General features: G+C 47.1%; 9 protein-coding genes; 3 read left to right on the top strand and 6 right to left on the bottom strand.

Moving 5' to 3' along the window:
- The window catches only part of GSTUM_00003670001 (uncharacterized protein), a 5,306-nt gene extending 2,672 nt beyond the window's left edge, over window positions 1–2,634 (bottom strand). Inside the window, exons 1-4 of the mRNA XM_002837320.2 lie at window positions 2,505–2,634; window positions 1,511–2,389; window positions 980–1,161; window positions 1–876 (exon numbers count right to left, since the gene is read on the bottom strand). The exon at window positions 1–876 is cut by the window's left edge and continues 1,141 nt beyond it. Of these exons, the coding sequence (XP_002837366.1) occupies window positions 1–876; window positions 980–1,161; window positions 1,511–1,558 (1,106 nt within the window). The 5' untranslated portion in view covers window positions 1,559–2,389; window positions 2,505–2,634.
- Window positions 2,635–4,063: 1,429 nt separating this feature from the next.
- Window positions 4,064–4,546, top strand: GSTUM_00003669001 (uncharacterized protein; the record flags this gene model as incomplete). XM_002837319.2 has 1 exon in its annotated part: window positions 4,064–4,546. One exon carries the CDS (start codon window positions 4,064–4,066, stop codon window positions 4,232–4,234), a length of 171 nt encoding a protein of 56 aa, XP_002837365.1. The 3' UTR covers window positions 4,235–4,546.
- Window positions 4,547–32,036: 27,490 nt separating this feature from the next.
- GSTUM_00003668001 (uncharacterized protein) lies at window positions 32,037–33,617 on the top strand (the record flags this gene model as incomplete). Its single annotated transcript, XM_002837318.1, has 5 exons — window positions 32,037–32,352; window positions 32,410–32,733; window positions 32,792–32,925; window positions 32,991–33,224; window positions 33,294–33,617. The coding sequence occupies 5 exons, from the start codon at window positions 32,037–32,039 to the stop codon at window positions 33,615–33,617; spliced, it is 1,332 nt and encodes a 443-aa protein (XP_002837364.1).
- A 213-nt stretch (window positions 33,618–33,830) lies between these two features.
- Window positions 33,831–35,247, bottom strand: GSTUM_00003667001 (uncharacterized protein; the record flags this gene model as incomplete). XM_002837317.2 has 2 exons in its annotated part: window positions 35,158–35,247; window positions 33,831–35,084 (listed from the first exon to the last, which is right to left on the bottom strand). Exon 2 carries the CDS (start codon window positions 34,737–34,739, stop codon window positions 33,831–33,833), a length of 909 nt encoding a protein of 302 aa, XP_002837363.1. The 5' UTR covers window positions 34,740–35,084; window positions 35,158–35,247.
- A 4,017-nt stretch (window positions 35,248–39,264) lies between these two features.
- Window positions 39,265–41,436, bottom strand: GSTUM_00003666001 (uncharacterized protein; the record flags this gene model as incomplete). XM_002837316.2 has 1 exon in its annotated part: window positions 39,265–41,436. The coding sequence occupies one exon, from the start codon at window positions 41,434–41,436 to the stop codon at window positions 39,742–39,744; it is 1,695 nt and encodes a 564-aa protein (XP_002837362.1). The 3' UTR covers window positions 39,265–39,741.
- A 1,207-nt stretch (window positions 41,437–42,643) lies between these two features.
- Window positions 42,644–47,315, bottom strand: GSTUM_00003665001 (uncharacterized protein; the record flags this gene model as incomplete). XM_002837315.2 has 9 exons in its annotated part: window positions 42,644–43,235; window positions 43,338–43,891; window positions 43,974–44,257; window positions 44,324–44,644; window positions 44,704–45,255; window positions 45,355–45,473; window positions 45,572–46,463; window positions 46,569–47,051; window positions 47,147–47,315. The coding sequence occupies 3 exons, from the start codon at window positions 47,313–47,315 to the stop codon at window positions 45,577–45,579; spliced, it is 1,539 nt and encodes a 512-aa protein (XP_002837361.1). The 3' UTR covers window positions 42,644–43,235; window positions 43,338–43,891; window positions 43,974–44,257; window positions 44,324–44,644; window positions 44,704–45,255; window positions 45,355–45,473; window positions 45,572–45,576.
- Window positions 47,316–48,797: 1,482 nt separating this feature from the next.
- Window positions 48,798–58,982, top strand: GSTUM_00003664001 (uncharacterized protein; the record flags this gene model as incomplete). XM_002837314.2 has 14 exons in its annotated part: window positions 48,798–49,206; window positions 49,321–49,578; window positions 49,639–50,060; window positions 50,147–50,736; window positions 50,830–51,236; window positions 51,293–51,540; window positions 51,605–52,370; window positions 56,819–56,843; window positions 56,909–57,106; window positions 57,174–57,199; window positions 57,256–57,541; window positions 57,609–58,418; window positions 58,477–58,567; window positions 58,621–58,982. The coding sequence occupies 14 exons, from the start codon at window positions 48,798–48,800 to the stop codon at window positions 58,864–58,866; spliced, it is 4,782 nt and encodes a 1,593-aa protein (XP_002837360.1). The 3' UTR covers window positions 58,867–58,982.
- Window positions 58,983–59,925: 943 nt separating this feature from the next.
- Window positions 59,926–61,939, bottom strand: GSTUM_00003663001 (uncharacterized protein; the record flags this gene model as incomplete). XM_002837313.2 has 4 exons in its annotated part: window positions 59,926–60,559; window positions 60,621–60,763; window positions 60,815–61,750; window positions 61,808–61,939. The coding sequence occupies 4 exons, from the start codon at window positions 61,937–61,939 to the stop codon at window positions 59,995–59,997; spliced, it is 1,776 nt and encodes a 591-aa protein (XP_002837359.1). The 3' UTR covers window positions 59,926–59,994.
- Window positions 61,940–64,513: 2,574 nt separating this feature from the next.
- On the bottom strand, window positions 64,514–70,283 carry GSTUM_00003661001 (uncharacterized protein; the record flags this gene model as incomplete). XM_002837312.2 has 6 exons in its annotated part: window positions 64,514–64,864; window positions 64,921–64,989; window positions 65,046–65,869; window positions 66,656–68,017; window positions 68,076–68,741; window positions 68,925–70,283. 6 exons carry the CDS (start codon window positions 70,281–70,283, stop codon window positions 64,858–64,860), a joined length of 4,287 nt encoding a protein of 1,428 aa, XP_002837358.1. The 3' UTR covers window positions 64,514–64,857.
- Window positions 70,284–70,611: the final 328 nt, after the last annotated feature.

The following is a 70,611-nucleotide window of genomic DNA, read 5'->3' as shown; positions in this document are numbered from 1 at the left end:
TCGTGCTGGCCCCCATCTTCCCCATCTTGCTCTTCCTCCTCTAAATCCTCGTCATCCTCCTCGTCGTCCTCGTCCTCGTCCTCATTCTCAGACTCATCAGACGATACATAATTGAACCGACGACTACGAACACGAGCACGACAGCTGGTATCCTCATCGTCCGACTCGTCCATGTCCGAATTCTCAATTTCATCGTTCTGAGCATGCTCCCGCGTTCTAGAGGTGTGATGGTAACGCTTGAAGGCTTCTTCCGGGATAATTTCGAGATCACTTTCCTCGTCATCGATCACAAGACATTCAGGCATATTCGAACCCCCCGATTCGTTCGTAACGTCCTTACTCTTATCATTCCGAGAGACGGAGGATTCCTGAGCCTGGTTCATCAAGCTTCCGATGGTGACCCCGGGCCGAGCAGGCACATCGCAGATCTCGATATCTACCAGTTCGGCATTGACCTCAACCACATCTCTCTCTCCCGAGCCGGTCATCTCATCAATTTTTCTCTTCAGTTGCAGCACACGGTCCTTCGATTGGGTCAATGATTCGACCGACATATCCTTCGTGCTGCGTTCATGACTAATGGGGAGCTCATCATCGGGTATCATATATGACGTCGATGCCCCAACAAAGGTAGTTTGTCCTGGCCCAGGAGCAGCAGAGTTAGTGCCAGGAGTAGAAGAAACCCCGGATCCCGAAGTTTTCTCTTCTTCCAAGCGATGAAACTTCGGGTCTAATTCGTCATCCCCCTCCTCTTCCTCTCCCTCTTCTTCAGAAACTTCGTAGTCTGATATCAAAAGATCCTCGCATATGCCGTAACCGCCCCGACTCTTGGGCGTTTCGGCTGCCGGTTCGGGTTCGGCCACAGGTTTCGGGAGGCTATAAAAAAAAACACGCAATGTTAGTAAATCCGAGCGTAGAAACAACAGTAAAAGAGCCCAGGGAGGAAAAATATTAAGGAAAAGAGAAGAAAAAAACTCACGGTATTTCTTCCCACTCAACCCCGCACCGGAATGTTTTCGGAGGGAAAATTTCGTCACCTCTGGTGACCTCTGAGCCAAACGTAACCTCTGTCCCATCCGTCAACTCTGCAGTTTCATCTCCGGCAAGCTGAAGGCCATTAACGTAGGTGCCGTGCATCGATTTCATGTCCTTAATAACTATCTGCACAGGTTGTAAAATAGTTGTTAGCATGGAGGAAAAAGTGGGACGAGGAAAGAATTTAAAAGCGTGGAAACTAGTGGTGGTAATTAAAACGCAATGGACAACGGAATGACAAAACGGGAGGAGCTAATAAAGAGGTGTTCAGAAGTGGGGGGATAATATGAGCAAAAAGAACCGAAAGCGTACAAATATGTACGTAAGCTCAAGGGCAAGAAAGGGAAAACCAAGAAAGCTCCACCATCTGGGATGGGATACGATACACATAAAAGTTCGGATCCTCTAAAATAACCATACAGAACATTCGCGGAAGAAAGAGTAAGAATAAAGTAACTCAGTAATCGCGGCTCACCTTTCGGGACGGCACGAGCAGCCGAACCTCCGCATGCGAACGACTCATAACGGCTGACTCGAAAAAACCATTATTCCTAGCGGCAAACAATCCCTTGGATTTATTTCTGCTACTCCTACCGATCGGTTGGGTTGGCTCCTCGGGTGTGAGGCTGATTGTACGGGAAGCTCCATCAGTGCTGCTGGTAGAGACGGTGTGCAAAACAGGATATGAGCATGGTAGAGACGTGGGTGATTTGTTTTGAGAGTTTGGGGGGGGGTGAGGGTGAAGGTGGAGCCTGGCTGCTATTCCGGTCAGCATTACAATGATCGGGAATGCGAAGTCACTTTGTAAATAATTCAAAGGAAGTATCGCTTGGGTAGTGGTGGAACTTTCAAATGGGAGGGAGATCTCGGCAGGGGAAGGAGGGGGAAGGGAGGGGAAGGTAAGAGAGAAGAAGAGGAGAAATGTGGGAAGGTAGTGGAGCAAGGCTGCTATAGCTATTATAAAGCGGGGTGATATTTGAAGGGGGGGTTCACGTTGATGGGAGGGGTAAAAATGGCACATACCTCTCAGCATTGTTATGATGTTCTATCGTAGAATCCCTCCACGGCTATCTTGAAGAAGGGGGGGATTCCTTGTCGGGAGCTGGTAGGTTCGTACAGCCTGTCGATTTTCTTGGATTCGATCGTAGTGGGATGAAGGTACGGGTGTGGGTTGAGGTGAGAAAGAGGAGAAAGGTCTGCTGTATGGGTTGAAGTCGCGGTGGTGACGCACGCCTTGCTCGGACTGTTGGTGGTTGAATAATATTAGGAGCGAACGAGGAGCAGCCAAAATCTAGAAGACCCACACGCCGACAACTGGCAATGAATAATACTGTGTGTTTCAGGAGATTTTGGGCTGGTTAAAGGTAAGTTACTGCTCTGATTCTATTATATTGTATGCTACGCAACTGAGTTTGCCGCTAAAGCTCTTGGGGGAGGGGGGGGATTTAGGAAGGAAAGGGCAAGCGTACAAGTTGCGGTTCGAAACACAAGGGTCAGCAGGCGGCGACAACGAGCGGCTCAGTTCGGCCAAATTTGATATCCCCTATCTCTTTCCGTTTCGTTTATTGTGAGTCCACAGGGCACGAAAACAGGCCGCGGTGGAGGTCTTGTGTGCAGGCGAGGCAGAAGAAACGGAGGGGTGAAAGTTTGGTGGTTGTGGTGGGGAGAGAAGTGAGCGGAATGAGTAAAAGGGAGCCGTGACTGGTATCGAGTGACACGGGGAGAGGGGGGAGTCAAGGCGGGGCGCAGAGTTATTACACCTACGGTACCGGTATTAGAGACAATTACCGATACAGTTAAAGATGAGTTGCCCTACTCAAGTACCGTGCTATACAAATGCCAGAAAAAAGGATATAATACGGGTATTTGTGTGGTATGATGGGGTATCATAACTCGAGTTCTCCTGCCGGTATGATACAACCCAACATAACTACGGTCTCTGGGCGTATGATATTCATGCGAGAGCCCCCGCCAATATGCCCCTCCATACACCCCTTTCGATTTGTACTCCTACTTTACTCGTACTAGGTACCGTGTTCACACCCCCGATTGCTTTTCAATGCCTATTCCATAATATTACCATGCTCGATCAAAAGCCTCCCCCCCACCTTAACCCCGTCCCAAGCCAGAGCTAAGATATCATACCCATACCTTCATAAGTTACACCTAAAAGTAGCTTAGTGAGGGCAACCCCGCCCAATCACTGAGCCCTACGCCCGCCACGAATGGTAGGATTAGCGTCAATTTTGAGGCTCCAAGACTCACTCTGATTCCAAAAACTCACTGGGATTTCCCCTTTCAGTCAATAGTTGCTACTTGTACAATTCCTCCATCAAGCTGAAGCTAGCTCTGGAACAAACCACCAAGGCGAGAAGGGAATTCCCCTCGGTAGCAACCCGCCCAGGCAAAGTCACCGCGATTTTTTAGCCCTGGGGAAAAAATAAAGAAAGGGTGAGATTCGGACATGAACTGGAAGATGGCGAGCGGGAGCGAACAGGTTCAGAGGAGACCCACAACACTGTGGTAAAATGAGAGAGTAATGGTGGGAGGATCATGGTCAAGCAGGGAGGCAAAGCAAGCCTCGCTAGTCCCATGTGCCTTTTGTGCTCATTTTCGTGTGCGCACCTGACTGACCGAAGGTATAACCTACCTTACACTATCCTTGTTGTTTCAACGAGACAAAGACCGTTCGTACAGCCCATACAAGAGGTGGGGTTATCACATCGTACCCTACCGGTATCTGTACTAATCCAAGGAGCGCTGTACTGATGTCTGTGGATTACACAGTGAGAGGGAAAGCACCGCCCTCTCCAGCTGTGTCCTCCATTTTTTTTTCCTTTCATCCTTCCTTCCCTCTTCGGCTCTCGCGTTCTCTCGACGGAATACCACGAGTTATTCGAGGTAATTAACCCGTGAGTGTCAGGAACGCCGATAATAACCCGGAACCGGCGAGGGATAGCGAGGTAAGAGGGGTCCTGACCCCACTGCGCATTTTCTGCAGAATAGCTATTAAAGCAAGCATGCCCCCATGGCCTATGGCCCATCCAACGAGACCAAAAAACAATATCTGTCTCTGAACCTGCATTTTCCACAGCCAATTCTTCCCTCCCAAGCCCCCGACAGCTCATTCCCCCCCTTCCCTTCATGCCCTCCAGTACATTTCAGGAATGGCGCATTCCCCGCTGTATCACTGCAATGAAGTTCCCGGGCCCACGGAGTTGAATCAAACATCCGGCATGCCGGTAATGATTATTTCCCCTATTCCCCCCACTGTGTGCTTAAGTCACGGAAGCTACAACCGCTCAACCATGAAGAAGGGAGGAGAGAAATAACAAATCATGTATCTTCCCGTACAACTACAGTCCTGTAGCCTAGTGTACGAGTAGAACCCCCCCCCTTCAACATTAACCCGTATGCCTGAGGCTTTTCTCGGAATAAAATCGAACCAGGCTGCGAATGGCGTGTTTAGCTATCATAGCACAAACCCACCATCCCACTCCTCGGCTGCCCGTTTCCGGTAACCCCAGCGTGATTTACAAATGACAGAGGCCTGATCAGATCGCAACGACCCCCGAAGGGTAGGTAAGTAAATAAGGGTAAGGGTAAGGAGTGGAAGTGAACGGAAGAAAAGAAGAAAAAAACCAGAGTTTAACATCTATTTTTTCGGAGGGAAATCATTCGCGTCTAGGTTTGGTTTACATGCAGGTTTTTTGCGCTTCTATACTGTAGTGTACACCTGTGGGGTTGGTTGGCTAGGATTTTGCTTATGGTGCCTTATGACCACTTGGATATTATTGCCAACATAAGATATTCTCTTTGCCTCTCTTCCCCTGGCTTGACATAAGACCACCACTACGGCCTGCACTCTAACATGTCCGACCCGGAAAATATTCACAGGGGATCATTACCACGAAGCAATTCTCATGTTTTGTTTGTGCATGGAGAAGGGAGAGAGAATTGCCCTTCCCCCGGGCGCGAATATTTTGTGTTCGGGATCTTCCAAACAAACAGTTTGTTTTGGCTTGTGTTTTGCGATTATTTATGGTCCTTGCGGTGCATGCATTGAACATGGCCAATAATGAACTCCTGTGAGGGAAATTCCGCATAGCTTCCGACACGTCTACTAATCATACCGTTCCGTGCGGTATTCCTCGAGTCCTGGAGGTGCTGGAATTTTGAAGTGTATCATAATTAATTGAACAACTCGACGTCTGCTATCGGTATGATATTGTAACTCAACTTTGCTCTCTTAACTACCGTCCGATATCGCATTGTTATGTAAGTTCCGGACTGGATTCACGTCCCGGTTTCGTGGAGTCGTGGGAGAGCAGAGCTATATTGTGATGCTAATGACATCAATATCGCGTTGAAGTTTCGTCTGCTCTTGGTATCATAATTGGAGACTTAACTTTTGCCTTGTGTCGGCGGTTTCAGCTGCTAGTCTAGCTACTGACGACAAAGTAACCGAAGCGGTCTAAGTTAGGTTTTCTCCTTCATCCTCACGTCCGCCAAGAGTTGGGCTTTTTTGAAGCCTTGGGGTTGTGGATTCGTTCCGGCGGATGCCGCTGTAATTGACTGTGGGCCTCATATCGGTGGGGTGCAGTACTGGCGATGTATGGTTTCTGGTACATACCGGTATTCTTGTTGAACCGCTCTGTATGATCGACCCCACCGGTCCTGCCATCACAATCGGTTTCCACGAGAAAACGTTTTGAATACCTATCCCAGGAACGATATGCTGGATAGCAGAGGGGCACACTGTATGCTGTACTAGTACCGGGGCTCAAATACTCACGGATCCTTTTACCACACAAGTATATTTCTTTGGTCCCTGATTCCGAGCGCTTGTTGAGGACAAATACCATCAATTGTCGGGGTAAAACCGCCAACTCCAACTGCCGCAGCATACCACAGCCTAGCACAATCAGCAAACTACGATCCCTCTCTCCCCCACCGCCATACTCGAGCAGCGACTTCATTTATTTAACCCTCCTGGAAGAGGAAACCATTACTCGTAGAATGCCACCGGCGACAGGGATCAACTGGCGGAATACCGGCTCCTGCCATCGATACAAACTTTGACCCCACACACACCAAGACACATTCTCTGTTGAAGGCACTTTCTTGAAGTTTCTTCTACCCATGGCCACCTTGCTCTGGTAAATAGTTATGAAATGGTGAAAAAAGTAATGGAAAACCTTGAGCAGGGCATTTTTTTGCATTCACAAATATTACTTTTCAGCAGTCTTTTCTGACCAAAAAAGCGTGACTACCGCTCTATTTTAATTGCTATTCATAGATTTTTTTTGTGTCCAGTGCCAAGAGCAAAAAAAAAAAACTGATAGAAACTAGTGACTTTAGGGATATCACCATTCCTAATCGGGAACCACATCAAAAATAACCCACCTCCAAAGATCATCATACCATCAGCCTCAATAATTGGAGCTGAAAACAAGAAGGAAAAAAAAAAATAAGGAGAAGGCTTGACATTATTTATTGCACCATACTTTTATATATATTTTCTCCGGCTGTTTTCCGTGGTATCATATCATTCGCTTGTTTTTTTTGCCATTGTGAAGACGATGTCTTGGTGTGGGCAGGGTCCAAGTATACCAGTATATCGATGGCGATGGGTATCCTGCCAGCTGACCCCGTCCCTCCATCGATGGCGTTTTATCATAATGGTTTTTCCTCCTCCTGGAAATATTTGTAAAAAATAAAAATAAAAATACTAAAAATGGATCTGGGCTGGTTTAATTTCTTGTGTTTTTAATTTCCTACCATCGCACTGGTTAATTTTGGTGCATTGATATTTTCCCCGCTTAACCTACAGGTACCCGTACAGTACAGTACAGTTATGGCTTTGGTAAAGTGAAGTAAAAATGGGGCCGTGAAAATGCCAAGGGTCGAAGCCCTTGGCCGATGAGACATGCAAAACTTGCCAAAGTTAACATGAACGATGTTTTGACCTCAAACATTAACAGCGCCTGCCCTAATAATTGAGTTAGAGGTGTGAGAAATGATCAAGAATACTGTAATAGATGTTCTTGGTTGAATATTCTGCTTTGAATTCTTTCTTTATTTGTTTTTTTCATGATTTTTATTGCCCACCTATGCTTATTTAAGTGTTATTAAGCAAATGTCTTGGTATGGTAGAGAGGTTTGTGGTGCTGAACTGTGAACCGCAGTGTATTGGCAGCAGACAGAACCAACCCTTGCAATCGATGGTATCTCGAACGTTTGCTGCCAAAGCACTTGTGTGCATACTACTGGTATGATATCATAATAATTCTGCTTAGAAGAGAGCTTATTACACCTGGAGTTGGGGTGGTAGCTTCCCGCAACTCTGGGGGTGATAAGGCTTACCGTAAAAACTCAAATAATCGAGTCGTGTGCTATGATATGAGGTTGATTTAGGGTGAGTCAGTGAATATGGCACGGAAAGATGTCTGAGATGTAAATTTAGCAATTTCAAATTAAGCAATATTGGTTGACTCAAAGGCAAACTGAACTGTAAGCTGTAAAGTAAACAAATGAAGAATGACTGTTTGTAGGTTTGTAGTCACACTCCATGTGAATGAGAAGCTTTTAAAGTCTTTATCATGTACCTACTATACACAATTTCTATGAACATTTACTTAAACTCTATTTGACTACTTTATCCTATTCATTACTACTGAAACGAGAACTATTTCCAATTGAGATAGTAACAAATGCCTTTGAAACAAAATAAAAAGATATGTAGATGAATAAAGGTACAGTTAATACTTCTACAGCTTCCAACAGATAGATTTTATGCTAGGGTAAAGAAGAAGAGAGAACTAAAGTGAAAACCCCTTACCAAGATACTGCAAAAAGGTGCTAACTTAAAGGGTTTTTTGACTACACATTGATCTTATACCATTAGCAATAAGCTTTATGTATTATCTTGGTAGTATAGAATACAAATACCTTGTGGCCCAAGTAGAACCTGTGAGCCAATACAGAATGAAGTAGCATACCACTTCAAAATACTGGTTGGCAATCTCTCTTGTTGGAGAAAGGATGAGAAGGAAAGATAGTATGCAGATGTGTTAGGCGGAGACAACCCGATAGACTTCAGAGTTGTCTAGGCCGATCGAAATTCGTTTTTATAGACAGAGATTGTCTAGGAAGGCTCAGACTTCACTCGTTTCGTTTATGACTACTAAGAGCGAAGTAAAGTAAAGTAAAGTAAAGTAAAATCGTAAGAACAATATTATATTGTTAAGGTCTCTTCTCCGTTGCTTGATGATGTCTAAAGCTTGGGAGGCACTTCGATATTTATATTCCGCGTCTGAGTGTTTGTGGACTACATCTAACTAACATACAATCATGTACCTTTTTCCAATATAACTTGCAACGTCGGGTTTTCTTCCAAGGTGCGAACACCTGGAGACCCTGAAAATCATCACACCCTCTTTGATAATTATAATATGACTATTTGGAAGTCATGCTGTTTCCAATAGTAATTATCCGATGGTGAGAGTCTTTTTAGACAAATGGCCTAATTCTCAAGTCGAACTGTGTTGGCTCCAATCGTCTCCCTTGTCGATGAAATGATCAGTTTCGTCTGCAGGTTGCATCTGCGAAGATAGTTGTTATTACTGACTTTCTAGGTCATCTAACTTCAACTCTTCATAACTCCATACCCAACCGATAGATCTTTTCCGGAGGACTTCCTACTTACCTGCAGAAAGCCTTTCCATAGGGTTGGTAGATAATCCCTCGGTCGGTAATCCTTGGTTGCCATGGGTAACAGGATTCTGTTTACTGTCACCAGTTTGGGAGTTACCCCCTCGGTTGTAGTATGTACCGGAACCTGGTTGTAACACTCCTCGAACTCCATTGGGTTCGATGGTAGTATTCTCAGGAGTTCCAGACTCTTCTGGTTATCGTAGGGTGGATGTGAATGTATTGGTCTTTCATTAAGATCCTTTACTATTCATCATCATCTCTTTGCGCGAAAAGGTCCCGTTACTTGTGGCCTATGCCAAAGATATCTCGTTCTTGAAGCCTAGTAACTTTCTGGGTAGTTGACGGATTCACTCTGTTATACTTCTCAGACCTAGCCGAAGGTCCCCTCTTATATATCCTGCGAACAGGATCCGGTCGGACTGACGGCGGCGACATATACGGTGTTATTTTAACACCTTCGATTCTGTGGTATAATACTTACAGGATGCAACTTAGATCGATATGTATGATGACACGCGGGCCCCGTGAGGGGGCCGGAGGGGGGTGTTGGAGACCTGAGATTTCGATTTCAGGAGAGGTTACCCTACCTAGGGTGGTTCCTAGGTATCGGATCTCGGTATTCCTAACAAGATGTGAGGAGAGAGGAGTGACAAATACTGGAGTGGGTACTCTATGAAGAATTTCGTCAGTAGAGAGTAATTGGAAGGCCAGTAGAATGAGGATAGTTTCAGTATATCAGTAAAGAATTATTTCAAAAATCCTATCAGGTGGGTGGGGCAGAAGCAAACCTTTTCAAATTTTCAAATAGCTGGTTCCGGAGTTTTCTGCATACACATCTGATTAGTTTTTGTCTTGTAACTAATAAGCCAAGCAAGTTAGCTACTGATTTTGCTGATGCAATTCTAGCATGTATGAGGTTTAATAGAAGAAACATAGCGATCAGAAGAGATAATGACCTGGGCTTAGGAGACTTACCTGTTGAGGTGAGATAGTATCTACTGCGGAATATCTGCAATATGGATCAAACCCCATTGCCCTTCAAGTACCTCAAAGAGCAAATCTATAATTATAACTGGTATGAGTTCTTGATTAAGTATTTTGATTTATGTTTTGTTCTAAGTATTACTTTGATACTTGGTTTGTTTTAAGTATTATTTGATACTTAGTTTTGTTTTATGTTTTGGTTTTAGTATTGTTTTGATACTTACTAGTAAGTGGTTGTACTAAAGTGTATCGCTTGATATCTTTGACTAGTTTTGTTCATGCTAGACATGAACAAATTTGTATATTTAAAGACTGTCTGTGTAATGTGTTCACAAGGTACTAATCATATTTTGGGATAAGGTATGATAGCTGACAGGTTGTCTGCTCTTCCATAGAGGAGACAAGATTTGAGAACTAAAGGAGTCTTTGAAGGTATACTGGAAATGTAACCGGTATGGGTACTCATTATTGGTTTTGTTTTATGTTTCGTTTTAAGTATCGCTTTGATACTTGGTTTGTTTTAAAGTATCATTTGATACTTGGTTTTGTTTTATGTTTTGTTTTAAGTATCGCTTTGATACTTGGTTTATTTTAAAGTATCAATTGATACTTGGTTTTGTTTTATGTTTTGTTTTAAGTATCGCTTTGATACTTAAGGAGTTTTACCAAAGTGTATCGATTGATACCTTTGATTAGTTTCGTTCATGCCAGATATGAACAGATTTGTGTATTTAAAGACCGCCTGTTTCTACGATAGAAAAGGCAGACTTCGACAGATAGTATTTTAATATACTTAGTTGAACGGTTACTTCTTTGTTCCTCAGTACACCCTCGAAGTCTCCTTTAGTTCTCAGCTCTTGCCTCCTCTCTGGAAGAGCAGGCCATTTGCCAACTATTGTATCTATTACCGATAACGTGATTAGCACCTTGCGAATACGTTATAGGAAAATCAAAGAAAGTAACTGTTCAACCAAGTATATTGAAATACTGTTTGTTGAAGTCTGCCTTTTCCATTGTGGAATTAGGCAGTTTTTAAGTACACAAATCTGTTCATATCTAGCATGAACGAAACTAATCAAAGGTATCAAGTGATACACTTTGGTAAAACTACTTAAGTATCAAAGCAATACTTAAAACAATACATAAAACAAAACCAAGTATCAAACGATACTTAAAACAAACCAAGCATCAAAGCGATACTTAAAACAAAATATAAAACAAAACCAAGTATCAAACGATACTTAAAACAAACCAAGTATCAAAGCGATACTTAAAACAAAACATAAAACAAAACCAAGTATCAAACGATACTTAAAACAAACCAAGTATCAAAGCAATACTTAAAACAAAACATAAAACAAAACCAATAACCTGGTATCTGTACTGGTTATAGCCTGATTTCACAATAGAAAAGGTAGACTTCGACGAGACAGTATTTGTAACGATCCCTATTTTGATAGTTAGTGCTTGGCGACAGGGAACGATACTTCTCTTCCTGTCCTTCTTCTTCTCCTTGTCTTACGATAGCTCTAGGCCTCTGCCTATGTTACCGATAGTACAAGACCCTTGTCTTCTACCGGGAACGCCTATCGTAAGCTTTCTCTAACTCTTCTTCGTAAAGCTCTTTCCTTGGCATAACGATATCGTTGCAATAAAGGTAAAGATCGTAAGAGTGTTTTATATTCGTTAAAGTAATATGTAGGAAAAGTACTTAGAACAAAGCGTGAAGAACCTATCTTCCTCGGCCGCATCGGCCTCCTTATATAGTGTTCTTCCCACCTTTAATCATGTGACCATGTGCAAAACTAAATCATAACAAACTAATCATATGACCAAAGTGATCACATGCTCAAAACCCATGACCTCATAGTGAGGTCATGTGCGAAACTCATAAATCAATCATAACGCAATAAACAAGTCATATGACTCGACTGAGTCATATGCACGAAACCCATGACATCATAATGAGGTCATGTGCGAAACATAAATCATATGCACAAGGCTTGCCCGTAAGGCACACTCGTAAGGCATACTTGTCAGGCGCATGTCCCATGACTCATACTTGAGCCATGTGCGAAAGCATCACAAATCCCACACATAACTAATCATATAACCCGAATAGGTCATATGTGTGAAACAATAACATACCTGTGACTCATAACCATGTGTCACGTGAAAAACCCTTTCCTCGCTAAGCCACGTTCGTGACAGTATTTCAATATACTTAATTGAATGGTTACTCTTTAGTTTTTCCAGTATACCTTTGAAGCCTTTTTTAGTTCTCAGCTCTCGCCTTCTCTCTGGTAGAGCAGGCCATCTGTCAACTATTATACCTTATCCTGAAATGTGATTAGTACCTTGCAAACACATTACAATAATCCTATCAGAGAGAAACCTATCTGAATTCAGTCAAGTAGTACATCGAGGTGGAATAAATGACAGGGGAGCATTCAACTTACAATATTCACAGATGGAGTTCCTAGAGTTCAACTATTAGTATTCTTTCGCAGGAAAGGAGTGGGTCCAATAATTGTGGAGGAGAAATAAAAGTACAATGCCCGAGTAGTAGTTAAATTTAATCCAACTGCTTATACCAATTCAGCCAATATGATTGAGTAGCCCAATAACCAGGTTGTGCCTATTCTTGAAAGTCAGCCTACATTGCTTGCAATAGACCTCTTTGAAGTCCATAAAACTGAAGAAGATCTGGACACACTACGGGCCTATGATATTACAGTTAGTGTGATACTAGAAGGTTGTACCGAATAGGTACAACCTCTTGATGTATCTATTAATTGTCTATTTAAGGACATCCTGAAGGTAGTAGAGGAGAGGTGATATCAACCTACCTACAAGTGTGGCCTATAGATATATTTGTCATATGGGTTTGATAAAAAAGCTTTCGATGAGAAATTGTCACCTCTCCCTCCTATCAGACTGAGATGATAAATATATCTATTGGTCATACTTGTAGTATCATTTCAAAAGAAAGTTCTAACACTAATTTAGGAAGAGTTATAGGCCAGACTAGATTGTATTGATAAAGAAATAGAGAAAATCTTCTTGGATAGGGAGAAACTTACTGGAAGTATGGTTGGACGTCGATGTATTGCCACAACTTAGGCTATTGGTGAGGCATGGACATGATTCTCACAGGAGAAGCAGGATGTCATTTGCCACTCCTTTTGTGCCATCAGATTAGTACTTCTAATCGATGGAAGTGCTGATGCGGAGATCTCTAGTATCACTGGGATAGAGACTGATTTCCTAGTGCAAGGGTTAGCAAATTGTCACTAAGAGGAGGGGAGTACCTTAGTAGATGGTGATGAGTCGTTCGACGTAGTTGGTGAAATTATAGAAGATCTAGCTGTAGATAGTGATGAAGAAGTGGATGACTTGGAAGTGGAGGACGATGCTTGTATTTTTTTTGATTAGTGCCAAGAAAATGAAAATGATATTGCGTGATAGGTGGATCATCCTCTTGATGTGACTCACCTTAATTTAACCTCTTAGCGCACCTTTTGTTTATTTGAGTTTTTACGGTACTGTACTATGCCTTCACATCATATTGCTTGCTATCATATCATAGCTTGGGTCGATGATCGGACCGCGAAATCTGATACAAGGAGTATTAATAGGCTGAGGGCACATTGAGAATTAAAACCCCATACTATCATTATACGTCGATCTCGTTCCACTGTATGATACCAGTACTTCCGCGATTAGAATATTTGTGCCTTACCTGCCAGACCTGCACTAGCACGGAGGATCACACAACCGGTAGATCTGGAATCTCTACGCTACCAAAGCTGAGGGGATGCTCTGTATCATGAGCCCGACTGGTCTTGGAATTTGCCTTTCTACGTTTTCTAGAGAATGAGTTCATCTTAAACCTCTGTTATCGAGCTACTCCAGAGTAGCAGAACACACTGCCACCTCTGCGCGACTACATTAGTGTGGTGTGAGGGTAAATTAAGCGGTTGTTCGCTCATTTTGTACTGTGCTCGTGCTTGGTACTGAGATGGCGCTGCAAGTCTGATTTTCGGCCGCATAGTTTCCCATATCTAACGAGGTCGCAATAGATGGGAGATCTTGACCTCTTCGAACGGGGCCCTTGGGAGCTGTCAATTTTGCTTAATGAGATATCATACTGTTAATTCTAGGGTATAGTATGTGAGCTAAGGGGGTGGAGTATGATAGAATGGAAGTCATTATCCCTACATTTTCTCAACGGACAACATTTTCTCCGGAGGATAGGGTGTAGATAGGGTTTGGAATCAAGTATATTTAATCTGGAGATAAGCTATATAAACCAGGGTGGCTTGGGGTGGTGGTTGGCGGTCTCTCCTTTTGAGGGGCTCAGCGGCGGCAGGGGGAAAGGCAATTTTAGGGGCAATTTTGGCACCGGCGCGAGTGTATTACTTGTGCTTTTCTACCTAAAATACGGGAGAGCATGTTAGCTATAAGGCACTGGTGCGTACTGGGGAAACACGGTAATATTTTGACAAGTAGAGAACGAGAGATGAGAGGGGGAGGAAAGTAGGATTGTAAGAATCAATGCAAACAAACTCAATATTATAAGGGCGGTTTTATAGAGTGTACGCAATACAAGCAGCCGATAGTACTGTAGCACCCATACCATTTGGGACTGTCAGCTGTCAGTATTCTTTGTTCCATTCCTAAAAATGAGTGTTTTTGTCAGTGTCATTAGGCTCTGTCCCAACTTTTGAGACCTGTCAGCTAATCAAGATTATGTAATCAGAATTGTATTATACCAGTATTATACTGTATACAGAATCTCGTTCCCAGTTCTCATCTATTCACTAATAATTTAACCTAAGTAGAGCTCTCACAATTCTCATTACAATCAACAGTAATTAGAAACCAATGGAAGATGGTTTATTAACATGAAACCTAAACACTTGGCCTGGAAGGCTTCCCATACAATGAACATGGACTTATGCTTCCAGTAGTCCTTTCCCCAGCAGTAGCGGCACTCCCGTCTGAATGCCCTTGCTCTACCTCTTCATCATCCTCACTCTCATCCTCTATATCAGACTGCTCTGCCCATTGAGTTCCACTGTTGCAGGAAAGGTATATTGATCTCGTAAATCCAGTAGGAAGACTGCTACCCATATATTCTCTACTAACATGCCCCTCATCGTCTAAAAGATCTCTGATCTCCTGTGTAGATGGCATATTGATTGCAAGTGCCACTACCTCTAACGAGACATCTTCGCCATCATCATCTATATCATAATCAGCCCATAGGTCATTCTCTTTACCCATATCTATCTATGTAATGCCCATAACCCGCTTGCGCACTTTCTTACTCTCAACTAGTAAGGCTTGGATTGACTCTTTGGCAGTTATGCACTCCCAGGATAAATCATATTGATTTATGCAGCAATTCTTCCATGCATTCTGAATGAGACCTGTCCAGGCAGGGTCTTGAAGATGTCTTGTAGCAGCAAGAACCCAAGTAGCAGTTTGATTACGCAATTCACCAATGTTGTCCATTATTCGAACACTTGCGGCTGGTATACTATTGTTTAACTGAGCTTGCACAGTATCTTGGAAGTATTCTGCTACCGCCAGCTTTATGTGATGCTTGTATACTCACTGTAAGCCAACATCGCACAGCTGCAAAATTCCAGTACATCCAGCTAGAACGAATAGAATAATCAGCCACTCATAGGTAGTTTTGAGCTAATCGAGTAGTGCAGTACTCTTGTGAACCTTCCAATAATCAAAATATACTACCATTTTTGCATTTGCTTGAAGTGCATGCTTAGCTATTATCTGATTATGATAAGGTTTAATGAGTTCTTCAAAGTAGACCTTCATTGTAGCTAAGGAACTCCAATGGTTTTTGGGATTGAAGGAGAACAAATGGCCATCATTCTCTGCCGGACCTCAAAACTGTGGAGCAGGCAGAGATCGTACAGTCTTTCCAGCCCAAACTGACTATGTAGGTAACATTCCGCCATCAATCGAGGTTGTAATTAAGGAAGTAAAGGCATGCTTTTCTTCTTTACCGTGAAGCTCAACTTACTTAGATCCAGATGGATTATAGGTGTGATCTGACCCGGTTGGTATAAGAATAACTCCAGTTTGATCACAATTGACTATCAGACTCTGATGAATGTTCTCTGTATAAACCGTAAAGACTAGTCGGAGAAAGGCTTCATAGCAATTTTGCTCCCAGGTAAGCAGAAGCTTTTGGCTTGCTTTCGTACTTGCACGATAGCTCCATTTAAGTGTCCTACTCAGATATCTCTGCACCATACTCGATGAGATCTTAAATGTTGCTCCAGTCTGCCTATTCTGTACGGTATCTAATATTTCTGGATTCATTTGGCAAATTACCCCAATAATCACGTTGCGAGTAACTGGTACATTTACAGGAAGCCCTGCCCCTCTTAACCCTTCTAAAATCTCATGCACCTTAGTGAAAATTAGCGGATACTGCTCCTCTAAAGAGGCTCATTCACCCTTATTCCCACCAATCATTGGATGCTTAGAGTCAACTTTTTGTTTCACCTTCTCCTTCCATCCAAGACTGCCTTGGATAATCCAGTTTTGAACTGTACTTGGGGCCAGCATATCAAACTCTCCAGATGCCATGAATGTACTCTGCAAACTCTGAACAATTGCTCTGGCTCGCCATTGTCACTTTATAGTTGCAGTATCAATTTTGGACCAAAGCAAAAAATAATACTAATTGATCTGCTGCCGTTTACATGGTAGAGACTTCCGTGGCTTACAAGGAATATTGGTTGCCTCAGCCAATCCTTCATGTAGCTGCTTAAGTGAAGGACTTAGTAGAGGGGATTCAGCTGGTCGTACTTCAGTAGTGGCTTTGGGCACAGGATAATGCTTTCCTGTTTCTGGATCTCTGAGTCCAGAGAGTATCTCAGCTTCCTTCCGGACCTGTCTTGATCGCTGCTGCTCTAGTTTGTTCCACTGCTGTAATCTCTTCTTTCTTTCCTCCTTGGTTGTAGGATATCCTGCTTCCTTTATTGTTTCTGTTTTGTCCAAGGCACACTGTAAGTCATGCTTTATCGAGTTCTATTTTAATTGTTCCATATAGTCAACACTTGTAATTGGCTTGAAGAATGCTGACATACTGGGCTGGACAGCTGCTTATAAAGTTGTACCGTTAACTCAATTTATTCACTGTACTCAGAATTTATCCAAATGTCTTACCTTTCTGGTTAGCCCTTTAGAGCTGATTTGATTCAAGAATGTTGTCCACCATAGGGTCGATCTATAGTACTACGTGGAAAAAGTGAAAGAACTGCCCAGATTATAAAAGAAAATGTTTAAATGATGTAGTGCTTTTCTTCCTAGGTCTAAGGCCCTAGATAGTAGTCCGCATACTGCTCCTACTGTGGTAACGCAACAAGCTTGAGCTTAGAAATTAGGGCTATTGTTTGTTAAAGTTAATCATGTACTGTACTACTTACTGTATTATGAACTTAAACGCAATTGAGAATATCTGGTTTGTCCCATTGTAATTTGTGTCAGTTCAACCTGTCCCAACTAAATCTACCTAAAATTCCCGGTCAGCATTTTATGCGTGTCCCAAATGGTATGGGTGCTACAGTACCAAACTGATCTCAGGAATATACCCTCCAACTACACAAAGAGTGGTTGATGGGCGTACCCGTGATATAATTGACGTTATTGGAGTCTTTTTTCTAATCCTCTTGTGAATACACATCTCAATATCTTCAATAAAGTCTCTTCATGATAAATACTAACGGCCTTTGGGCGCAGTGGTTGTAATTGATTTGGTGTTGAATACGTGAATGAGAGCTCCTGGGATAGCGGGAAATCCCCAAGAAAACGTCGCCAGAGTTATCGCGGGTACTGCACGAGTAATCATATTCCTGAATAGCGGGGAGGGGTAGATACCAGTAAATGTAGTAGGAAAGCTTACTCTTGGCATATCTTGACTTTTGAACAATGGTGTAATCACAGCCGATAATAATATTTATCAGTTCTACCAACCGTTTTTGCGCGTCAGCTACTCGGGTTGCTGTTTTAACAGCATGCTGTCGACAGGGAAATAGGTAGGGTCTCATTCTGGGTTTGTTTTCGAACTAGTATCCTATGCTCACTGATTGATGGATCCGTGCGAAAGAAATGCTAGAAACATTCTTCTCGAATTTTGTTTGCAGATTGTCCAACGAGTGATCCTGGATGAAGATCGGGTTACCAACAGTGTGCTTACGCAGCGGTTTGAAAAGTTCGGGTTTGTTTCCCTAGTGAGCTGACATGACTTGATGGGAGCTATTGGGGAGGGGCGTTTTCCTGCGCCCCTGTAAAACTACTACCAAGGTATCATAACCTCCAATGTGGCCCCTTCTTGGCCTGGTAGGCTACTAATCACCCAGGAGGAATGCTAATCATCGGTGATCCTTTGGTTGCGTTGTATCTTTACCGGTTCGTGTTGTACGGGGGTCGTGTGTCCACGCTATCGTACTGAAATAAAAATGCCCTACTTTTGATAAATACAAATTCCACCAGTTTTCAACCTATGGTCCGGGGGGCTTGGGGAGACGCTGGCCTGGTGCAGGTGAACCAAGTAAGTCTGCTGCTGGCTTTGAATTGGGAATCAGCTTAAATTCCCTAACCATTCTCCCCCCAGAGTCTACAAGAACCTAGGGCTGTTTCCACTCAATGCTGCCCGACACAACCGGGGGTTGTGCAATTACAGATAATCAGTTCCACCGAAGCCTGCCCCAAAATCTTCCCTTCTGTTGTTAGTATCATTCATTGATCTTACCAAGCTCATACGCATCAGAGGGATATGCGTCCAAGATCTTCCAAGTGTCTTGACTTCCACTATACCTGATTGGCGTGACTCATCATTCTCCTAACACTCAATAGGATCTATACCCCCTTCAACTTCCCACCCTATTTACTCTTGCTCTCACATAGCATCCTTTAGTATCATAGTATTTCGTGCCGCCGTTTCATAAATGACTTTTCCCGGGAGTCGAGGGACCTATCCCTCGAGAATTCCATACAATATACGCTCGCCCACTCGAGCTCTTTTAACGTAAAACAGAATTGCACGAAGGTTCTGGTGCATTACGCATAGCAGTAGATATCGAAAAACAGGTGGGTTGAAGATTTTGTTCATACCTAAAATAGAACTAAAGTGTTAGAACTAGTCTCCTCTGTTACGCTCTCTATTTGGGTCTAGGAATTTGTACTTTTATTCCAATATATAATGACTATTTCTCGTTATGTCTCGAGACCGCATCACCGCTATGGCATCATCCAGAAATAGTATCATTCCTCTACTTCCCCTCTATATTACCCCCCCCCCGATTGATTCTTCTCTGATCCAACCACTGAGCTGTGAGGTCTACTGGTTATTCCTTCCAGTAACTGATTTATTTTTACCTATCAACAGTCACTCATCAATTCTCTCAATCGGCGAGCGCGGTTCAAAAACAAATAAGAATTTCCCCTAAACGTGATTAACCAAGAGATCCTAGAGGCGTATCGCCTTGTCATGCACCCAAACTCATCATCCTCGGGGGCAATCCTCAAGGATTAGTGATGCGCACGAGAATGCGCGAACACTCGAGGAAGTTGATAAACCCTGACCGAGTGCTCGAGCATGGCCACTGCTCGGCCGTGGTCGAACATGTCGACTATGCTCGAGTCTAGTCGATTATTTTTAGTTTTTCTCCACTAGAGTCGCTTTCGTATGCTAAAATGTGATAGAAATAAGCAGCTTTGTTCCAACTGCCAACACTTTAGCTGATAAAACCACCTTTACTAAGCACAATTACTCCAGGACCTGCGAGCCGGAGTCGTTGGCGCTATTCCGTTACCCCGGAGTTTCGGATACCGCTTCAGCTACTTTCCGTGATGATGAAAGTGAGGACATTTTTATAACCTGAATTTCGAAGGGAAGGGTATCGAAGAATTAACAATAGAGTCTTGTTGGGAATATGTTATCAAGTGTGCGTGGTAGGCAGTTTTATATGATACTAACATGATTGCCGAGACGTACCTATGATAATATATAGATAGGGTGATCGATCGTGATCACTCATACTGAAGCATGATCGAGTGTACGCGAGCACAATCGAGCATACTCGCGCATGTTCGAGCCGGTCGTGGGAGTCCTGCTCGAGCATGATCTGATCAATGGACACCTATGATCGAGGTGCTCGAGCATGATCTGGCTGTGCCCGTCACTCTCGGGGATCAACATCTGGGATCCTCGCCTCGTGCCAATGACTAAGTTAACTTGGGCCTCGGTGCCTGGGAAGGGAGTAGCCCACGTCGTACATTGAAGGCTTGGACTATCAGGTGTATTGGAAAGGGTGAGAAATTAGGTTGAACCGGGTACCATGAAGTTGACTTATGTCAGGCCGTTTCTTCCACCATTGTCTGACCAAGTTCTGGGTCAGGGGCTAAATTCTCCGATTCAGACTTCTGCTTGGGAATCTAAAAGTACTGAATGATTAAAATTGGTGGAGATTCTTCTTCGATCGGGGGCCGGGACTTTCAACACCTAGGCTCTCTTACTAGACTAATTTACTTGCATAAATAGGAGGGTAAACTTCTTGAGAATAATTAGGAATATGGAAGGCAATTACTCTTAGTACACCCTAGGATGAACTGGTTGTGCTTGCTACTGTAGTGTTTTCATACTCCCCCTTTTTGGGTATTATACTTCCTGATGCCACATTTTCGATAGTGTAATATCATTGGCACAGATACTCATTCTTACATTGGCAGGGGCTGTCCCCATACTTGCTACAAGGTGGCTCCTGGTCTATCTTTATATCGCGTTTCTTTCTCATTAGTTGTTTAACCAGAGCGGAGCCTTTCTTGATATCCTTTCTCTTTGTCTCCCAACATGTATCTATCTGCCCGACCGCATGTCCACAACAAAAAAACCTTTAAGTCATTCAACTAACACATCTACAGCTTGTAGGGTTTGAGTAATAGATATGCTGAGATAGTTTATATTGTAGTATGGCAAGTCATGATGCACACACGCAAACCTACCAGGTACAGTCCACTGCGTGGTGGTCAACTGCACCATCTGCATTGACTAGCGCAGGGATAGAGAGAAACTAAAGAACTATGTAAATTTAGGAGCTGTGGTAGGACATGCACGGGGGCATGGGGTAAGGAAAAACAACTTTGTTCGTTATTCTCTAAACTAAGGGTAAAGACAGGTGTATAAGTAAAACATAAACAATGTATCCTCATCATTCCATGAATCGCCACGCCTGTCCGTGTCTCTCCGGGCATGCTACCCTTTCCTCCATACTCTCCCGTGATAACAAAGGAAAGACATGTCCAGAGAATCTCCCATCAATCTCTGAACCTCCAAACCAATCCATTGAATCTCTGAATTCTCCGCCAGACTCCCGAAACCTCCACAATCTATCTCAATCAACTAACATCGATCTAGAACCTTCAATAAAAATTTGGTTAAATTGAAGGGATTTAGACATCCGGGAAGAAGGAACATACAGGTGGAAGCTAGCACATTCAGCTCAAACCCTATCTCAGGTTTACGCTAGTGGCAGAGGAAAGTCTGTTACTGTAAAAACTGGTGAAATTTACCAAGTCTAGGGAGGTGAGAGAGCTGAATTAAACCTGAGGGAACATATCTCAAAGGCCAATTTCTACCAACCAACCAGAACAAGCCAATCGCAACCTATTCTTTACACCAGACTCGGGCAATATATGATATCTTTCTGCGAATGAATTAGGACATCCTGGCCCAGATTTAGTGAATTTTACCAATTTCTAAGGTAGCTGAGATTGGACTTTATAGTGTGTAGAATGCCGTCCTCCTGTGTTGTCACCACTAATGTAGTCATGAATGGTGAGTCCTCGAGTCAAATTTTGCTGCAGTTTGTGCTCTAAACCCTACTTGGCGTTCGAGCTAATCAGAGCTTAGGGGAGGTAGTTACAAGCCCCCATCTCCCATATGGAGGACTAAGGTGGTTACGCCTGGGGGGGGCATGATGGAAATATTCATACTTATGTTTGCCTAGCAGCGGACTAGACATGTGCAGGGTATGATATTAATATCTCAGTAGTGTTTGCCACGAGCTGATTCGAGCTGACTCAGCTCGTGAGGGGTTGGGCTCGCACCCGCCATTATAGGTTTAGGAAAATAGCGCGAGCTGGCTCGAGTCTGGATTTGCTGGTAGACATGGGGTATCACTTTCCTAGCAAGGCTGAAGGCGGAGCTATATGGTAGACCTGTGTGGAGAAAATGACACTCAAAGTAGAAAATACAAAAAAAAGGAAAAAATAATATTGTACCTCCGCCTGCGGGCATGGAGTATCGTAACAAGCCCTTTTCTTGAATGAAAAAATAAAATCAATTGTGGTCCGTATTTTCTTGGAGGATTTGATCGACCTCCCCCAACTCGCAATTCCTCCTCCTCGCCTAATTTATTTTCCAATCCCCGACTTCTCGTAATTCCAGCTAACTTTTCAGTATCGTACTAAGGTGGGACCCGCTGCATGTCCCGTCTCCCCCTACCCTAGCCCTTGCGAGATTTGAAAAGAGAAATCAAGAGAAAGAAGAAAAAACATGACAAATGCTCAAGATTAACTCGGATCTGGCTCGGCTCGGGGAATAAGTCGGCTCGATGAGCTTAAGTCCAAAGCTCGAGCGGAGTCTTAGAGCTTCTCAGGTGGCAGATAACACTGCATCTCAGAAATGAGCAGGCTATTGGAGAGACAGACTATTATCTGGTTCCGCAATGGAACTTATCCCCCATCATACAAGCCGGCCCCCGGATCTAGCATCTGCCCCCTTGGCTATTCAAAACTACTCAAGATGGGTATATCTGGTGCTTTTACCAATACAGGCGTAACAAACTAGAGCCATAGACTGCTTTATATAGGCTAGATAGCAGTTATGGTCATGGGTTGGCGGAGCGAGGTAGTTGTATGAGTCGGCGCCTAGCGGCCATAGGCTCTTTACAGGGCTCTTGACAGATACAATTCTTAGGCCGCGCTGGAGGTAAGGTGAGTGGTCCCGGACACTTCCTGTCAGGAAATATTATTCTTACTCGTGGGACATGGGGCTCGGATTGGCGTGATAGATAAACTCTTTTTCCGGCCTCCTTCTGCTTTCCGGGGGTTTTTCCCTCCCAAGTTCGTCCGTCTGGGGCCCGGGCCGCGTGCAGCATTTCGCCATCACTATTAGTATACACCTACTATATCCACCGAGTGTGTGTTGGTTTTCATCACAAATTCTATTTGTGTTCAGGGAGGGGGATTACCACTGGTCGTGGAAGTATGGTATGATAGTCATTTGGGAAGAGTGAGAAGTGTTAAGGTAGAGGGCTATCTCACTTGGTATTCAGGAAACCTTTTTGTTCCCACATCAAATAGAGCAATTCGCCCATATAAATCTCGTACTCTGCCCGACATTCCTTGAAGTCTCTAGAATAAAAGATAAAGTAAAGCAAGCAACTCTGTTATTGTATGGTAGATGACTTCACGCGACTAGGTTTTATAGGAGCTGCTGCTAATAGTGGTTGTTTGGTAACTGGATAGGTCACAATACACTAACTAAAAGCGAAGATTTTCGAGCGATCATTACCCAACCACGGTGGGGGGAAACAACATGGAAAGTATTTAAAAAGTGATCCGCTACAATAGCACTCGCGTAAAACAAGTGCGGGTTTTTCTTTTCCTCTTTTCTCCTAGAGTAGTGAGGTGTGAAGTTCTCTTTCTCTTAAAGTACTTACTAAGACCACGGTTTTCGTATGGGAAAGATGCACTGTGATAGACCGCATCTAACTCATGTGCCCAGATATTATGGCTCGAAACCCCTCAATTTTGGTGTGTTTTGGCCTCTGTCTAGTTAGAAAAATACCCCTACTGAAAGTTGAAGTGAGTGATAGTCTGTGAACATAGCATGCTCCATGACCAGTATATATTCTTAGTGACAGACAAATTCCCAATTCATAGACAATGACTATTAACCCAATTTTGCTGCAGGAGATCTCGCAGTAGTAATTCCAACATAGCATTTTACAATGGGACCTGGGATACTTTTGAAATTCATGAAACAGTTGTTGCTTCAATTCGTTCCAGACAATATAAATACACATCCATACTGTCTACACCCGCCGAGGCAGCATTCCGCCATCCCAGCAGAAGAAGAAAAGAGCAAGGACTATGCCGGCGGCTTAATCTACCTTACCAAAGCCTATCGGACTCATCACCCCTTACGAGTACATTCAATGCCAATTGATTAATGGGTTCAGAGAATCCGCATTTAGCCTCCGGTGATTGACTTCCGGGCCCTCAGTTCCTGCTAGGCCGCCAGGACTGATCTCTGGTCAAGCCAGAACCCAGCCAGTCAGTCTCTGGATCTTTCAAACCAGACCCAACCAGAAGTGGGCTTAACCAGGGTCGACTCAACTGCGAGACATTGCTTTCGAGGCCCATGAGAGAAGGCCCTTGCCGGTCCATATTAGGAGGCACCTCGTTGTAATGGACCACCTTATTGTAGTTGGAGAAACTGATATTGCAAACAAATGGCTCAGGAGCTCGAATGTCCCGTACCAAGCTTGCTGTTATAACGAAACGGGTTGGTGGGCACTCTATAATGTGTCGTGGCCGGTTGAGAGGGGATTTTCAGATATAACAATCTTATCCCCAGACAAGTAAACCCGGCATAGCGGGGGGAGGGCCTCTACCCCAGGGCGATATGTTAGGATGGACTTTTGGGCGCATTGCTTCCTGAGACCCTCCATCAGGGCCCGTCCCACTGCCTTTGGGTAAAACGCTCATCTGCTGGTAGGGTGATATGTTCCTAACCATTTGTGGACCTTTGCTTCTTAAATTAGATTTTCCTGGAATGGAACTAAAACTAGATCTGAGAGCCCAGAAACCAATGAAGCCAAACGTCTAGCCCGCCGGCCCTTGAGACCCTAGCGGGGCTGGTGGCGGTCCCGCCCAGTTCCATGGATGGGCAGGCACTAGGTCGTCCGTCCAGACCTCCACCCGGGACGAACTAGTGGTGTCCCACAGCCTTAGATTCTATAGCGTACCGAATACCAATACGTGACAGGCGCGCCCCATACATGACCACCCTTTCGGACGCCAGGCTTTCCCGAAGACCGAAACTCCTGCCATACAGCTTGGGACACCCTTCCCGGAACTCCGGGGATCACGGTCCTATAGATGACTACCTGGCTCCCGGGACGCTCGGGGTCACGCTGAGAGAGACACGTTTAGCAGGTAAGTATTTTTTTTTCCTCTGGCCCTTTCTGCACATTAACAGGGTAGCCCCTGGGTGGCAATCATGATTGAGTACTCGAGATGAACCTCCAAAAAAAAAAAGGTACCCCATAGTGTTATAGCACTAGAATGGCGGGGAAGGCAAGCAGGGAAGTTGATGTCTTTACAAAACACCTGCAACGGTAATCATTCACGAGTGCGGATGTCAACTCTTGAGGTCTCGAGGGCCTTGTACCATGCCCTGTTGCAAGTTTACCTTCTGCATTGGGGGAAGGGGCTTAAATGCTGTAGGTCATTATCATTATCATTATCATTATGTATCATTAAGCTTGTGGCGTCTGATGGCTTTGGAGCTAGCTAATGTCATACATGGTGGCCAAGGCTTACAGTGCCCGCGTTCCGGATATCCCTCCCCCCACGGGCACTCCTAGCCTCTAGGCAAGAACCCGAGTATGATACAGAAGCCTACAGGAGCAACGAATCCTTGGCCGTTCTCCATGCTCTCATCCTCTAGCACTCCCTCCGGATCTTCGTTTTTATCCTCTTCCTAGTTACTTCCTCCTGCGCTCCCACCTTCCTTGTTTCCCCCCCTTCTCCTTTCTCTCTTTGTACTTCTTTTTCCCTTCAGGGGTGAATTCACGAAACTGGACAGGTCTCTGGTATGTCGCAAAGGCACGGGTATCACTGGGGGCTATCATACTTCTTCTAACGGAAATATGTGGAGGGCAGAGATTGGGCCAAGTGGTCTAGTAGTTAAAAGTTTGATAATGGGATTCGGCACCGAAATTTCTCCCAAAAGCGCCGTGGTTTAAAAAATTGGAGTATGGGTAAAAGTTGTGGAGAAAGTGGAGCACTTCGAGATGATATCCTTTGGCCATTCCTTCTCGCTGGCGGTCGTGCTTCTGCACGGTTAACAGCAGGGCAAAAGTTTCAAATGGATAATCTGCGCTGTAATCAGTGACCGAGATCTAACCATCGGAGAAAAAAAATGCCATTCTCATAATAAGGTTAAATTCGTGTTTCCCTTTGTCATCCCCAAACGGACAGTATGATACAAGCGCCAGTTAAGCCAAAACTTAAAGCACAACCACCTTCGACAAGTGGAAAAGAGCGCAAGTAATCAAACAACTCGTAGAAAATTCAAGAAAGTCGGGTATTCAATCAATAGATGCATAAATCGTAGTTAAGCCTCACATATATAATTGGTTCGATTGGTTATACCTCCTGCATGGGTTGAGTATCATAAGAGCCTTGAGTGGTACAAAGAGAACGCTCACTAAATCTGAACCAAGGGAAAGAGCCCGCTGGCTCCCGCCCGCCACCCTTCCATGACATTCTGCCGTTAGGGATACCAGCCGCGCTCCAGCGATCTTAGTCTACAAGCCGACTAGTGGGGTACTCGAGCATTTGTGTGTACCGGTATATCAATAACTTTTAGAGCCCCGAGCGGATATTCTCTCCCGGGTTCCCTAGTTTTTTTCTTCCTCCTGTCGAGATAGGTTGCTCGGAGTATAGTCCGGGTGGGCGATCAAGTGACAAGCGCGGGGAACCGACCGAACGAGTGACTGTTCGTGATCGGATTATGGCAAATTTTTGGGTGGGTGTGTGGGAGCGTAATAGTAGGTACTGGGAGGGGAAATATGGCCGCTGCATGTACGAGTAGGTGGCAATCACTCTTTGTATCCTCGAGTACGGTAGATTAGTTTGGAATGGTGGGTGGGGATGGTATAAAAGGAGAGGGAGAAAAAAATCTTTTAGCAAGGCCCTGTGTGGTGGCAAAAAACCGAGGTAGGTAGACCCCAAGGCGATGCTAGGCATATTTCCTCACCAATAATAGGATATCGTAAGATAAGAATCATGGAAAATGGGCTGAGTACAAACTCGTCTCATATGAATTACTTGAAAGCCCGAGAACACCTTCAGAACTTCCGATTTGCGTCCCCAGAGGAAAATAAATCCCAGTGCAACTGGTCTGGGCTTCTGACTTCTTTTCTATATTTCTGTATTTATTGCACGAAGTTTATTGAGTTTATTGTTCGATCAACACGATACCTATTTTACCGCCACAAGCTTTCCACCCTTTCCTACCATACCCGAGTGAGCACTGTACAGTACTGTACTAGTACGAGTGCATGGCTTAAATTGGTGGGTTAGATTTCCGGGAGGGCGGTTTTAACGGCGATCTTGCCGAAAAAGGTTGGTATGCAAATTTCGGCACCATACTCAATTTCCAATACTGAGCGCCATTCGGCCGTACAAGAGTGTGGGGAAACTTTGTACTCGTATTATCCCCAATTGCACTCAGTCAACCGTCAATACTCCCAAGTTGGTAGGTGGACCCACAACAAACGGCGAGTGACCCGTCGCGGTGACCGCAACGGGGGCTACCAGCAAGCAGGCATCCGGCGCTCATAAATACCGGCCTAGATCGGTAGGTGAAAATATTCCTGTTGTGAAATCTCATCAATCAGTGCCATGCTTCACTTAATACTTTCGCAGTTAATTCTAGCCTTTGGTGCCAGATATAGGACTGTGAGTCCAACCCATGCAAGCAACCAAAGTCATAGCCCAAATGGAAATAGACTCTCCATCCAAACGATTAAGCGCTCCCCCGCCTCTCCCTATGTGAAATTCACAGTAAGTTGGTACAATGTCATAGAAACCCAACAGATTTTAGATTTTGCGCCCCGCCCCCCCTTCGGTGTTGATAATTGGTTTCAAGAATCTAGTTGGAATAGTTTGGGATGAAGATCTGACGCGATGCGCAGAAATCGCACGAGGGTGCCCAAGTAAACCACTGCGTAGAACAGGTATGATGCCCAAACATAATACAAATACCGGAGGCCTTCCTTTAGGGAAGCGAAACGTAGGCGAAAGTTATCTTTGTTAAAGCCGTTTACCGGATATATTGAGGGGACATAAGCCGAGTGCCATATTCAGAAAGCGAGTCCCGCGCCCAATAACTTCCTAACCGATGTTGTGTAACCAATCGTTTCCAACCCCAAGCGAAGTGCCCATGTCCCAACGAGATTCCTGATTCTTGATCAGCTCTCTCAATACCGGTATTTAGCTTCATGAGACTCGTCAAGAGGCAATCCAGTATGACATCAGAGGCAAACTGCGCCAGTTTATTAGCGAAGCGCCTTTCAAAGCCGATACTCCCCCCACCCCGCACCCCAGCACGACACGTAAGCCAACTTGTCGAAAAAGCCCCACGAGAGCTCCCCCAAGCCCTAAGGCTACTTTTGAGCTGAGACTGAGAGAGTTCTTGCGAACGAAAGTGAGCTTTATTGTTTATAAAATCCCTACCGGGTGTATCCAGTACAAGCAGATGTCAAATGACCCCTGCTGCAGCATTAACAAAGAAATAATCCAAAACTCCCCTTCAGCAAAAAAAGAGGCAGACCAAAGACCCTCGCATCTCTCTGCGGGAACGGAGAAGAGTAAATCGCACTGTTCAGAGAAGCGGTTGAGGTTTTGGCGGTGTCTCACTGGCTTCATAAAGTAAGGCGAAACCATAAAATGTGGCTAACTATACCAGATCGTGCAGAGTAGGGCGAAACGAGGTCCGAAGGTTGGAATAGATGGTTGAGGGCTAGTGGGAGCAACCCGAATTTAATAGTATAGAAATCGTGATACCGTCGGATGAAAGTGATCCCGAATGTCTCTATTCACCTCGACATTCGATAGTAGACTAGTGATTACCTTGTCAAGATGCAGATTTCTGCTCCGAGATCGTGGGAGTGTCATGATTGAGTAAAGCCAGGAGTAGATACTTACTAGATTGTTCATCAGAACTGGAGGAGCCTTGGTTCGAGACCCACCTTGACCTTCCTACTCAGGAAGAGCGATTGGCCAATGAAGGTTTTCTTGTTCTGGCTAGTACCCCTCGTCTCACAATTCATTTCGCGTCTCTACTTCCTCCTGAACTGTTGGAAGGTAACGCGACGGGGGAACGCAAGGCGAGCGGAGATTGAGTTGAGGTTTTTGTGTTTATGAAGCAATCGGATATCCGTGTTGTTGACTAGAGTAAAGGGGGAAAGTATGAAGAGAGAGAGAAGAAAGAAAGGGATACCCTCAGAGAGGCTTATACATGAGGGGGTGACGCAAGCAGTCACACGGTATCACTCACGATGAGTGATGGTAGTGCGCGATAGAGGCCACCAACACGAATTCCAACATTAGCCACCACGACTTAGTGAGGACCCACAGGGAAAACGCACGATTACTATTTTGAAGATATCACCTATAAAAACCTATCTTTAGGAAAATTTGTCCCCTCTTCTGATCTTCACCCGTATACGGTAGAGGGTATGTTTGTGATACATGTCCAAACTTCCGAAAGGCAATCAAAAGTGTCTTGGTATGATCATAACCTCCTACGTCAGTAATGAACGATTTCTCACGGAAGGCAGTGGCGGTTCTGAGGTATATGGTGATTGATCTGAGTACTAGGTTCCCGAAGGAATGATAACAATTCGACGAGGTTTATCGTGAGGTAGACTTGGCGATCAGCTAGTATATAATACAGAATTGTTTCATCCGATTCATGGCATTGGTCAAGTATAAAACCTAGCTGGTAGGTCTAACGTGATACAGCCAACGGCAATAAATTTTTTTGGAAAACTGGGGTTAGAAACAGGGAACCCAATTAGTTCGAACCACCCAATGTTCCAATCGGGACTCAAGAACGGCCGTGTCTCACCTCCCGATCTCTTTTACCCAAGCTGTGGGTGCAGTAACGGTACTGCATTGCCACGCCGTACCTAGCGCGATACTCCGGAAAGCCCCGGAAAAACTCTACTCCCTAAGCCCAAAACGCGCTGGGGGGACGGTTGTCCGGTTATGTTGATTGCCTTCGAGAATGTTTCGAAAGAGTACGACATCCAATACCAAGTGACATGGACTACTGTATCAAGGGAAAGGACGATCTTTACACCCGCCAAGTAAGCTCACCACCTAGTCGTGCTTGTGGCGGGAAAAGTCGGACTGGAGAGCCGGGAATTAGGGTTCTTTCAACTGCCTTGAGCTCACAGCGGAGAGAGAGGGCAGTAAGCTCATTAATGTGGTTACGACCCTATTTTTACTGGCGTCGGTGAAGTGTTGCCCTGTCGTGCGGGACTTATGATACTCCCGCAACTTGGGGTTGAACTTGGAAACAAAGTGTAGGATAACATTTTGTTTCAGGATAAGCTCCAACGTGGCGTATAGACACTGGGAGCATCGATACTAAGGATTTCGTTTGCTTGGGGAAAAGTAGATTAATAGGGTTGCCGAGGAGTGTTTCTAGGTACAAGTATGATATTCGCGGAGAGCATACACCCCGTTTGGCTCGTAACAGACCACCGCCCTCTTTTTTATGAACTGTCCTCTAAAGAAAACCATGCAAAACATTCAACGGTTTTGGGTGATACCAATAATTCATGGTGCCGATACTCGTGCTGATACCGTGGATCTACCAGTAAGCATCGAACATTGACAGGGTCGTTGATGTTGCGCACCGAGGTATCTGGAAGAACAAGGCGCGCATGCTTTTTCTTAGCAACGGTGCCCTCGCCGTGTTATTTTCCGGGATCTCGCATGAGCCAACTTCCCACCATCCCTCACCCCCAACTCGAATGATTAGCGAGCGATGTGAGCCCAGACTAGGAATTTGGGTACTCGAGTACCGGTACTGCTGGTCCCTAATAAGCTTAATGTTGACCTCTGCCGAGAGTTCAGTCTGCAATAGTGCCATGGGAGAATGGGTGAGAAGTCCGGTCCCAAGATATATTGCTATATACCGGTATCTCGCACAGCACAGTGCAGTACCGTATCCCTTCGCTCCACGGTACAGTACTCCGGTGTTTAACCGATTACGAGTAAAAACAAGGTATCCCAGGACAGTTACGTCTTGAGCCAGGTTTAGACTCTGCGGTACTAAAGGTACTCGAGCGTGATATCATGATGCCAGTAATCAATTATGTAATCAGCATCGTGGAAAACTGACTAGCATATTTACTGTACTCGAGTATCGAACCGGTATCCGTAGGCAAGAACGGGAAACACCCTATTAGCCTCATGATAAGCAAGATAACGCACATGTAATCATCCTCCTTTCCACCTTTTTTTGGGAGTGGGCAGGTAAATAGAATTAGGCCAAACTGCGGAGGGAATGGTCCCCACTCAGGTACGAGCCCCGCACCTATTCTGCGATATAATCTCTCGAAATTATGCTTACTTTTTCTAAATAAGAACTAACAGTGGTATAAGAAATTTGAAAGATTACACCAGGCTATGGTGGTCCACTCAACCCCGCGAATTAGTTTCCCGTGTGGAGTATTGTCACCCCAGCTTATCATAACCACCTCCTTAAATCGTCCAGGATCCGCAACGAGCAGCCGGGGGGGGGGAGGGGAGTACTGTACAGAGCAGACTCCCTGCTAGGAAACGGGTGCGCGCAGGGCATTAAATAAATGCAACCATGATGGGTGATGTAAACCATAGTCGTCAGGTATACATACGCTTTTCGAAGGAGGGGAAACAACTGCGCTAGTATGAATCCATTCAATAGCCCACCATAAAATGAGCCAGTACCCCCCCCCCCAGGCCACCCCTCTAGATTCCCCAAAAACATCTGCCTCCCTTGGCACCCGTCCTCCTCCTGTAAATCTTCCTCTCCATCCTCACATAGGTGACGAACCAACTACCCCTATAATGGCGGAACCTTCAAGGAGAAAGAGAATTGCCAAACATTTGAAAGAAATCTTCACGACGGGTGAAGGCCAATATATCAATGAGCAAGGCGAAACCGTTTACGGTAAACTACCAAGAACTAAAGTCGAAAACCCTATCAGGACGATCAGGAGGCCGACCCTTATGAGTGAGCACCCCACCTCCCTCCACCTTGCGCTAGTACCTTGATATCACGGTTGTTGACCGTATTCAAATAGATTATGTATATTTCATGGTCAGTTGCTATGGGACCTTGTTTTTCAACTAAAACTTTTTAACTAAAATGGCATCTTCAACAGGTCGGATGGATGGCGTGGACAATGGATGGCTACGATTTCCATACAGTTTCGTTGTCAGTATCCCGTCTCGCGACCTTCTACAATCAACACAGGGAACACATTTCAACATCAATCACTCTGACACTGCTCTTCCGTTCTGTGGGCGCCGCTACCTTCGGCATAGCTGGCGACCTCTACGGGAGGAAATATCCCATGATTGTGAATTTGGTTATTATCGCGGCCCTCCAACTCGCAACCGCGTACTGCGCGACTTTCAGCCAGTTCTTGGGTGTGCGTGCTCTTTTCGGCATCGGGATGGGTGGCATTTGGGGTTTGGCGGCTTCTATGGGTCTCGAAAGTAAAAGACATGCCAACCATCCATGCTAGGGTAGATGGGGTTAACGCTTGCTCCCAGATATGCCCATGGAAGCTCGTGGACTCTTTTCTGGAATTCTTCAGCAGGGCTACGCTCTCGGTTATCTCATCGCCGCTGTATTCAACTTATATGTCGTCCCCAATTCGTCTCACAGTTGGAAGGCCCTCTTCTTTATTGGCGCAGGCTTGACTGTCGCTGTCGCTATCGCCCGTCTATTCTTCCCCGAATCCAAGCAGTTCATCGAGGCCAAGAGAAGCGGGGAAAATGCAACGGGAAGGAAGAAGGTTAAGCTTTTCTGGAAAGATGGAAAGAATATTATGAAAGAGTACTGGAAGAGAGCTATCTACGCTGTCGTCATGATGGGTACAACTCCCATGTCATATATCCCCCCCGAAACCGCTCGCTGATATTGAACCAACAGCCCTATTCAACTTCATGTCCCACACCTCGCAAGATATGTATCCGACCTACATGCAACAGACTAAAGGATTCAGCCCCCAAATGTCCTCCAAGGCCACAATCATTGCAAAGACTGGAGCCCTTGTCGGCGGCACGGTGAATACACACCCCTCCCTACCCAAGTCACTCATTGCCAGCAGCCACGAGCTAATACGGCACAGATCTGTGGATACTACTCGCAATTCTTTGGCCGCCGAGCAACCATCATGGTAGCCACCTTCTGCGGTGCTTGCCTGATCCCAATGTGGGTCCTTCCGTCAAGCTGGGGAACCCTCACCGCCGGCGCCTTCCTCATCCAATTTATGGTTCAAGGGGCATGGGGTGTCGTTCCAATCCATCTTCAAGAGCTCTCCCCCCCTCAATTCAGGTCCTCCTTTCCCGGCATTGCGTATCAAGTGAGCAGCCACAATCCCCCCCTCCCTCCCTCATGAGATCTCGGCTGACAAAAAAAAAAAAAAAAAAAGCTTGGAAACATGATCTCTGCACCCGCTGCTCAAATTTCTTCCGTGATCTCTGAGGGCTGGATCATCCACGTTAACGGGGAAGAACGTCCAGACTACGCACGCACCCAGGCTGCCATGATGGCGGTCATCTTCTCGCTTCTTTGCTTCTGGATCGCTTGCGGCAGTGAGGTGCGCGGAAGTCACTTTGAGCTTGCGGCCGCCGCTGGTGGTGACGACAGTCACAATGACAAGCTACGCAATTTGGAGAACCTTGAAATGCGGGACCCTTTTGATACGCCGAAGGAGGATGTCGAGATCGCCGAAAACAAACACTCCAAGGAGTGAGGAAAGTTTGAAGGGATCGTTGAGAGCTAGAAGGTGGATTTTTTTTTTTTTTTTTTATTTAAAAAAAAAGAAAAGAAGAAAATGTTTGGGATTATTTATTTCGTTACGAGTCATCTTTCTTTCATGATCGAGTTAGGAGTCATGACGCTAGCTCCTGAGCCCACGCACCATATATAATATTATGAAATCAATAAACATGAGACCTGAACCATTTCACAAGACCGAAGAGCCCTTCAAAGCCCCATCCATATCCTTAAAGCAAGCGTCAAACCAGCGCACAAGCTCCCTAACCATCTCGGAAGTGCACTCATGCTTAACCCCCTCATAGACAATATCCTCAACACCCAGCTCCAACTCCCCCCTCCCGACAGCCCTCCTGACCTCAGCCAGGAAGGGCTCCGAGCAAGCATACGGCACAAGCCCATCGGCGCCCCCGCTCAACGCCAACAACCTCTTCCCCTTCCAAACCCCCCTCAACCCCTCCACCCCAACAGCCGCGGGATCCAACCTCCCAACAATCGCTCCCAACCCCGCACCCTCAAAGACCTCTCGCACATCGACCCCGCTCTTCTCCGCCCGCGCGCCTATCAAGCGCCCATAATCCGGGCACCCAATAACACTGACAACGCCCTCCACCCGCGGCAGCGCGAGGGCCAAGTAGGCCGCATGTCCGCCGAGACTAACACCGACGGCGAAATGGCGAAGCGGCCGGCGCAGGTACACGCCCAGGTACTCGATCACCACGCGTAGATCCTCGACGGTACCGTGGTAGAGCGAGAAGAGGTCCTCGGCGTGCGTGGCGTTGCCCTCCTTCCAGCTCCCGTTGGCGAGCGGGGACGTCATGCGGACGCCGTGGTTGCGAGCGTCGAAGGCAGCGCAGATCAGCGCCCGGGAGTGGGAGTCGGGCGAAGCGGGGGAGAAGAGGAGACTTCGAGCTATGCCGGACATGTACTCGTGGGTCTCATGGCGCGGGTGGAGGAGGTGCACGCATGTTAGGGGTGTCGAAGGCGGGTGCGAGGAGAGACCGTAGATCTTTATGGGGAGTCCGCTGATGTTTAGGGTCTGGGTATCCAAGGGGATCTGGAGGAGGGCTGGGTCCGAGATTGGTATTGGGGATTGCATCTTTTTTCTTCTTCTTTCTCTCTCTCTCCCTCCCTGGCCGGGATTGCCGATTGATTGGTTGTTGTTTGATTAGAAATTCTGTGATGGGGTCAGATTAGCGCTATTCCCGGTGGGGCACTGCGAGTGGATGGATGAGGCGGGGTGAAGGCCAGTAAAGGAGTGGCTCTGTATAGTACGTATGGGGGGGAGCGAGGGTGGTACTGTACGAGTACAGTACAGTACAAGTTTTTTCACGGAAAATGCCGTCGTGTGCACGGCGTTTAGATAGAGTTGACGCGCCGAGTTTCTTGGTTGTCTTGGTTTGTCTTGGTCTATGCAGGAACTGAATGAATGTGGTGGTGTGTGCTAGTAAGTTGTCAAAAAAAAAAAAAAAAAAAGATTTTGGATCGGATTGGATTGGATTGGATTGGTACTGTACATGATGATACTGGGAATAGTTTGTCTTTTTTAGTTCTTGTTGTCAGGACGTTCTCCATGTTCTCCTAATTGCTTTTAGCGAATGTCAAAGTGATGATGTTATTATTATTAGCAGGACATGCGAAGAAGAATATAATCCTTAACTGCATGTGTACTGTACCTCCATGGATTCCGGTTGTGAGCAATTCCGGATAGATGAGTGAGGTTGGTATTATCAAAGTTTTGCTTTTCAAGTACAGGAAATACAGGAGGAGTGCTCATTTCCAGGTTAATTTACCATTTTCCTCAAGAAATCTCATAGACCAACCCGTTTCCAATGAAATACGGCAAGCGTTATACAATGATGATAATTATTATAAGCAATCACCCATTCTCACTCACTTCACAAGGCATGTATGATACAGTACGATACCTCAGCCAGGTGAGTAGGACGAGTACGATACGAGTATGATAGCAAAAAAGTCCCACCCGCAGAATCTATCGTACCAGTCGCTTTGCTGACCGGGTGACACCACCTACCTACCATACTTGAGTACAGTACCATACTCCCAACCTGAAGGCACTCTACCAATACCCCACCAATCATCTTTGAAGAAAAGAAAAGAAGAAGAAAATCCTCAAAGGGGCCTAGCCTTCCCGCAGCCCGTCCCCCTCCACCTGCAACAAGCCGGATCCCGCACATCCAAAACACTACTCGTACTGTACTTGTACGGTACTATGCACCCCAATCAGTTCGTGCTTCCCCTCCCCTCCCCCACTTTCCGTGTGAGACGACAACCACCTACAATAACCTGCCCACGAATTAAGCACAGGTGCCCGTCAAGGAAAAAGAAAAAAAGAAAACCACCAAAATCCGAGGCCCGTTGCACAATAACCAACCTGGTTTGTTGCCCGCAGAGTTACAGTAACATTGGCCGCACTGCAGCGGCAAGCATGACCGGCCACTTTTGTACTGCAGTGGGCTCAATCTGGTTTACTCCTACTGGGAGTTAGAATTAGTATCACCGACATTGGGTGCCGGGTGTAGAGATGTGGGAGCTGTTGCGTGGAGTAACTGTACCGTACTGTGGTGAAAGAGGGATGAAAGGAAAAGAAAGGCTAGGCTAGGCTAGGCTATTGGTTCGATGCGATTGATGTACGAATCGCGTTCGATGGTGGTCCGAATAGTCTACTTGGAAGAAGGAGTGTGTGAGGAAAGGAGGGGGGGAAAAGAAGAAAAAGCAAAAAGGGTGGCCTTACAACTGCTGCAACTGACTGGCCGTCATAATCTATCTCGAGGAAGAGTGATCGATTAGGAAATGTTTCCAACACTATACAGTACAGTACAGCACGGTACGATTACGGTTAACGGGGAGCACAGTGTAGTGCCACAGCAGGGTATAATAATGATAATGAAAAAAACCGAGACAAAAAGATGCATATTCTTCTTCCCTTCCCCTCCCCACCATTCGATCCGGGCACGAGATGTGGTCCACTATTCCAGTTTGGAAACCCTACACTAGTGCTCAAGTCTCCCCGCGAGGGACATGCTATCATACTTTATTGCACTCTACGCGGAAAGAAGAAGGTCGTGTATGATAGGCTCCGTCCAACCATCCAGCCCAGCTCAACGAGGAGACCTGATTGTCCCAACCGTGCGTAGTGAGTTTTCCCTCTATTCTATGCACTCCAGGTACACACCGCATATATCATACTGCAACCAGGTTTTTTTGGAGAAAAGCCTCGCGGAGCCCTCCTCCCTTCCTTCCCGAGGTTTAACTTGACTGTTAACTGGTTTTTTCACCCGCTCGCTCGTTTTGCTTCTTCTGCTTACGCGCTGTGATTGGCGAGTGGATTACTTTTACCGGCAGTTGGGTTAATATTATATTCACCATGATATTACCTCGACGCCGGTAGAAAAAGGGAGCGATGGAAAGGGGGAAAAAGTTAAAGTGCACTACTTTTTATCGGTTGGAATTAAGGTTGGCTATGATAACTCGTGCAACGAGCTCTATTCGGACGGACACCGAGACAGACGTGCAGGCAGTAGGGAACATCTGATACATGTCTCTCATTCTATTATCTCTTGAACCTCCGCCAAGATCTGAAAGGAGAGTAAGAGAGAGAGAGAGAGAGAGAGAGAGAGAGAGAGAGAGAGAGAAAGGGAAGAAGCATAAATTCGGTGAATTCAGATCAAGCTATTCCGGTGTATATCTATGATAGGTGTTATCGAAACCCACGATAATCCCACCTCCTCGCCTTAGAAATTAAGATAAAAAACGAGAGAAGAAGTAAGAGTTTTATCATTATAATTGTATATTATCATATCCAACTTTCGCATCATATCTCATCCAACAACACCAGCAGGACCGGCAAAGCGACGAGCGAGCGAGCAAGCGACCAATCCATCCGCACACAAAACTCAATTCCACCCATGCGAATCCCATCACGACATCGTTGAACGGAGGGGGCGAACCGTCAGGCTCTCTACATACTGGAAAGAAAGACAAAGGGGCAGCAGGCAGTCATTTCCAACGAATTGAGCGAAACATATGTGCGAATGTATGGTCATTTCCAAAATATTAATTTTTCTCAGCGGTCACAACAGCCACCACCCTCTTGATGCATGGACAGAATGACAACCTTCCACTGCGCCTTGCGGTGCGGTTGTGATGCCGGTTGTGGGGTTGGCTGGGCGTCAAATCAACTACCGTACTGCACCTGCACCCCCTCTAATTGTCGAGCGAAAAAGAAAAAGAAAAAGAGGAGGAAATTCCATCCTGCTGGATAATATCGTAGATGGACACGGTACAGTACAGTACAGGTCTTACCCCCAGTGTAAGCATCGAAAGGTTGAGTGCGCCGGTGCGTCAACGGATAGCGGGATCTGGGATTCGAGCATTTATTCTTATTTAATTTTCTTTAAAAAAAAAAAAAAAAAAAAAAAAAAACACCCAACCAGGTCACCACAACTCACTCGCATCTCTCACCAAATCCCATCCAGCCACAATATAAGGCCAGTGTGTGGCTCAAAAAACACCGGGGTCCGGAATTAGACTACCGTAAGGCCCCTTCCATCCTTCGACCACGCCAAGACCCAGGATCCACGGTCGAGCATTGATTCAAAGAGAGAAAGAAAAAAAAAATCCCTGCAGGCGATCTGTTCCAGACCACGACATTACTTACTTTAATTACCGTACAGTACTATCATCATCATCATCATCATTATTAACCCGGCGTCGATCCGGGCTTTTCGGTTGGCCGTTGGCCAATTTCCAGGCGTAGTGGTCATTTCGTTGTTTTTTTGCATATGATAAGATACTACTCGTACAGTACAGTAATTCCGCCCCCTCCGCGGTCTGGACGCTTTTTCCTCGCCACGGGTACTCGACCGGTATATCACCTGTATCGGTCGGATTACGGTCCCAAGTACTCGTATCATACCGGTGACTGGATACGGGACGGTACAAAAGTATAGACTATGGACTGGGAAGGAGGAGCTCAATTCAGTGCTCCCTGTCATCACACCAACTAACTGATCGATTCCCAAGAGTGGTGCCGGTGCTGCGGCAGGTATGATAGTCTAGCTGGAAGGCGCAGCAGACCTCCAGCCTCAGGAGTTTCGTGGCAACAGTCAGGAAAAAAAAGCTTGTGAAAATGTGCTAGGTGTGGTTTGACAGAGTGGTAGTCTACAGTAGACCGCCGTACTCGAGTAGAGTAGACCATGATAGCAGCTGTGCGGTAGTCTACGGAGGAGGCCGTTCTTATCGTGGAGCTTCTAACTTTGTAGGTATATGATACCCCCATCCCTCCTTTCCCTCGTCTTTCGGGTTAGGGTGGAGGATGACTTGACATGATAACGGGGCGGTGGCAAAATTGTTGGAATCACGACAATCATTCCAGGTTGACTAGCAAATTTTTCATTCTTTCCCCACTTCTGACTCCGGTGCTCTGTTTCGTTCACTCTATTTTTTCCCTCCCCGTCCGCGAGGAACAGAAGGAATCAATCCAATTGCAGCTTCGCCCGCATTATGATACTTGTATGATATCCGAGTAATAAACAAACTGCATAATGCCGGTGAAACGAACCTTGAACCCATAACAAATGAAATGAAACCAGTCCCAATAATACTATCAAAAGAAGGATATAATAATGAAAATTGCCCAAAGGATGAGATGAAAAAAGGAAGGAGAGTATATCTCCCGGTCGGCAGACAAAATAGTACTAAGACATCGGAGGGTAGAACCAGATATTATTAACCCAAAAGAAAACTGTCCCTCACAACACCCATGCGGCCCATTGTCTCCACTTCCACATACCCGTTTCCCGGTCAAGTATTCGCTTTTGTGTAGAAAATCAAAACCCTTGTAAAGGAATCCATGAGAGAAAGAAAGAAAGAACAGCAAATCTAACGCCTTTCCCGCAGTGGATCACTACCCCGCCGTGACCTCTGCTGCTAGAAGTGGGAAGAAATGAAAGAAGCAAACAACACCAAATACTAAACTCGCCCACGGGAAAGGATAAAGTAGGGAATGGAGAAATAAAACATTCAAGGAAAAATGCCCCGACAAAGGGAGATGCATATAGGGATTCATGTAGCGCCCATCAAACAACGTTGGCCAGCACCGAGGCGTCACCCCCAGCTGCTTCAACAGCTGCCGCAGCAGCAGCGGCGAGCCTTCTTCTCTTCTCCGTAGCCTCCCGTTCTCTCCTGGCCTTGGTTTTGGATGACCCACTTGGCGCTACGCCATTAAGAATTCGTGTTTTGTCTTGAGGTGTGTAGTTGACAAATGCCATTTCTGTCTCTCCCGGTATACACAGGGCCGGTGAGGCACCCGATTTTGCCTGCGAACGCATTGACCCTGCGCTCGCTTTCCTTCGTGAGCATGAGCCAGGCCGCGACGACTTTAGTTTCGGGGGTTTCGACGCTACCAGAGCTGCCGCCGCTGCTGCCGCCGCTGTAACTGGTGGTGAGCCACTTCGGCCGATGGACGGGGTAGGCGGATAACCAATTTCTGGTGTAGGTACTGCAGAGGGGAAATAGAAGTCTGGAGATTCGGGAGGGGAAGGGATTGGGGACGCCGTACTTTGAGGATAGATGCCACTGTCCTCATCGTCGAATGCAGGCGAGGGGGGCTGGTGGATATAAAGTAAGCTCCCGTAAGGAGAATGGCGAGAACCGTCATCGTTGTATCTCGCAACCGTTGAGGCAGATGCTTCCTCATTAGATTGGGACTGAATCATGTTCAATCTCCGGATATCGACCTTGGGAGCTTCACTCCACCAAGACTCAGGCGGCTCGGTCTTGATCGCAGACGTGCCCGAAGACATGGGTAGTTCGAAGGAGTGTTGGGTGAGATTGTTAGGCATCCAGGGGTTATAGTCGATCGACAGGCCGCGAGTCGCCGGTGGCTCATAGAACATAGTGGTATCTGTTGGAGCGCTTGACCGGCGGATCGAGTAGTGGAGGGCTTGCTGCTCATTTACGGTCGAAGGTGTCGATAAGGAGGACATGCTGTGTGGGCGGGCAAGTGTCACTGGGTCGTTGCTGTAGGGCGACGACAGGTTTTCGGCTGATAGACTAAAAGGGGTCTTGATCGAGTATTCCGAGCGGGAGCTCAAGGGTCTCGGCGATATATCTGAAGGAGCGTATCTGGGGATGTTGCTTATGGGTTGTGGCGAAGAGTAAGCAAGAATCTCATCGAAACTCAAGCTGCTATCATTGGGAGTGGTGGCTGCTGTCGAACAGGAAGTGACAGTGGAGGGGGGTGCAGGCGAATGAGTGGACGAAGAGTTGGTTGTACTCGCGGTGGTGTGATGCGGGTGCAGCTGCTGGGCAGTGTCTCCCAACTTTGTGGCAGTCGTCATTGACATTGACAAATAAGCCCTCCTGGCCTGGTGCAGATCACGACTTTTACGGCGCCGAAGGGTGCGAAATTTCTTTTCAACAGGAGCGGGGGTAAAACCTCCAGCGTTGGCACCTATGATCGATTTCTTATGAGAAAGGGAAGTAGAGGGGTGCGAGGAAGGGGTGTAGATTCCTGAAGCCAATGTGCCGCGGCTCGATTCTAGTACCAAAGGCGGGCTCGCAGGGGTGGCAACGGATGCAGAAGTATGGGAAGGAGTAGATATAGTAGGAGTAGTTGATGCTATAGACTCGAATTCCCAATCACAACCAGACTCTCCCTCAGAACATGCACAAGCACGAGCGCGAGCAGAAGTAGAAGTAGCAGAGGAGAGAGGAGGAGAAATAGTGGAAGAAGCACAACGGCAATTTTGACGGTAAGAAGGGGATCTCATGGCCCCTTGGCTAGACAGAGAGTTGCCCTTATAGCGGGCAGAGGTGTGCATGTGCATGATTTTCGTGGGTGCTGAGTGAGTGGCCCGAAGTGGAAGAGGCGGGGCAGCCATTTTTGGAACAGTGTGTGGTGAGGATAATACCGGTAGCGTGAGTGTAGAGAGTGATAGTGAAGGATTTGGGCCTTGCAAGAACTGGTTTGGTGGGACGGCATTATTTGTATCTGTATTAGACTGCTTCCCCAGCCCATCCCTACGATAAAGCTGTAGAGCAGACGAATTCTGCCAAGACCTCCTTGCATGCTGATCGTTCGGACCTGCAGCAAATGGTTTCGCAGTCGGGGTGGTGCTGGTGTTGCCAATCCTCCCGGCAATGCTGTCTGCCCTGTCCTCGTTGCCACAAATGCCCTTCCTATCACTATTGCTACCCTTATTGTCGCTGCCCCCCTTCATGTTGGTCTCGCTACTGTTAGTCTCTGTCCCAATAATTTCCTTGGTATTGTCTTTGCCACTCCCGCAAAGCCTTGTCTCCCCTTCCATCCATCTTCCATTATCACGAAATGGTCCAGATATCGTCCCGGTGGGGGTTGTGGGGCCGCCATCTTCCCCGATCATCACAATTTTCCCCTCAAACTCACAGTCCCCATCTCCCCCAAATCTGACCTCTTCTTCCCTTCCGTGAGAATCCACCACAAAGTCGAATAATGCGTCGTATTGCACATCTTCAGCGAAAAGCCGCACTGCGTCAAAGGTGTTGCCGCCGTTTCCGGAAACATGCATATCGTCTGGCATCCACATACTTTTTCCTGAAAAGAAAAAAAACTTCCTCTTTTCTTGTTCTCCCCGAACCTTATGATTTGATTTGAGGGAGTCTAATTCTCCCAAGCCCCACGTTGCCTTGATTGCGATCGAAACGTTAAAAACTCGCGATAGTCGATTTGGTGGTGGTGGCGTATCACCCTTCTTGGCGCTCGGATCGTTACACTTGAGTGGTGGAACCAATAACCGTAGATAGCTAGCTTCTTGGGTGGGGAGAAAAGAAAAAAAAGGTAATTGATAGCAACACCCCGACCCTCCAGGATTTTTTAGCAGATAAAGAAGGGGTGGAAGGGCTGAGAAATGGTGGGGAAGAGAGAAAGTGAGATTGAGCTCAATAGAAAGGTTTGAGGGTGTGAGCGAGAAAAGGGTAAAAGACTTCTCGGAGAAAATCCCAGTTGCAAGTTATTGACAAAGTACAGTTTTGAGGTTGAGACAGAGATGTCAGTAGGTAACAAGCACTCCTCTTAACAACTTTCGGAAACGAAGGGAATCCAAATACCCCAATCCCAAGAGATGTTTCCAAATTCTGGTATGAAATAAGGGAATATAAAAAGGGTGACTATTCGAAGAGAGAACCCAAAGGAAATGATGCTTCTTATCCTTGCATTTGACCTGCAGTATCACCAGCCTCTTTACTTCCCTGGTTTCCTGTCTATTCGGTCCGCTCACGATAAACCTGGTAAGAAAATCAGATATCTCCTGAGTGCAACCCCGATCAACCAGCCATCCCAGATGTCAGCGAAAGATCACATGCACTGACAAGTATTAAAGTCCATGCCTTGTAGAGGTATCAAACCCTCGTAGCTACCCAACCACTGGTTCGAGCCCCGACATCACCAAAAGTAGGAGGCTCGCGAATGAATGGCCTACATTCCAAATCCACGACCGGTCATCTCTGCATACCCTAGCCTAACTTCAAAATTCCGGAAACCGAAACCAACGGTTCTGCATTCCGTTTGCCTAAGCGAAACCTCCAGGCAAAGCTTGTTTTGAGTAGTGTCAAATAGCGTGGACAAGTAAACGGTCACAATCCTGCCCTCGACCTGCTGATCCGCTGGAGAGCGACACAACAAAAGAATACTCACTATTGCCATACTCGAGTATTGATCTGTTGCCCACACATCCTCCTTGGATCGGTAAAAAGACCCGAGAATGTCTCGCACATTCAGACTACAAAACTCATGTTACCCATTTTTAAATGCCTCGTAACCCTTTTTAATAACATAATCAAAGAAAGGTAAAATGTTTCCCCGAGATTTGCCTGAATAATAGCATTATGTTTGTATCCTAAACGGGTATGTCATGCCCGATCTCATGCGGAGAGGCTAGGAATCTTCGGAGTAACACCTCTAAACGGTTTGCAGAACGGCGCGAAGATTAAACTTTTTTGACCTTTTTGGTATCGACTTCGTGGAGCAGGATACAGATGCAGGTTTTTTTGTCGAAAAGGGCAGAGTGCGGGGCCAGTTGTCCCCCGGTAGAATACAGCATCCGGTTGTGCTTATGGCCGGTCATGCCCAGCATTTGCTGTTAGAGTACTTAGTACTATTGTACAGTACTAGTACCAAGTTCACGACCAGCATGATAGGCGATCCATCATTGAAAACGTGGATGACGCCCACCCAGGCCAAAGGAATTTCTACCGCCAAGAGTAATCGGCTCAGTCCCTAAATTCTCTCTTATCATACTCAAGACAAAGAAAATAAAAGGAGGGGTAGTACGAGTACTAGGGGTCCGGCAGGTTATCGCGCCCCGAAGTCTCCGACCGCTCAGCGGAATGGTGGTCGGTTCGGCCCAGCAGCCCCACGAAGAGATTTCCATACCATACAACAGATAGTCTAATGCCCAAGTATTTGCATTCGCGTCGGCAAATTTGAATGCAACCTACCAGCCCCTCGAATATCAAGAAATGGCGTGTGAGCCAACAAAAGCAACACTCGCGGATGGGAATTTTGCTCGGTTTCCTGATGAATTCCTTGGTATCGGGTACAATATTGAGAGTTCGCTGTGCGAAGGATCAAAAATCTTGCCAACCACGGGTGAAAATGATTCGCAAACAATGTAAACCGACTTGCCTGATAGCGTATTCGCAGTGAGACGCACGTTGTCCAAATATGGGCAATAGTAACAACAACGCCATGGAAGCCAATTGTGTCGGGCACCTGGTGATAAGGCACACAGGGATTAAAAGACCAGTTTGGGTCAAATTGTCCACACACACGCTACATAATGAAACATAGCACCTGTCCTAGACTCTACCAAAAACAGCATTAGGGCTTCGGATTCGAGGGAAAGCAAGGTGCCGAGAAACGGATAATCTCAGCGCCCATAAAGCCATGTGAAAACTTGCTCCATTCCCAAAACGTGGGATATACGTGGCGTTTGAAAGTATCTACACCATCGTTATCTGTCGGGAGCACCATATCCCGTTCGGAGTGAAGAGATGCTCACTCAGAACTAGCAAACGCCGGTGAATGTGGAAGCGGTGATAACGAATGCCAAACGAAGCTTAGGATGGTTTGAGTGAAACGCCGTTGTGGCTGAACTGAAAATTGGGTGGAGGAGCCTTCGGACATGTTCCCTTGTGGAGAGCGCTCACTATCTTTCCTCTTCAAGTTACCGATACAATCAAAGTTGATGATAATGGGGATGCGGTACCGTACTTCACTGTGGGTAACGGGCTGAAGCCCTCCATTGTTAATAATAACCTCGGTGAAAAGTTGCAAGGGCCTCAAAATTAAAGCGGAATTTGGGCTCCACTAAAAGCCTAAGATAACGGTCGAAAGCAGTTCGACAGCAGCGGCTCTGAAAAGCTGCCCATCGGAGTTGCCCACGTTGGGCCGATATGGCTAGCACCTTGTCAACAGCAAATCACTCAATCCACGAGGCCCACAGAAGCCTGCTGTTTCCCCAATTAATCAATAAAGAATACTCGAATAGTTGCACAAATACGGGTCTTGAGGTTCCTAGCTTAGAGGTTGTTGGACAAGCGAAGGGAAATATCTGGCGAATAGCAATGGATAATCAGACGCTATATCGACACAAATTTGTCCTAACTTATCTCCTAGTCTAATGATGCTAATGGTTTAGTTGGTACCATACCATAGGAGTTGAAACTTTCAAAGTAGAGCTACAGGCTGAAAGTTGCCACAATATTCTGGAATAGACGTTTATCTGCCAAGGTCTTTGGTTTGGTGTTTGATTATGGGGCATAAGGTGAACTACCGAACCACTTTGTCAGGAACTATGCTATGATATGACACCTCTTCATGTAGAATTGGGCGGGGGTTAAGGTCACAAATAAAGAGGATGACGCAACCTGCACTAATCCAATTCTATAGCGTCTCTGATGACACCTCCCCCTAGACACCTGTCCCTGAACCATAATGCTGCACTTTGTCCAGGAGCGATAGCCATCGCTGGACTGTCGAATATAATCTTCAGCGCGGGGGCGGGTTCATTCCCTTCGGAACACGGTCGATACCCAGGTCCCCCAGGCTGCTCCACGCTAGAAACCTTCAAGGGGATCTGTCTGTGTCTGAATTGAGTTACCAAACCTCTCCCATTGGAAGCTGATCGTTCTCGAACTATATCTGCAGCATCATCGCCTAGCCATCTCCATTTCTCAACAACCATCCCTTTCCCATATAACCTAGCGTTGTCCTGGCCTCTCACGATCTCCAAAGTATTAAGTTCTCTATTCTTCCTAGAAACGTACCACTTGCCCCGATATTCTGGGCTCGCTTGTGGTAATTGGAACCGGGCCCTTTCTCCTATAGTCGCATGCCAGAGGCCCGCATGCTTCCCCACAACTGAACCTTCTGGCGCGCATGCCCCCTCAGACTCGCCCCCTCCAGGGTATTTCTTTGATGGTCCAATTACCACATCGCCCGGTTCCGGCTCAAGATATCCCGATAAGAAGCGGCGAAACCCGGTTTTCCCTTTCCCACCCGCAGGCTCCACAAAACAAAGCCCCATGCTTTCCGGGCGTTCGGTTTGTCCGGGACGCCACCCCGGTAGTAAAAGTTCGCGAGCAAGAGATTTAACACCTGGCTTGGAAAGTCCGTAAGAACCTAAAGGAAATAGAAGTCGAGAAAGAACGTCCCGATGTAATGTCGATAGATAAAAGGTTTGATCCTTGTTTATATCGATGGAACGGAGCAAGTGGTAGGATTTGGTAGGGATATGATATAGGATATGAGCGTAGTGGCCTGATAGGATAAACTAGTGAGCAGTGCTCAGTAATATACGAATTCAAATTGGAGAAAAGGGAGGGTGCAGAAATTGTTTGTCTAGACCTAGAGAGATACGCTTACCAGTTGCCAACCACCACTTGCTCCCCTTTTCCGTCACCCCTTCCCACCGCCTGCGGAATTCATCTCTCAACCTCTTGATAACAGCGCCGAATTTGATGTGGCGATTACACTCAACGTCCGGATTTGGGGTCTTTCCGCACCGGTACATCTCGAGCATGGGAACGAAAACTTCGCACCAGTACTCCTTTTCAAAGTTCATACATATGGGCTCAGGCAAATCCAGAGCTCTGCAGACATCCTTTACGTCGTTAAATTCCCTCTCTGTGCATTTTAAGGATCCTTCGTTAGATTGTGGTCGAGTCGAGGCGCGATTTCGCCGAGCTCTACCGGGCAGCGATGGCGGCGGCGGGATAGGGTCTGGATTGGCGGAGGGAGACCAATTCGCCATGTAGAACGGTAACAGGTTTTCCCGTGGATGTCCTGAGCGTAATAGGAGCGCAGCTGCCACAGAGGAATCAACCCCAGAAGACATAGCAATGAAGACTATAATAGACAGTCTATCAGCCAATAGTTCAAATAGCTAAAAGGTGTTCATCATAAAATGTCTCAATTGGGATAGGCCGCCTGTAATACCATACTTTTATCATGAGGCGAAACATTCGGTTCCGAATATTCGGCGGCGGAAAAGGGTTGAAAATGCTGTCGTTGGATGGCTGAGATGAAAAACGGAGCTTGCACTGGTTTTCGTGGCTTCGGTTTCAAGCGGAAGAGCCTCAACGAAGTGCGAGTGAGTGTTTGACCATTCATCTGTGATGATGTGTGCTGGCGGATACCAGTGGTGTTATTACTTTGTGGTGTCGGACCAGACCTGTATCACCGAATACCGTACCGTACCAGTACCGTATGCGGATCAAAGTGGTCGAATTGCTGAGAAGGGAACCAGTACCGTACCAGTACCCTAGCTAGGAATTACTCGTACAGTACGGTACTCGAGTATTGATGCGATAGCACACTGTATTGTGTTTATAATATGATACGTTACGGGGTCCTAGAGTTGCACTTTTGTCGGGGAGAGATTCACCATTCTGAAGTTTAAACTGTGGTACCGGTATGGTACAAGTAGTGTTTCGGTCGTTTTTTATTTAAATTTTCTTTTTCTTCTGCCCTCCTTTCTCCCTAAGATGATCCATTAAATTTCGGTGGGGCGCTTGCAAAATGGTAAATGCTGTGGCGCATTTTCATCAGCCACACTCAGGCCAGATTCAAGGGACCCAACCACACCCTCCCCACTCCTGCTGAGTAGGCAAGAGTGGCAAGTCCAGGCTTCCCCCCCCCCAGATGTGCGTCATGGTCCTGCCCTCTTCCCACGCACTTGCCCTGCAAAGATGAATAAAAGGAGGTCACCATAATTGGAATGACTAAGAATTTGGTGGCGGGTGATTTCACGCTGCTTCTCTTCCACCCCCTAAAACTTTGGCCCCTCTTGGAACCCTTCATCTTCTCCTCCTCTCTAACATTGCCTCTCCCCCCAAAAGAAAAATCCCCCCATTTTTTATCAACCGTGAATTCGTCTTGCTGAAGGAGGGGGAATATCGACTCGTCCCTGCTGAACAAATAGCGGGAGAAGAAAAAAGAGACAAAAAGGATAAATCTGGATGTCAGAAAGGGTACTTGCTTCGTGATTCTTCTCCTTACTTTATCATCGCTCCAAGTCTTCCTGAGCTTTTCTCGTGTGTTTGTAAGAACGATCGCGGAGTTCTCTCTCAAAGACGCGACACAAAGCAAGCTGCAAAGCCAACAGGTGGGCAAGCAAACAAAAAGGGCGAGAAGGAAAGGAGGAACAAAAATAACCAACTTTACAAGTTGAAAGAGCGAGAAGGGAAAACCGATATCCGATCAACTCCCTTTTTTTTTTCTCATCCATCCCCTTCCCCTTCCCTGTTTCTTTTCTCTAAACGATACCACCGTGAAGAAGCAACGCGAGTTCTTTTCGTCGGGCTTGCTCATCATCTTCCGACCACAAGTCCTGCGCAACACGCGGGAGAAATAGGTCGCAAATTTGTCCTAAAAAAGGTAGTACCTCTACGGTCGCCGTATTTGGTAATTTCGTGCATTAACCTTCCATTTTTGAAAGTTTTCTACCCGATTAGTACTAGCGTTATCTGCATAGTCGCGACGTTTCTGCAACCCTCCAAACACGAGGTTTCTTTCTTTTTTCCTTCTCTTTTTTATTATTATTTTTATTTCCTCTGAAAAAGAAAAATAAGGCACCAGATAATAGAACTGATAATGGACACCGCGAATGTCAGTAATTCTGGTGGGTTGGTAGGTGCGGCTCTTCGTGGAGGAGTGGCCGACGGTCTGGTTCAAGGTCAGCCTTCTTCCTCGCAGGCTGAGTTTGTGCCATACCAACACCAATTGGTTTTCGGCCCTGGTACCAACGAATACTCCGCCATTCCAGAATCGTTTCCACACACAGAATACAACCCATATCCATCTTCCGAGGCATGGAATGCTCCTTCACAGCCTGCACATCAACAACACGCTCAGCATTATACGTCCCTCGATCCAATGTCCCACTTTGCTCCTCCGCCTCATGCCTTCCCTCAGCAGTTTACACCCCATAACTTTCCAACAAACCAGCATCCCTTTGCAGCTACTGGTGCTGTCACAACGGCCTCTCCTCAAATTGCCACAGGTGCGCTCTCGACTCCTCCCACTGTTGTGGTGGGCGACGTTTGGAGGGAATATCCTCCCGCCGCTGTCACAACAGCCACAAACGGTGCTCGCGGTGCAACTAATACCAAGTCAGCTCCAATTACAGCTGCACGTACCAAACAATCGCATAAACCTCCAAGTATACAGCAGAGCTTTGGACCGAATGTTGTGCGAAACGTAGCGACCTCAACTCCAAATGCAGCAACCCTAACCACAAATGCAATGACTTCAACCACAAATGTAACGACTTCGACCCCAAAAGCAAATGCAGAGACCCGTGTCAAAGGGTGCCCTAATGTAACCGTATGGTCGCCCCATGATCCGTCGCTACAACTCTCTTTGGACTTCCTAAGTATCTCCTCATTTCGCAACAATCCCCTTCCCGATTATCGACCTTCTAACTTTCTTATAGAAATGATATCAAGTGTTGCGCTCGGGGGCGAGCCGTCAGCATCGGTAGGCCCGCCAAAAAAGAACCAGAAAGTAGCCAGTGCTGCGAGTACTACGAAAGCTCAGCCTGTTAAAACAGCCGCGCCTCCCAAATCTAAGCTCCCCGAGGACCCTGTTGAGAAGGTTAGGTATCAGATTGAAGATGCATTGGAGTGCGATGGAGACGATGATATTGAAGACATCCGTAAAGCATCCAAACAGGTTTGGGATGTAATCATCGGGATACGGCCTGAACAGTCTAAGCTGGTTGAAGTAGCTGTACGCGCAATTCTAAAGGTCGGCGATAATCAAATCTTGAGGGCCCTTGGGGAGTCTATCCTATTCTCAATAAGATTGCGAAAGTGGATGACAACCGAGTGGAACAGAGATAGAAATAGTCCTACAGTCTTCTTGATACTAAAGGCAAGTTTCCCATATACTCCATCCACATGGTGAGCCCGTCCCCTTTAACACATCTAACTTGCGTCTAGCTGTTGTATAAGTTCTGCGTATCTGAGGAAGATCTTGAACAATCATCGTGGATCAAGGCTCTAAAAAGTATTGGGTCGAAGTCAGAGGATCCAAAAACAAGGGAAATTTGCATGGCAATCACAAGGAGTGCTAGAGAACGCTCTGCTAAGAGGGAGAGGGAAGAGAAAGCTAAGGAAAAGCAACAGAAGCCCGCGTCATTAGCAGCCTCCTCTTCTCTATCTGACCGCACTAATGATAAAGAGAAGTCTTTGGGGAATGGGGCAGCAGCCAAGAGTGAGGCCAGTAGTAATGTTAATGTTGGCATTAAACGCAAGAGCGAGGACGATGCCAGAGTTGGTCAAAATACTATCAAGAAGATTGCTTTGGGTGAGGGAAAAATCCCCGCTGTGTCGAGCTCCCCAAATCCAAAGACTGGTTTATCTGCCGGTAACTCTAAAAATGCAGCGACACCTACCGCCGAGAAGAAATTGACTACAAGTACTGCAACTTCCACTAGCGCAAATGGTTCTTCTGCATCTGCCAAGCCGAAAACCACTACTTCCGGCTTTTTTAAGTCTCTCCAGGGCAACCGTCCAGCCATTGTCACAAAGTTCGTTGATTCCCCTCCCTTGGTTACTTCGCGTGAAGCCTTCCGTTTCTGGCCAAAGATCTGCAATTATTAACTTGTCACGTGACCCAATAGGCCTGCTGAAAAGAAATCCACCCCCAACCCTGAATCCACCCCCAGCACATTCACTAGTATTTTCGACCAGCTTGTCCGCCAACAAAAGGAAGGCACTACCGGACTAAGGCCTGATTCTGATTCTAAGAAACGTGAGGCCGATGAAGACCAAAACGGCTCCAACAAGAAGGTCAGAAAGAAGAAGACTGTCCGGTGGAAGACCGGGGAGGATCTTGCTAGGGTCAAGGTTATCGAGTGGGTTGAGCCAGAAGGAGAATACTATGGAGGCAGTAGCGGACACGAAAATCATGAATATGGAAATGCCAGGAATTTTGATGTGGAAGAAGGTAGGGAAGCGTTGGCTGCCCTCAAGAATCGAAATTTCTTGGAAGATGAGGAGGATCTGCTCGATTGGTACCAGCCATTATGTGGGTGACCCTATTGCACCCCGAATCGGATTTCGTTTTTATCTGACATCATCTAGCTATCGACTTTGGCGATCTCAATCATGCCTCCACCTCCGCAGATAATGCCATCAGTCGTGGAGGGAAGAAGGAGATTATTAGCGAGGAAGCTAAAATTCAGTCAAAACGCGAACTTCAAACCTTGTCGGCGCTTTATACCTCTCCGGCTGCCATCCCATATTCCCCTCGAGAACCCGATTCCAACAGTGACGGTTCTCAGGAATTCGGTCAGCAGCCAACTATCATTCCATTACCGGATCGTCTAAAGGTACGCATATTTCCTCAAATTTTATCAATAATTGGCATCCATCCCATACTGATTCATTTCCAAGCCTCCAACCGGCCTCGAGAATTCGTTTGGCTCTGTTCAGCTGAACCCACAGCCTGCTGCCGTTGCTGACATCTCATCGATACTCTCCGCTATTAACAATTTTCAACAGCCAGCACAGAGCCAAACTCAAGCTACCGCCAATAGTATTCTAGCCCAAATACAGGCAATTACCCAAAGCCAACAGCAACCTGCTGTACCACCTTCTGTGCCATTCACACAGCCCGTAGCTCAGCAAATTGCGCAAGCTGCACCTGCGCCAGCCCAACAACCTGACCTTGGCTCCATACTTATGGCACTTGGGCCTAACTCCAGCCAACAGCAGCAAGCTGGTACCTCTTTGCTGCAGAATCTAGTGCAACAAGGCTCAGCTGCCCAAGGAGGCACCTCCGCTGCTCTAACTAATATTCTAGCACAGATGTCGTCTAACCCAACAGCCTTCTCTTTTGGCCAAACTATCCCAAATACGTATGACACTTCTAATTCCCAAACATGGCCTACATACGAACCGCAATTTCACCAACCATATGGGAGCACCCCCAACCACTCTAACCAATCCTCGTGGGCTACGGGTAGTGGAACTGACGAGTTTGGACGCACCCTACGTGAGGGCGACCGAGAAAAGGAGGGCAGAGGCGGCAAAGATGTTCGTGGTGCGTTGAGAGAAGCAACCGGCTGGGACGAGAGAAAATCAGAGGTCGAACGTCACAACGGGAGCGGGAATAATGGGAATAATGGGAATGAGCCTACTCGTGGAGGATGGAGTGGTGGTAAACATAAGAAGGTAAAGAGGCCCCGCAGATAACTCTTGCATACTCTCATAGCCCCCCTGAATTACATGGCACATACCTATACCCAAATGCTTTCTTTGAATGGTAAACGAGAAGTTTGATCATTTATTTTTTAAAAAAAAGAAAGGAGAAAAGAAAAGGCTTGGCTTCAACAGGCATGTAAGCATCGCCATGTCCTGCCTGGCCCTGTAGTCACGCCCAGCTAGAGTTGCAGATATTGCAGCATTTCTCCCTCCTTTCCCTCTTTGAAGGGTTTGGGGGAAACAAAAGACCTCCTTATGGGGGAGAGTAACTACCGTTGAAAATTATTTCAACAGTAGGTACTCGATAGGGAAAATTGGGCAAGAGAATCCCCGCCCAATGCCCCTTGAATCCCACAATGATTCGGTCATAATTTAGTGCCCCGTGCCTTTGTCCTGTTTTGTTCCCTTTTCACCCAATTTTTTTATTCGTTTATGCCCACCTTGCCTTGAAAGAAACGGTTGAGTTGATATATTATTTTTATTATTATAGGAAAAGAAACCGGCAAAGGTTGCCTGTCTCTTTTTCCAGAAAGGGAATTGCAAGAACGGCGATGGCTGCCGATTTTCCCACGACAAAGGAGGTGGAGGAGGGTCGGGGGGTGGAAAACGGCGGGGCGGCGGCAGCGGTGGTGGTGCTGGAACCGCGGGTTGGCCATCATCTATGGAGATGGAATATTAATTATTTTTTGGATATTCCGCGTGGCGAATCCTCTATCGATTGAAACCCTTTTTTATACCTGGCGAACTCCTGCCCTTCCCTCCCTATCAAAGGCAGGGCGAAAATGCACTAAAAAATGTCAACACGCGCCACGCATGCGTGACATATTACCGGACAAAAAACATCTTCTCAGCATTTCTCAAATCCTTTTATCTACTTAAGCCCTACATCCTTATATATCCTTTTCCTACTCGCTACCCTTAACACATTCCTGCTTTCATCAATTTTGTTTTCTATATTTTCTCTATTTCCTGTCACCAGACAAAAAAGTTACTCCTTTCCTTCCTTTCTTTCATAGTTCCTCCCTTCGCAAAGGAGTTGTAAAATAGTATCTTATGACGGCTTTCCCTTTTTTAATTTTCTCATCTCAAGTTAGTCTTTATTTATTCATCTTTTTCCTTTTCCCCCTCCGCTTCCCCTTTGGTATCCCACTTTTATCTCATCTAGCCCTGTATAGATTAATCTGGATTTTCCTTGTAGGAGTTTTGGGGATTGATTAATTGATTAATTGAGGATATTGTTTCGCCGCTTTCCCGGGGACGTGATTGCGGTTGCTATGATTTACCTCTCCACCCAAGTCTCTGTAGGAGAGGGAGAGGGGAGGGAGGCGTGGGTGTATTGTTTATGGCGATCTTGTGGTTATTCAATTGTGATATCTGTGTTTGGAATTAGGGGTGGTTGTTGAATATGATACGGGCAGATATAATACAAGTCTTTTTTTTTTTTTTTCCCTACCAAGACTTGTTATCCTACATTGTAATTCGATCGATTCTCGACTCGTTGTGTTCGTGACCTCAACAAAGTATCCTGAAGGACGATTTGATTTGCTATCCAAACACCAGTCCCTAACGCATCAGATAGATAGATGCCTTGCTCAGGAGCTCCTCTGAGTTACTTTAAACAGTTTGAGGCCACACACAACTAGCAAATAGTGTCTGAGATTACCACAATCACTTCCCGAGGAAAAAGCTTCGCCGCGACCAAATGCCGTTAGAACGTATTGATTTGCCATGTTACCTGTACGAGTACAGTACAGGTACTCGTACCGGCACTCGTAACAACTAGAGTATGAGCTAAATAATGAGCTAGTATAGGTTATCCATAGAGAATCCTTCGAGGCTCTTATTTCCCGCCCTTGCTCGCTCATCCTTCCCCCGCCTCCCTTTTCAGCGGCCAACTGCGAGAACTGCGAGGTTTGTTGGGATAGCGCACACCACTCGGCAACCCCTACAAAGTACGGGGCAGTATTGCTACTATAATAGTGTACGGTGAGAACTCTTGAAATACACCATCTCTCCCAGCTCTGATGTTTCGATTCAGAGACAAAAACTCCTGAGAAGGGTTAGCATTTTCCTGACAGCGTATGATATCAACCCACCAGGAGAAGTGTTGAATCTCATCAACTCGTTTTCGCGATCCCGTTGGCCTGCCAAACTAAACCTATCGTGGGTTGTCGCACTGATTCCGGCTGGTATTATAATCGGATACCGTAAGAACTAGAATGATTGAACCTCACGCTAGGACGTTGGGGTTTGCCTCTCCTAGTAAGGTCTGCTATATATTTTTTTCTTTTTTATTTGTCTCAGCGGAGGGGCTGAAAGCATTTCCCTCTTCAGGGGGATTCGCCTCCCTTTGTCCAAAGAGGGGAATTCCGGACGTCTTAGCGTGAAGTTCAAAAATTATCCCAGCTCTTACCATACGATAGCCGATTCCAAGGGTTCTTACGGCACTTTTATGAGGATACAGATTGATGCCTGTAAGGGCCCAGTCCCTACAACGCTAGGGGTAAAACATCATGCTTAAAGAAACCTTTACAGGCGCTATATCCTCATAACCCCAGACATACCCTCACAGATCAGAACTCGTTTGCCGGGGTTGATAAACTGTTGGATATCGTCATCCAGCTTACGCTTGTTGCGTTGGAGAGGTGTCTGTATGTCGTGCGTGGTATTGCATTCACAAGGGAATTTCTACGGACAGTATTTAAGGGACCTGTTATCCCTCGGTGAAACCCAAGGAAAGTCACCTTTACCACTCGTGCCCGCACACTTTTGCCCCCTACTAACCCCGATTTACAACATAGACAAAGGGCGAGCCGGACCGGAGAGCCGACGCGGCCCGCGCTTCTACTATACTCGTACAGTACAGTACTTGCAAGAGCCACCACTCTAGCGCGTGCTCACTATCGAACCTACTCATACCAGTCCCCTTTTGTCCGCCCAACAAAGCCTCGTTGGGGTTGAGAAAAGTTGAAGTGGGGGATTCCATTTCAAGCTACCGTACCGGTATGTGAGAAAAGAGATGTTCCATCCCTGCCCGCACCGTAGTGTTGCGGCTTTCTTGGATAGCTTGCGGGGGGGGGGGGAAAGATTGCTGCTTGGTAAATTTACAAGGGGTTATTAATAAAAGTCTAGATTAGCGTTTGCTTTTTCCCATGGGTCTCCTCCCAACAGCCAATCAATTTATCAGATTGTGGTGATAGGGTTGATATTCAAGGCTAGCGGCTATTGGCTTCGCGAACCTCACCGTTGGACTTGGGTGGTACTTGTATACGACACTTGAAGCAGGGTTTTTTTATTTTATTTTATTTTTTATCCTTCACAGAAAAACTGATAGGTAGACTACAGGGTTGGGGGCACGATAGCGTTCCAATCAGTTAAACTAACCGAGACCCGGTACCAGAACTGGAGAACTTGCTGCTGTTCACTAAACATTTGCAAGGGTGAGTGAAGGAAATGGAAATGGAAAAATCTTCCCCTTGGATCGGGCGGATGGGTTAAGTGGATTAGTCACTCAGTATGGCATCATAGGTGGGGCGCTCGAGTATGGAAGTGCTTTCGTGCTCTTCGACATAATTCAGCACGAGCGCGAGCCCCGGAGCTGCGCTTTGGTGTGGGGATTTTTCAATCGAAAAGAGAAACACTCGTATTTATCTATAAGGCAAGTATATCTACAGTAGTAGCATTGTAACGTTACACGAGCAGATACAAATGTTGAGGGATAGCAAGTGGTCATAGGACCGTTCTGATGAATACCCCGCTAACATTTGCTGCTAGCTACGGTAGGATTCATATGCATGTTCGATAGGGAAACTTCAACTTTATGATATTGTAGGTGATACCGATGTGTGGGTCCGACAATTTGCCATCGAGCAAGATTCTTCTTGTTGGCCCACAGGTTGCGATATCTAAACCTGGATCCTCGGTACTTGAGCGCGATAAAGCTGCTAGCGAGTGAGCTAACCACATTCCATGAGGCGTTCTGCATGAAACATCTAGTTGGGCCAAATAGTAAGACCCAGATTACCCATAAGACGTTGGAAGAAGAATCCTTGCAGAACCCACTCTTCTCGAGATCTCTTTTCGATCGATGCTTGCCCCACCGGAAGGAGAAGGTCTCAACAACTTTGCCATTCTTCTTCTACCCCGCGCGAGGACCCCGATTCGCCCACCGTCACGATTGACCGACAGTGGTGGCGAAAAGTGACATTAATGATATGGGACGTGGGATTGTATTGCGCACACAAGGGTATGTTTTTTTTTTCCCAGGATAATGATAAACATCCTGGCCTTTGAAATTACCAGCCGAGGCGTGAGTTTTTTGGTAAAGCACTTGTGTCACAATGCTAGCACCTTAAATGGACCTCTTCCGCCCGTCGATAGGCATTCTGTAGCGAGAAGGATAAGTCGGCGAAATCGAATACGGAACTAGGTAAGAATGAAGACATAGGTGTTTTTTTTTGGGGGGGGGAGGGGGGATCACTAACGGAAATACAGTAGGCAACAACCTCCGAAATCCCTAGAGAGAAAAATGACTTCAGCGGGAGTGACCCCAACAAGCCTCCCCGACAAAGGGAAAGAGCTTTCAGAAGGGGTCCAGGAGTCACGGATTTCTGGAAGTGACCCGGAACTAATGGAGGATAGAGAGGGGGGCGAGGATACGGTGCTTGATGCGAAAATTGAGAGAATCTATAGGTGAGATCTCCGCGATTCTTGATGATAGAAACTCTCGTCTGGATACTGGTACTAACATTTTTGATAGAAAGCTCGACCTTCGGATAGTACCTGGTAACCTCAAGTTCACTCGTACAACGCGAAAGGAAGCAAAACTAACGTTTCATTAGCATTCTGGGTCCTCTACTTTTTATGCGCAGCAATAAGGTCCAATGTCGGCCTCTCACTAACGATGAACTCCAAGGAAAAGCATTCCTTGTCTGATCGCCTGAAATTAACCCCTCACGAGATCAGTACGGGCCTCGCACTCTTCTATGTTTGCTACGTCCTTTTTGATCTACCGGCGAACCTGATAATGACAAGGCTGAGCCCGCACGTCTGGATGTCTAGAATTGTCATTGGTGTGGGAATCGTGGGCAGTTGTCACGCAGCACTGAGCGCTGAATGGAACTTCTAGTAAGTCACCATCATATCTTCATCGAAACCATTAGGACAAATGGCTAATACTGGATGAAAATAACAGTCTCCTCCGTGTTCTCTTGGGGATTGTCATCGCGGGCATGTGGCCCGGAATGGCCTACTACCTAACCCTATTCTACCCACCCTCGCGCACGGGAAAGCGCATAGGTCAATACTTCACTGCGGCCCAAGTCTCCGCGGCAGTTGTGGGTCTTGTAAGCGCCGGGTTCCAAAAAATGGACGGATACGGTGGCCTAACAGGCTTCGAATGGATGTTCCTGCTCTACGGTCTTGTGGCCGTTATTGATGGAATAGTCATCCTCTGGTGGTTGCCAGACAGACCGAGAGCCCCAGGAACACACGTCCAGCCAACCGGCTGGAGGCGCTATATCCCGGCCTCGCAGCCCGCACTCAAGGGTGAAGATGCGAGGGTTCACTATGAGGACTTGACGAGGGTGTACCACAGCAAACCGTGGGGTGTGAAGGATCTTGTCAAGATCTTGAGGGACTGGAGATTGTACCCGTTGACAATCATGTACTTTGGTGTTGTCGGCGTCGGGATTGGCGTGCAGAATTTCGGAACGCTAATCATTCGAGCGACCAATCCTAAGCTAACCAGTGTTGAGCTGTCACTGCTGTTCTCCCCAATTTGGGTTTGCGACCTTATCGCCATTCTGCTGGTCACGCCGATCAGCGACCGCTTCCATCACTACCGCGCTCTGTTCTTTAGTGTCCCCGTGTGCATCCAGATCTCTGGATTGTTGGTAACTACATATGCCGGTGGTCCGGATAACCCCTGGCCGAGATATGTTGGTCTCTTGATGGTGGGATTCGGATTAGGCCCTACAGTACCAATCTGCATGACCTGGACAAAGTACCCCCCTCCGTTTTGTTATACATTCACATCTTTCACTCGGACTAACAAAACCCAGCGAGATCTTCCAACGCCGCCACGGCGAAGTCGGCGTAGCCGCTGCCTCGGCATTGGTCTCTGGCCTGGGAAACCTTGGATCCGTAACAACCGTACCTTCCCATCCCCCCCTCTGTCCATATTGACCATACTAATAAATTATAAGACCTACGCACTCTACACCGGTTGGGACTCGGATAACAGGAAAGGCCCACACCAGTTCCGCAAGTCAAACCTGGTCATGATCGGGATCCTGTGCACGAGTATATTGTCCGCTGTCACGATGGGTTTGTTAATGAAGTTTGTGGATGGGAAGAAGACGCCGGAGGAGCAGGGCGCTGTTATGGACCGTGCGGCGAGGAGGGAGTTGAGGGGACAGAGGGGGTTTGGGAGGATTAAAGGTGGGGGTTAAGTTAGATGTGGGGTTTGTTACTAGAAGTACCCATGCTCGGACAGATGGGTTGTGCGGGGACGGAAAGGGTGTTTTTAGCTGGGGTAATGAAGTATAGGTGACTGGATTGCTAAAAAGGTGCTATGCTGTGCGTGCGATGTGTGAATGCTGAGCAGCCAGGATTGGGAATCTGCGAGGGATAAGCCGAGGCTTCCGGTCTCATTCATCCATTCCCTTTGCATATACCATTAAACCACACAGCACATCCCACTCCCACTCCCACCACTCTTAAGCACGTGCACACACGTGCCATAACATCCCATTCCTCCCTCCTATCATACCAATCCACTTGTCAGCACCTGCCTTCTATGAGTAGACTTACACATAGCCCTAGCCACCCCCACCCGTAAGCACCACACCACACCACACCATCGCTCACCATGCAGTAACGCAAGCTTTAATATCTACCGGTACGTTTCCACCGGACCTCCCCCCACTTTTCCACCTATTTCCGTCCCAGCCGTGGGTGTCACCATACCACTACAAATACTCACAATGACAGCACCGGACTCGGCGGAGGATAAAAAATAAATGGGATCGATCCGGCTTGATTTTTTTCCGAAAACCCCGCCGGTGAATGAATAGTACCGGTATAATGGTCCCGCTCCCTTCGGGTCTGTTTGAAGCATATCCAGGGCGTAGTTTACTACTGAATGATCAAGGAATGGTAATGAAGGGATGTATGTAGACTATTGGGCGGTTTGTTATTGTCGTGCTCGTTTCAATCGGTTCGCAGAACACACCATCCGTTTTCTTTTACGATAATAATAAAGAGGTGATCAATGAGAACCCCCACCTGGAGCAAACGACGATGCTTCCTCCGGAATCTTCATCTTCTAGCGTTGGAGATGGTGGCATCTGCCGCTGAGGCTTATCCTGTGCGGCCGTCTCTTTTGTTGGGTGGTTCGGGTGTCTACGTGCGGCCCATGAGAATGGGTTTTGATGCTCCGGGTGCGATGAACAGGGCTCTTCACTTCGTTCGGGGGATGGGACTGTGTACCATTATCTCTCGTGATCCTCTTTATCCACCCCAAATGGTGGAATAACCAAATTATTATTAATAAACAGTACTCGAGTGACACTTCATGACTAGTATCCAACGGCATGTCCATCCCCCCTCATATCACTCCCTGCAGACCAGACCCTCGTCTTGCCATCGCCGTCCTCCTTATCCAATCGGCACCTGATCACCTGCCCCCGTCCAAAAATTGCTCTATACCACCCCCTTACAACCGCAACTTCATGCCCCATCCCCGCCAACCCATCCATAATCCCATAATCCCGCTCCTCTCCCTCCCCCCCCGCCGCCCCCTGCTCGATGCTAACCCCCTCCACCCTCGGATCGTACGGCTTCCCCACGCTGATCCTCGGCGCGTCAACCGCCTGCTGCGGATTCATTCCCCAGACCAGCAAGTTCAGGAATACCTGCAGGTGACCCTGCGGCTGCATGAACCCGCCCATCACGCCAAAGACGGCGTCTAGGTTGTTGGCCGTGTCTGTGATGAGGGAGGGTATGATGGTGTGGTAGGGCCGCTTGCGCGGTGCCAGGACGTTCGGGTGCGCTGGGTGCAGGGAGAAGCCGCAGCCGCGGTTTTGTAGGACGAAGCCGCAGTTTTTAGGGACTATGCCAGAGCCGAAGCCACCATAATTGGAGCTGGGGGGGGTGTTAGTTGGACGTGCGATATGGAGTGAGGAAAAGTGGGGTGGGAGGGAACTTTATAAAGCTGCAGCCGTTGCCGTGCTTATCCGTTACGGAAAAGTAGACTGTGTCACAGGATTGGAATGCGGGGGTTCCATGTGAGATGTTGTCATTGCGCTTGTCTGGGTCGAAGAGTTTTGCGCGTTCCGCTAGGTATGCCTATTCCTATTAGCCATCCCATCAAAACCTATCTCGAAGACAGAACAGCACCTTATCAATTAACCCCTCCGTCGGCACCTTCTCCACCTGCGGGTCCGCAATCCAGTGCCGCCCATCACTGAACGCGATGCGCAAAACTTCGATAAGCACATGTAAGTACTCGGTGGAATTATGCTTCCAGTGGCACTCCTTCTCCTTGCCAAAGTCCGGAACGACCCCCTCCTTCTGCAAGCTCTCCAAAATGCCCAGCGCCATGAGCGCCACGAGTCCCTGCCCGTTCGGTGTACACTCCCAAAGCCTGTACCCGCCATACTCCATGAACACGGGCTGCACAATCTCGCTCCCGGTCTCGCCATGGTTCTTGAGGTCCTCCAGCTCCATGACCCCACCGCGGGCCTTCATCACATCGACGATAGCCTGCGCCACGCGCCCCTCATAGAAGCCCTTCTTCCCGTACCGGATGAGCTCACGGAAGGTCTCGGCGAGGTGCGGCATTCGGACTATTTCGCCTTCTTTGGGTGCGCGGGTTCCGCTCTTCAGGACTTCGGCATAGTTCGGTGACGCGACTTTCAAGTGCTCCACCTCCTGTGCCCACATCACGCTGCTCATCAGCGATATCGGCGCGCCTTCTTCGGCCAGGCGAATGCCCTCTTCGAGTGCTCCTGCCAGCCCGATTTTTCCGGATCCGAAGGTCTCGAGGACATCCACCCATGCCGCCGCCGCACCGGGAACAGTTACAGCGTGGACATGAGTCATCGGGATGCCACCCTCGCCGTCCATCGGGGCATTAGTTGCCGGTTCGGGAGGCATGGAGAGGTCGGAGCGGGCTCTGCTTAAAGTAAGTGCTGCCGGTGCTCGGCCGGAGCCGTTGAGCCCGCGGATGGACTTGGTCGCGGCATCGTAGTAGAGGCAGAACACGTCACCACCAATTCCAGAACTCGCGGGTTCTGTGACGTTTAGGGCTGCTGCGACGGCTACGGCTGCATCCTATCTTGCCATCAGCAAGAGGAGGGAGGGGGGGAGGGAAGGGAATGGAAAGGGTACAGCAGCATTCCCCCCATCTCTAAGAATCTTAATGCCGGCCTGCGCAGCCAACGGTTGCGAACAAGCCACGATCCCGTTCGCGCTCTGCACCACCGATCGTCGAGACGGAAAGACGCAATAGGGATCATCCATACCCGCCGTTATTCGTTCGGTTACGGGGTCCGCCACTGTTGTATCTCTGTCTGTCGGCATTTTTTTCTTTTCACACGGTTTACCAATTGATATTTGGTGGGCGAGCAAATGAGAGAAGTGGGATGGAAGACTCGACATACCGAGTATATATACACACTCTCTCTCTGCCTTGCCCTCCTCGCCAGCTGTTCAGAATGAACACACGCATCTAAGCAAGCCATGGGAAACCAGAATTGGACTAGCTCCAGTATACTCACCCCAACATGGAAATCGCCAAGGGTCGTTCATAGGGGAGTTTATCAGGTCCGGGGCACGGTCCGCCAGGCCAAGACAGCCTCCATTCGAGTAAAGAGTTTAGGGAACATACCGGAGGATTGTCCCTCCCCCACCTGGGGGGTTATGTACGGGTCGTACAGTACTCGTACGGTAAAGTACGGTATCATACCCACCTAGAAAGTGCCTCGTCCTTGAATACTTCTCCGAAGACAACAATAGCAAATTTTCAAAGAGGAATATGGAGCCCAAATCCTGCTATCAATGGCAACATAGATACTCGAGTAGACTCTGCCCGAGCATGACACCGGTATTCCTGAATCCCAGGAACGCAATTGGGCTAGGCCTAGGCCGTTATTCAACCTTTGTTACCCGAGCTAACCCGTGCCCCGCTTCCCTAATCGATAGAGCCAGCAGCACAACCTCAACCATCTGCAGTATCATTAGACTACGAGCCATAGCACAAGTACGATACCCAATCGCAATACCGCACACGCAAGGCGAACATGCGGCATTGCGGGGGAAGCGGCGAAGAAGAGGTTTCGATCCGAAGAGCGGACTGCACGGCGGTGGCGTGAAGCAGGTCCGCTCTTGTTGGCTGGAATCCACCGGCATGCTGTTTCTGGGCACATAATTTATATTATGCAGCATCGAGCAGGTTACAGCCTCCTCGCCTTGAGAGGGTACGGTACCGTATGGTAGGATTTTCCTCTAATTAGCAAAATGGTTTTAAATCATAAGTTAGAACTAGTACTTGTAGAGCCCCCCTTCTCATCCACAGTCATGCAGGAAGTCGTTGTTATAGAGCTAGAATTGAAGATGTTGCACATAAGTTATGTACAGTACCAGTATTCGCTGAATGGTCCCCGCTGCAACATGATCCCGGTTGCCGTCTTGGATTGTCAATAAAACGGGAACAGGATTAAAAAAAGGTCTTAATTACGAAATTGTCAGTGAAACCACCTCTACAGTAAAGCCCCTTCTCCCAAACGTTGATGGCCCAGAATGACCCAGATTCTCCAAGAACTCGGTGGCATGGGGCGGTAGGTTGACGTTTGTGGACAGGACCGTCATTGCACAATGCGTAGCGACAAATTTTGGCACTTGCGCTCGGGTCAGCCTGGCACAGTATAGTACTGGACCACTGGTACGAGGCTGTAGACAAAAATCACCACTAGTGATCATTCACCAAAACCACAACCACCATACCAATATTAGCTGAAAATGACCCCTACTCTTCCATGAAAGCCTCCCCACGGCGAACAGTATACTCCAATATGAGTGAGAGTTCTCCTTATCACTGGCTTGTATCAGTCTGAAATTTTGTGGCAGACCGGGGTGATGCAATGAACCAATAGTAACTTGAAAATGTGACAACAGTTACAATAGCAATGGGATCATCCTGTATGCCCATACCAGCTAAATGAGTGTAATATCCGCAATTGACCCTCCATCTCCAAAGTGCATGGAAGGGGTAATATCTTTGTTAGTAAAAGTTAGGTCAAGGGTTGGAATTAATCATTTCTTCTAAAATGATTAAACAAATGCTTGAAAAAGAGGGGATACTCATAATGTAAGGCTTGTAAAAGGCTATTCATCGGTCAGAGAACCAAGTAGATGTGTAACAACTATGCTGCTATCAGTTACAATTAAAACTTATCACTTATATTTCTTGAGAGTATAGGTAAAAAATGTTATCATAAAGGACTACCTCTATTGAGTCCTTGAACCAATCATTGCCCCAGTCTACTTGCCACTTGCCATATTCTTGACTATGATGCATTGCCTGAAACTGAATTTATTAAAGACCAAATCTTAATCCATAGGACACAAGAGTTCTTATTAAACTGAAAGAGCAGTTAGACATTCCACTTTATTCTCAGCTGGCTTCATCATCTAACCTTAACCCCATTGAAAATGTATGGAGGATAATGAAGCAAAGGATTAAGGGAAGGAGAAATTTTTCCATAATGATCCAGTGATGAGAATGGTGGTATAGGAGGAGCAGGATTACCTAAAGCCCAACAACCGAAACCACCACATCAACACTATGCCTACAAGACTGCAGCAGTTCAAGCAAGGGAAAGGGATGCAAACTGAATTTTACTAGTAATGTATTTTCTGTGTTTACATTCACCACTTGTACTACCTTTTATTTTTAAAAAAATTCTTCTACTTTTGTTGTGATATTTAATGTTGCTTAAGCATACAAAGTGCATTTAGAGGTGTGATCTGTGGTTGCTAGCGGTGATTTTGAATAGATCCAAAATATGCCCGTGAGATACAAATACCGTGGTAGGGTTTACAAAAAAAAATGATTCAATGCATGAATACAGGTATGATACTATGAAGGAATGAAAAAAAGGAGAGGCGGAGAAGAAAAAAACTAAAACTCCAGATACCGAGCGGGGGAGAGCGAATAGAAAAAAAACCTTTTTCCCCTTGAAAAGCCTCTCTACATTGGTTACCCGAAACAAAAAAAAAAACACTCGCAGGAAATAGAAAAAGAAAAAGAAAAGATAGTGCTTCTATTACGACTATAGGTATCCATCCGAGAGGGGAAACAAGAAAGCAGTCCACCAATATTGGTACAAAGAAATAGCCTACTCCTCTAGACTCCAATCCCACCGAAGAGTTAACTTAATTTAATCGCTATAGACTGTCAGTATCCATCAAATCGGTTCAGACAAAGTAAGGAAGAGACTCACTAAATCTCTATAGGGGCCAACTGATCAATGCTATAGAGCCAATTCCCGCCCTCCTCCTCTCGAGATAACCTGTTCAGACAGCCGATTAGTAAACAGTCAACGACGGGTGATAATAGAAAACACACCATTCGTGAGGCCAGACAACCAAATGCCCTTGGGTCATATCCAGCAATTGCTCCGCAACACCTTTCTCCAACAACGGTTCGCCAGCATGGAAATCCCTCTTTGAACTCCTGGTTGTGCCCCTTCTCCGCCTCCTGGTCGACCCTCCGTTGCTCAGATTTGTATTGGAGCTATAGCTAATGCTTCCAGCCCCACTAGACAGGAGATTGGGGTCAAGTTTTTTCTCCGAGGAATCATGAGAATGGCTTGAATTCGGTGCGCCGGCCGCAGTGCTTGTCGTGGCCGTTGTAACTGCCGTATTCAATCTACTCGATGCGAGGGAAGTACTCCGTGGCCTATTGCTTTCGTGAACGGGCAGATGCTCCGACTTTTCACCCATTAGATCAACGCCCGTGACCCGATTCAACTCATCCTGACTCTGTACAGTGGGTACGGCCAAATCCTTTGCATTTCCTTGGGGATGAGAATTGCCAACATGATGAGCAGCTGCGCCAACCTTCTCCCCAACCTCGTCCCCAAGGGCGCACATTTTCTCCCCAGGGACCGCCATTGCAGCCGCTACACCAGGCAAGTCTGCCCCTGCCGGACCCGACTTCCCGGGTGCTTCTTGTTGCCTCCGCATCTTGCTCTTGTCGATACCCTGACTTTGAGAAAACCGCTCGCCATATGCCGCATATTCCTTGTACGCCGCCCAGGTTTTAACCTCGTTATCAGGCATACACCTAAAGACCTGTCGATAGATCTTGGTATTATTCTGCGCACATGTGTTCCAGATGCCCTGATAGAAAGATTCATTCAAAGGGTCTATAAACATGTCCGGTTCAACCTTGGGCATCTCCATTGTGTCCAGGAGAGGGACAGGGGGCCCGTCCCCAGGTATAGAAACCGGTCGGGTAACAAAGGGCCCACCAATGTCCTGGTCGCTAGTGGGGGGGAGAGGTGGAAGTTGTGATAATTGGGGAAGTCCAAGCTCCACAGAGTTCGTTCTCTCGGACCCAGGCGGGGACGGTAGACTCGCATTCCCTGGTCCGTCCGGCGACGAAGCCCTGCTCGATGAAATCGCGGAATTCCTGGGGTGGGAAGAAGTAGGACTAGACAAATTTGTAGAAGAGATATTTTGACGATTACCCTCTATTGGAGACCCCGCCCCGGCTAGCGGTTCAGCAGTGATCAGAGTTGGGAGCCTGATAGTAATAGGCGGAGGGCGAACTGCCGGCCCCATTTCCTCAGAGGCCTTCTCGTTTACCGTAGAAGGAGCTCCCAATATTGCGCTTGCATGCATATTATCGAGCCCGTATCCTCTAATATCGTTACGATGCTCGTGATTTCCAGTGATCCTATTATCCGAAGTCTCTCGCTTTCGAGTCTTGAGGTGGGGGTTGTTCTCCTGCTCCCAGTCAACGTCATGATTGAAACTCCTCAACTCCTCCTGCCGGAGCACCGCCTCGTCTTCCAACGTCAACTGAGATGTAGCCATAGCGATAGAGCCATTCTCTCTGTGTTGCTGTTGTAGGAATTTCTCATCGGCTCCATCGCCCTTGTCAGAGCATTCCCATTCCTCACCCTTGAGATCAGATTCAACAGTATGCTCACAGGCCATAAGCTCATCGACATCGATCCCCAGATGCTCCCTCATGAGTCTCAGTCGAAGCGTATGCGGGAATTTTCCAACCCTGAAAGGCTTCCCAGCCATGGATGACATGATAGTATCCGTATCTCTGACAATTGCGGCCACTTCCGAATCTCTGTTCCCCAGCATAGATCGCTCGTTTATGTTTGCGGAACCAATGATAGCAATGCGGTCATCTACCACCATACATTTGGCGTGAATATACAACTGCTCGGTTACCAACGCCTTCTCGGGCCCAATCTTCCCCCAATTCCTAAGACCAAAGAACTGAATGAACTCTTCAGGTTCGATCCCATGCGCCCTTAAACGTCCAAAAATCGAGTATTCACCTCTAGAAATACTCCTGTATTGACACTGCATGATCAATCGGACGCTGGTTCCGTCCGGGGCATCTACAGTGTTCTGAAAGCCCGGCATGAGCGGGATAAGGACGATAGCCCTCCAATCTTCGTCCTTTCTATAGGCGCGAATGATTCTCTCGACGAGGGCGTCGCCAATCTTGTTCCCAATCCTCGTTCCCTCCCATTCAGTGGAAGTAATAAAGAACTGGTTCTCAATGTAGACAAAATGCTCTGAAAGCTCAATCGATTTAATGTAAGCATTCATGATGCTGCACTCAGTAGTAGCTGGGGTCCCAAGTGACCAGGAAGACGCTGATCGAAGGATCTGTACCTCGCAGGTTCCATCAATCCCCAGAGATTCAAGCTCAGCTTGTGTGAAATCGGGCGGTGGGAGAAGTACCGGGGTCGGTCGTGAAGGTGTTCTCTGACGCAGAAGATAATTCCACCTCTGAACAAAGTGCCTAGTGAGGTCACGGGCCGGCTGTCCGACTACTTGCATATGTATATCATGCCACGGCATCCTCGGAACCTTAGATCGGGCATACATTTCCTCATAAGGTTTATCCAGTGAATAGAAATCTTGAACCCTAGGGTTAGAGTAATCCTTCCCAGGCCATAGTTGAAAACTATCCGGGTCTGCCCTGTTGCTGCCCTCCTCGAATCCGGTCGGTTTATCATCAACCAAGGAGTGCTGGGGTGTGTCCCATCGACCAAAGCATAAATCTATACCACCCAGAAAGGCAACCATATGATCCACAATTAGTATCTTCTCATGATGAGCCCAGAAGAAGGTGGCCTGTCGAATTTGATTCGGCGAGCGTTGAACAAAGACATTTGGATGAAGATCAAGAAGAGAATATTTGGAGTAGGTAGAGTCAATCGGAATAGCAGCCCCGATATTGCGATAGATGATGATGAAAATCTTAACGCCTTCCTGGGCTTTCCGCTGGAGAAGTCGATCTAAACGCCATTTTTGTGACACGGCGGCGGGACGACGAAGGTACTAAACCAATCAGCCCACACCCATTAACTTAGGTGTATAAGCAATTATGAAATCTTACTAATTCCGGCGACAACCACCAATCATGAATATAAATAACATCTTTAGCCATGCTAATTGCGCGACTGACATTCCACATATAATCACGTCCGTCGACTAACCACTGTGCAAACACCCCGGTTCGTACAGGGGCAAATGCCTCGAATCTTTGCGCATTTGCCCAGTCGGTGTTGTCTTTCATGAGCCTGATACTCTCGGTAAATTGGTTAAGTTGCCTCTCATTCTTGGCCAACAGCTTGAGCGTTCTCTCGGAATTCTGAATAACCAATGAGTGGTGCTGGGGACGCGCCGGATTGCCATTCGCAATTGCCATGTCTTGCGGCTTTTTCCTCAGTGATTTCTTTGCGTTGACCATGAATTTCGAATCCACCAAGAACACATCGTAAATATTCATCTCTTCCGGGGAATCGACACAAACAATGTAACTATGCCTAACCAAAAACCATTTCGGCGAATGTCGTTTAGCCACTGCCGACGGATTCCATACCCTCCGATAATCGCTCCCTTTCGAAGACCGAATTATCAAATACCCCTCCTTCCCATGATAGCTCCCTTCAGCCGCAAGCCTAACACCGAGGGCAGACAACTCCAGGAATTTACACAACCGGTTTGAGTCGGGCCTGAAGATCATGATGCGAATGAGCGAGCGCAAATAATCTTCCAATTGCTGCCTCTGCCTAATGGCAAATCCCTCCTTCCTAGGATTTGGCAGTGATCCAGGGGTACTGATGGGTGCAGTAAGGGTTCCTAGACCCGTAACTATACCAGTCGCAATGCCTTGTGGAGCATGTTCCCCAAGAAAGTTAGATGACATGCGTCTAGCATACGGTCGCCTCTTTTTCTTTTGAACGGCAGCACCCGCGTCGCCTCTAGCATTTCCCTCGGCCCCGCTATTGTCCGACTCGCTATCATCCTCACTCCCAAGGCCTCGGACACCCCTGAGATATGGAATTGTCGACCGCGGAAACTTGGGGAGCTTATAGGCATCCCTTCCTCCGAACGTTGTATTGCTTATATCTGCAAGACGATACCTCGAGTGCAAATTAACAAAGTCTCTAAACTCCCGGTGAATCACCCATTGCATCCTTGTTAGGCCCGATCCATACTCCAGTTCAATACGGAAGGTCGTGTGAGCCCTGCCAGCACCTTTTGACGTAGGATTTGATTCCGCAATCTTGACCTTGAGTTGTTCCAGAAGGATGGGTATGCGTTTATTGCCATTCTCATCTCGCTGGAACATGCTGGCTAAGATGACGGCTGCCGGTGTTGCAGCTGTCAATTCCGCAACGAGCTCAGCAGACTTTTCACGGTCGACCCTTGATTCCTCCTTCTTCCGCGGCCCCATCATCTTAAATCCGGCTTTTAAAGCCCTCCATCCACTACCGTATACAGGCGTAGTTGGCGAGCCCTCGCCGCCATCATGGGACCGGCGATGATTGAACTGCGTTATTCTACGGAAAGAAGCTCTCCGTGAAGAATATCCACGATCACTCTGTGTCCCCGCTTCTTCCGGGATATTAGTGATTGTAGCCCTTCTGCGAGGCCCATGCGGTGCCCGCGGTGTCCCAGGGACTGTCCGTGACCCCTCGGGGGTAGCCGACCGGACAGATCTCCCTCCCACTGTGTGATCCGTGTCCTCGAGCTCTTCGTCCCCACCAAGAGCCCCACCAACAGCGGGCGAGTATGGTACAGGTGAGAGAGGGCCAGTAGGGGTAGCGCCATCGCCCGCACTCTCTATCGTCCATCCAGATTGTGATCTCCCGTGTATCCCATTCCCCGAACCGAAACTCTTCAGTCTAGAAAAGAACCCTTGCCTCCTGGCTGGCAATGGCGTTTCCGTTTCATCCCCCGTAGAATAATCGCCCGACGGCCTATTCGCTCTCGCAGAGGTAGCTGTCACATCATACTCGTAAGCGTTTTCAAGGGAACTTCCTGAATGATTCCCCGCGCTAAAAAAACCGCCCCTTCTGCGGCGGCCACGTGCAGAATTGGAAGGCCCAGCAGCGCCCTCCACGGGTGAAAGCTCCCAAGCAGTGGTAGATTCAGTAGTGATAGAACTTGGTCTCTTTGGAGTCTTGTAACCCCCGACGTCGGACTGAGCCCCTTCATCATCGGAGCAATCCTTCCACCGTATGGAATGCCGGGATGAAGGGCGCGACCGGTACCCCTGTTCCTCAATTGCGGCTGGAATCGGCGGCGGAGGCTCCATATCCACTAATAGCATCGGCGAGACGGGCAAAGAATGAGTGCGTAACATTGGCGAGGGTTCGACGCGAGGTACTGGATTCGGCTCTCTTTTTCCACCGTTGGAACCGGAGGTGTTGAGGACTATGGGGGCGAGCAAAGGACGAGGAGGCCGATCATATCGTCGCTGCGCCTGCTGCAGCTGCTGCTGCTCGTCCCCGGATTCCAATGGTTTGGTTGCCATCGATCGTTTTGGGGCTTGATTGCGGCGGCGGCGGGGAGAAACGGAAACTCCCGGTTCAGGAGGGACGGACAAATAGGCCGAGAAGGGAAATGGATTACGGGCAGTGTGC

This window comes from Tuber melanosporum, assembly GCF_000151645.1.
Source record: "Tuber melanosporum whole genome shotgun sequence assembly, scaffold_183, strain Mel28".
NCBI lineage: Eukaryota > Fungi > Ascomycota > Pezizomycetes > Pezizales > Tuberaceae > Tuber > Tuber melanosporum.
The sequence above is the reverse complement of the archived record's forward strand: the minus strand, read 5'-3'. Positions and strand labels throughout refer to the sequence as shown.